This window comes from Carcharodon carcharias, chromosome 11 (genome assembly GCF_017639515.1).
Source record: "Carcharodon carcharias isolate sCarCar2 chromosome 11, sCarCar2.pri, whole genome shotgun sequence".
Taxonomy (NCBI): Eukaryota; Metazoa; Chordata; class Chondrichthyes; order Lamniformes; family Lamnidae; genus Carcharodon; species Carcharodon carcharias.
In genome coordinates this window covers 34858653-34913053 of record NC_054477.1, presented here as the reverse complement: position 1 = coordinate 34913053, position 54401 = coordinate 34858653, and the positions used below count along the sequence as shown (strand labels likewise).

General features: G+C 40.7%; 1 protein-coding gene across 1 annotated transcript; it reads right to left on the bottom strand.

Annotated features, from left to right (window-relative positions):
• Positions 1–23125: 23125 nt before the first annotated feature.
• Positions 23126–47649, bottom strand: mrps31 (mitochondrial ribosomal protein S31). The gene is made up of 7 exons (XM_041199358.1): positions 47472–47649; positions 42034–42336; positions 41105–41263; positions 28403–28549; positions 26571–26647; positions 23892–24035; positions 23126–23714 (listed from the first exon to the last, which is right to left on the bottom strand). The coding sequence occupies exons 1-7, from the start codon at positions 47561–47563 to the stop codon at positions 23482–23484; spliced, it is 1155 nt and encodes a 384-aa protein (XP_041055292.1). The 5' UTR covers positions 47564–47649; the 3' UTR covers positions 23126–23481.
• Positions 47650–54401: the final 6752 nt, after the last annotated feature.

Genomic DNA, 54401 nt, shown 5'->3' with positions numbered 1-54401 from the left:
CGGCGCATGGTACTGAGTGTGGATCTCAGAATGCGACGAGAATAGCAGTCCGAGGAGCGTTGTATGTCCCGGAGATACCTGTAATCCTGGATGGTTCGAAACATGAGGGATGGAACTTCAGTTGAAATCCATGTGGGGTAAGTCGGAGACGGAGACACTCACTGAGGAAGGAAATATGGCTGTGAAAGCGGGTTTTAGTAAACACCTTGTCAAACACCCTGGTCCACTCCTCCATCACCCCCTACACATCAACCCCCTCCCACGGCACCTTCCCATGCAACCGCAGAAGGTGCAACACCTGTCCCTTCACTTCCCCTCTCCTCACCATCCAAGGGCCCAAACACTCATTTCAAGTGAAGCAGCATTTCACTTGCACTTCTCTCAATTTAGTCTATTGCATTCATTGCTCCCAATGCGGTTTCCTCTACATTGGAGATACCGAACGCAGACTGGGTGACCACTTTGCAGAACACCTTCGGTCTGTTCGCAAGCATTACCCAGACCTCCCTGTCGCTTGCCATTTCAACACTCCACCCTGCTCTCATACCCACATGTCTGTCCTTGGCCTGCTGCATTGTTCCAATGAAGCTCAACGCAAACTGGAGGAACAGCACCTCATCTTCTGAGTAGGCACTTTACAGCCTTCCGGACTGAATATTGAGTTCAACAATTTTAGATCATGAACTCTCTCCTCCATCCCCACCCCCTTTCCGATCAGCCCCTTTTTTTCCAATAATTTATATAGATTTTTCTTTTCCCACCTATTTCCATTATTTTTAAATGTATTTCCATGTTTTATCTCTACCTTTTAGCCTTTTTCAATTCCTTCACCCCACCCCACCCCCACTAGGGTTATCTGTATCTTGCTTGTCCTGCTTTCTACCCTTAATTAGCACATTCCTTAGATAATATCACCACCTTCAACACCTCTTTGTCCTTTTATTTGTGACATCTTTTGCTTATCCCCACCTATCACTGGCCCTTTATGTAGCTCTACTTGTCGTCCCCCCCCCTCCCCCCCCCTCAAACCAGTTTATATTTCACCTCTCTTCTATTTTCACTAAGTTCTGTTGAAGGGTCATTCGGACTCGAAACGTTAACTGTGTCCCTCTCCACAGATGCTGCCACACCTGCTGAGTTATTCCATAACCAAGACTTGCTTCCAGGTTTTTCTCAATACCACTTTTGATTCAGCATTTGAGGGGCATGAAGTGATTTACCCTCCAAATTTTCTCTCCTTCCAGGGACGTGTCTATTTGCCAATTGATATTGACAAACTTGAGATTGGGAATTTACCATGAAAATAACGACAAAGGCAAATGCACTCCATGGCACATCAAATTGGGCTATTAATATACCGCACAGCTTTAGGGTACATTAAATGTTAGTCTTTGGAAATCATTCTTGATTAGAAACATAGGGCTGTATTTTCTGGTTTTCAGCAGGGTGAGGGAGGCGGAACAGAAAGCAAGTGGTCAGCCAGCACCCACCGCCTCAGCACGGCAAGTCAAGCACTGGATGGCCAATTAGTGGAAACCTAGTGGGAAGGCGGCAAATTTGCAATGTGAAGGGGTGTCTCTGCACCCAATCAGGCATCTAAGCTGGGAGGGGAGTTATGCTGTGAACAGAAAGTTGGTAGCAGCCACCAATTTAAAGGCTCATGCCCTTTCAACCTCTATTTCTTATGGAAGGTTCAAAACAGTGAATAAATGTTGTCAAAAAACATATCACTGCTGCCACCTTCATCAGTAGACTCAGTTGCAACATGCAGCCATTGGCAGACCTTTTCTTCCATCCTTGTGCCGACTCTGCCTACCTGGCACAAAGGACTCTCAAACTTATTCCTGTCGCATGCCCAAAAAATGCCCCAATTTTCTCCTTCGCAGAATGAACTGAAGCTCCAGGCATATAAACCCTTTTAAAAATGTGGATGGGCATTCAACAGTATTTGTTAAAGTCCGTTTGAAAGAACTCATTCCACTCATTTGGTTCTTAGATGATTATTTGATTTTTTTTAAAAATGTAAAAAAAAACTGGGTCTTTAATAAGCTCAATAGCTTATTAATTGGTTAAAATGGTGGGCATGCCTCTGCTGTCCTCACCTTCTGTAATACTGGGGACAACCTTGATAACATTGGATTGCCAACCTGACAACGTCATGTGGTATTTTACATGCATCATGCATGCCAGGTTGGGGGGGGGGGGGGGGGGGGGGGGGGGCGGTTGGGGGGTGGGGGGGGGGGGGTGGTGGTGTGTGTGTGTGTGTGTGTGTGTGGAGAGCAGGGAGGCCTGCCCTATTTTAGATTGTAAATTCCAACCCATAGAAACTTATAGTTCAGGAGGCCACTCAGCCTATTGTGCCCGTGCCGTCTCTTTGAAAGAGCAGTTTTGCTTAGTCCCACATTCCTTCTTTTTTGCCTGTAGCCCTGTAAGTTTCTCATCCTCAAGCGCCTGTCCAACTCCCTTTTAAAATTATGGAATCAGCTTCCACCACCTTTTCAGGCATAACATTCCAGATCCTGACAACTCTCCAAGTGATTTTTTTCCCCCTCATCTGCCCTAAAGATCTTTTTGCAATGGTTTTGAATCCATGACCTCTAGTTATTGACCCACTCACCAGAGGAAATATATTTTCCCTATTTACACTATCAAAACCTCTCATCATCTTGAAATCCTCTGTCACACCACCTCTTAACTTTCTCTGTTCTAAGGAGAACCCTTAGTTTTCCTACCTTTCCTGACAACTGAAGTCCATCATCCCTGATGACATCCTGCTAAATATTCCCTGCACTCTTTTTATTGGGTTTAGATCTTTCCTGAAGTGTGATGCCCAGAATTGTCCACAATACTCCAGCTAGGGCCTAACCAGTGGTGAATAAAGTTCTAGTATTATATATTTTCATTTATGTTCTGTCCCCCTATTTATAAGTCCAAGTACCATGCGCTTTTTAATTATTTTAACCCTCCCATCTTTAAGGATGTGCGAATATGTACACTAAAGTCTCTCTGCTCATCTATACTTTTCAAAATCGCACAACTTATAGTATCTGGTCTTCCCATGTTAGTCGTCCCCAAGTTTAACACTTCACACTTCTCCACATTCTGTTCCATTGCCTTGTTTCTGCTCATTTCATTATCCTGTCCGTCATCCTGAGGCCTATAAAAATCCATGTCACTATCTACTACTTTGCCAAGTTTCACAACATATGTAAGCTCTATAATGCCTGCTTCTTACACAAATCAGGTATTTTAAATTGAAAAAAGAGCAATAGACCCAAACTGACCTTGGGGAACACCAGTACAAACTACTTCCCAGTCTGAAAAATATTCATCCACCATCTCCTTTCTCTTCCTGTCATTGAGGCAATTTTGTATCATAACACCACTTTTCCTTTAATTCTATGGGCTTTCCTCTTCATAAAAATCCGTGTGGCACTATATCAAGTGCCTTTTGAAAGTTGATATGCACAATACTTACTGCATTACCTTGATCATACTTTTTGCTATCTTAGAAGAGTTATTATGGTTCACAGTTATTTAATAGACAAAATGCAGCATTGCCCTTGTGTAAGACATTGTAAAAATGTGACGATGTTTGTGTCATAAAGATTGGGATTATGATTAATTTTCCGAAATTGCTAATCTTTTGGCAGGTCTGGTAGTTTAGGAGATTTGTGAAGAAGAATCAGAGGCCAAGTCCAGCCACCCACATCCAAGAAATCAGTTTATAACAGCACTATTAAAGGCCTAAAAATAAGCCTGTGCTTCAGTCAGGGAACTCTGCAGACCTTGGGGAAAAATAATTTCCAAAAAAACAAGGGAAATAATAAAAGTAATCTTCTATTACTAAATGTTGTATGAATATGTTGTTGAATATTGAGAATGCTTAGGTGTGGTATACTGAGATGAAATAATACTCCTTTTATTATATGATCGCCTTGTCATATGCCAAATAAGTATCTGTCATAAATGTTTATGCTTAGGTGCAGGTCTTTGCCAAGAGATGAGAATGCTGCCATGGGTTTAGGCGTGTCACAATCTGAAGTAATTTGAACAGAATTGACGTAAAATTCTCTTGTTCATCACCACTGTTTAAAAAAGTCTGGGTTACATATTTATTTCAATCAGACATTTGTAATGAGAGTGTAACCCTACAAAATTGCACTTGATCATTTTGGTCAAGGGTGAGTCAATTAAAGTATAGTGAGGCTACTAGCAGCATAAAAATATTTTTTTTTCCATAATTGCTTTATTTTATGATGGTCAGTTTCACTTTCTACTGGTCAAAAAACAACATTATGTCATTTCAGGTTTCTTTTAACTTCAGAGATAGGCACTCCCATCTGTAGGGATAAAAATCCAACTTTACAACAAAAGCATATGAGGAAATGTACAAAGATTTAAAAATAAAACAAATGAACCTCTTACCTATAAACATTCAAATGATTTCTTCTGCCTAGTGTTATGACGTGGCAGGTGATGTGTGACAGGTGGACCAAATCTACAAGAGAAACTTGGCCATGCTTTCACAACAGTTTTGCAATTTATATTTATTACAAGAAGATTTGTGCACTGAATTCAGAAGTAATGAGTCCAATGATGCCTTCGGAGATTTTATAAACTAAGTTAAAGCATTTATTATCAAAGGAAAAGATTTCAAGCACACACATAAGATTACAGTCACTCCACACTATAACAAATCCCAAAATTCTTAATTAACCTGACTCTCAGCTACACACCCTCTTTAAGGGAACAGCCCAAAATAGATTTTAAAATAAATAATCAAGCCAGCACCACAGCACCCACTCGACAGTGGAGTTCCAAAGGCTTTCCTCCAAAGGCTTTCCTCCACCTTTGATTACTGGACACAGCAGACTTCTGCAAAAGTGGCTAGAGGCTTCCCCAGGGTGGTTTTACACACTCCTTTTAGATCTTACATGGCTTCCCTAATATAGCCTTTCATTCTTCTTTATATATGTTTCTCTCTCTTTAATCTGTAAATTCCATTGTTTTATATATTTTTGGAAATTTACTTTTCCTGTAATATAAAAATCTTTCATGTTGCCAGTATGGTCAATACCTTTGAGAAAAATAAACATACTGCTTGGCCTTGCTTATCTTGCTAGTTGCAAACATCCTATCATTCCTTTGAAACCTAACAACCCCTTCACTTATCTAAGAACGTAAATTTCCTTAATACCCTACATGCCAAGACCTCATCCATGTTTACTCATTAGCATTTCAAATGCCTTTCACTCCTAACTTCTTTTGATAATTTCAAGCTTGCAGTCTATCTGACTCTAATTCAATTAAAATCAGCTACATTGAAAACCATCCACACTCAGCCCCATAAACCTATTTTACAATGAACTACAATAACATAATGAAAAAATGTTAGTTTCATGACACTGTGAAAGAGTGAAAATGGCAGCGTAAATACTTATATGCACTGAAAACAGCATCAAATATAATTTTATCATACCAATTTCAGTATTATGTAAAAATGAACTTTCACTTATATAGTGCCTTTCATGTTCTCAATATGTTCTGAATGTTGCTGCATGGATCTGTTGTTTTGTAGGTAAATATGGTGGCCAATTTACACACAGCAAGATCCCACAATCAGCAATTGAGATAACCAGTTAGTCTGCCCAGATAAGGATAGATGTTGGCCAGGACATTAATAGATCTCCCATGTTTTTCTCTGAATAGCTGATAGGACTATTTACATCTGCCTAAACAGAGTTTAGCAACTTATCTGAAAGACAGCACTTCTGACAGGGTAGCACTCCTTTAGTACTGCACTGAAGTCTCAGCCTGGATTTATGTTCTAAAATAGAGCTTGAACTGACAAGTAAGTGTAACCACTGTGACATGCTGACGCATGTACTGTGGCATATAAGTAGGGCAAGTAGCCTGATGTAGTATTCCATAACTTTCCAGGCTTAACACACATAGTACAATTTGCTACACAAGTACCACAATTTTGCACAAGCTTGGAGATGGTGAAAACACTTTACATTTATTTAGTTCCTTTAACACAGAAAAAAAATCTCAAGGTGCTTCACAGTGCAATTAGGAAAAACAGACAAACAGGGAGATATTATGAGGGGGTCACCAAAAGCTTAAAGAGGTCAGTTTTAAGGCAATTAAGTCTTAAACTGGGAGAGGAAGGTGGAAAGGCAGAACAGTTAATGTTGGGAATTCCAAAGGGCAGATCCTAGGTCCTGGGGAAAAGGGAGGGGGAATTGAGCAAGAGGCTGGAGTCAGAGATTGCGTGGGTTGAGATGTTTGAGGAGGTTACTGAGATAGAGCGAGGTGAGGCTACAAAAAGATTTAAACTCAAGGATAACAATTTTAAGTTGAAGCTTTGGAATCAGGGAGCCTATGTGAGTCAGGGAGAATAACATTATGGGAAAGCAAGGCATGATGCAAGTGTTTTGGATGAGCTGGTGCTGATGCAAGGTGGAGAACAGTGGCAGGCCAGGATAGTATTAGAATAGTTGAGTTTTGAGGTAACAATGACATTTATGAGGAATTCAGCAGAAAATAGGTTGAGGCAGTGTTTGGGATAGAAAGGTTATGAGGTTGAATAAGACATTGAGGTTAATAGCCAGTTAGTTTTGTCTAAGACAGTGACCAGAAAGGGGAAAAAATCAGTAGTGAGGGTACAGAGCATACAACAGGGGCTGAAAACAATAGTTTTGGTCTTCTGAATATTTAAAGGGAGTTTGAACCACGTCAGCAATCTTGATTTTTTACATTTTCATGTCCTATGCCAAGTATTCAACTTACATGGCACGAACATCCTAATCCAGGACCACATGGGGGGAAAGATATTTGCCCACTGTGAGGCTGACTCCTCTGCTAGTGTTTTCAGTGGCAGATCAATGGGGACTGAAGCCCTCTACAACCTTTCCCCCCTTTGCCACAAGTTTACCTCACAGCTAATATTGGTGGTTCTCAGGTTGTTTGGAAAGCCAAGTCTTAATGAACTGACAAATGGTCATTGGCCTAAAACACTAACTCTGTTTCTCTCTCTCTCTCTAAACAGTTGCTGCCTGACCTGCTGAGCATTTAAAACTTTAGCACTGAACTGATGAAAAATGTCTAGAGGACAGTACAGACAAAATGATATCAAAATAGTCTCAGAAAGAAACGTTATTCCATACAAGTAGCTGATTAGTCATGATTCTTTATTTCATACAAAAAGACATTTTAAGCAAGGATCTACACAACATAACCGTGACCTTATTGTCATGCCATGGGCAGAACTTCCCGTCTGTAACTTCCAGCCACAATACAGCAATCTTTAAAAGTCAAATTACTTCCCAGTAGAGAATGTCAAATTTTTTTTTTAAACTATCTAAACATGAGTTACCATTTTATAGTCAATTGTAATGGGTTACATTCATCTAGATCTGCCTGACATTTTACCAGGTGACTTTCAACCACAAGTATAAAGAACATCTTACTCACTGTGGAGAGTTTTAAGCACTCTTTTACTCATGTGATAAACATATCATTCACTGAGGAAAAAAAAAACACCTTAGTGTGATGCAGATCATGAAGGCTTACAAAGCTGAGGATAGGCCACTGAAGGCACTTGAGGTTTTTAATGGTCACCTTAAGATTGAGAACCATGCAGATCAACCTGACTTACTAGAACACTTTGAGTTCGAAAAGGATGCATTATCCTGAAATATAATGCAATAAAAGTCAGCTTATTAATTACACTGTGGCACTTAGATTTTATATTGTACCACACAGTTTGGCAACTGAGGTTCAACTATAAACAGTTTTGGTAACTTATTATTTACCTGTTAAATATAACAACAAGTTGGAATGTAGTTACACTTGAAGGGAGATTTTTTTTTTAAACAAAGATAATCCTTGGACCATGCTTCTTATCTTTTCCACAAACCCCTAAAGCCAGTCTTTAGGTGGCATATGGAGATTTCATGTTGTGCTATGAACTGGTAGAATTTAGGTTCTCATCTCCAGTTCCGGACAAGGAAGAAAAAATATACAAGGAACGTTACCCAGGATGTTCTCTCAAACCTCAGTCAAGATGGAAACTTGGTCACACTGTAACTTAAACAGAGCTTACACACAAGTTAATCTTTTAGCCAGAGTGATCATAGGAGTAACATTTTAAAGGGGAAGAAGCCAACAAATAGAGTTGAACCAAACAAACATAGGCTTGATTCCTGATCTCAGCTGAGCAGCAGTGATGTACTTGGGTTGACATGTATTCCTTGGTTCTCCAGCTTCTGCTCATTATGTAATGGCATCGGTTGAAAATGTGGCTGTGCAGACATCTGACAAGCGCAGGCATGTACTTCTTTCAGCCTTGCACACAAAGGATGATAATTTGACCATCAATGACAATGATGAAATGATATTCTGCCATGAACCACTGTCTTGAAGAGATGAGGAGTAAAAATTGAAGGAAAAAACATCAGCATAAAATAAAATGGAAAACATCTAAGTGCCTGTCATGAATAATGTTTAGAGGAACATTGGCATTAAGAGAAGGTCCTTATAATTATTAGATTGCCACCCGTCTCCTTGTTTTGGAGCATGGCCAGGAGCAGTCCTTCTGAGATTTGAAATCAAGGCAAATCACAACCAATGCTGAAATAAGAAACAACTTGGCTGATGCAAAGTATTTTCTGGCCTCGTCACTTAGGTTTATGATCTCCCCTGTGCGTTATTTCTCTTTCAGATCATCCCTGAACTGCTTCTGATTTGTAAATATTAATTTGTGTACATCCCTGCAGCACCTCCTAGTGAAACTATTCATCCCCAACACCTCAGAAACCAAGATGGTAAAACTTGAATAGTTCATGAATGGTAAAAGCCTTTCATCATATAATCGAATTTTCAAACTGTTCAGTTCCGTCCCCTTTCCCTGCTTATGCACTTGCTTCAAACTATTACATCTCTAAAATCTTCCAGTTCTGATGAAAGTTCACCAACCTGAAATGTTAACTCTATTTCTCTCTCCACAGATGCTGCCTGAATTGCTAAGTTTGTCCAGCATTTTCTGTTTATATTTCAGATTTCCAGCATCCGCAATGTATTATATTTTTCCAATTCTACTCTTTTATTTCACTTTACTACACGGCGAACAATAGTATGGGGAAAGGTCTCCAGGAAATTAGTTTAACATCATTTGACATCTCATAGATATCCTTCATCATTGTTCACTTAGGTATGATTTAGCTACCACTAACAGCAGAGCCTTTGCGAAATGAAAAGAGCAAACAAATATACATTTATTGACACTTTAAAGTTCTCAGTATCATTTCTGCACTATTTTTAAAAGTAAATAAAGTACTGGGTATTGCACATAGCAAAGAACTGTGGTATACCAAGTGCCTTGAAGCTGGTTACAGATCAAGACTGATAGAAGCTTGGCATGACTCTGAAATTGGTGAAAGCAGCATATTAGAAGGAGATCTAAATAGAGGTGGTGGGTTCTTTTAGAAAATAAAGTCTGTGAATGAAAACTGTCATAGTGTCTCTACATTCAAAATGTCAATGAAATTCTATCAATTTTTAATACAATCAGAAAAGCATCTGATCAATTTTGTTCAATTTTATGTAGGAAGAATCTCCTCTTTGACTTATTAAATAAAATCTACATTTACTGTGAGTTCAATTATATGTGCAAATACCAGCTGTACTTGTTTGCAGCAAGTTATTGACCAATTTTCCTTGTGTACTTGGTACGGATACAAGGGATCAATTTGTGCGGCCTACATATTCAGTTTAGATCATTTGTAGTGGAGACAAAGGGTCACAGGTTACTTAGCTGAACAAGTAAATGTGTAAATGTTATCCATACCAAACAGCTGTTATTAACATGAATATAAAGCACACAATTAAACTTAGTTAAATATTCAAAAAGGCAAAATGTTTTCTTTATAATGGCATTTTTTAAACAGAAATGACTGCAGAACTTGCTGAAGCAAAATGGAGAGCATTTATAGTTGCTTGGCAAGATCAGTGGACTCAATGAAGACCAGAAGTTTAACCTATGTTCTTCAGAAAATCATGATTGTTTTGGATGCAGGCAGGTCATCCCCCTTTTGCTCAATTCTTCCAAGATTCCAATATTACTGTCTCCCCATTCTAGAGTTTAAGAAACAGTTGTTAACTGTATTGACATACTCAAGAGTTCTTTCCATTTGGGTATTTTCAATGTATGTTGGGATGTTCAGCACTATCTCCCTCTACTCACTCCTCCCGCTAATGATCTAATCTTATCATGTATCATTCTCCAACATTTGGCCTAATGATCTGTGACAAACACTAAATGTTGTCCTTGGCCTTTTCTCTTTACACATCTATGATCAGGGAATTTCATACTGTAGTTTACCCCATTAAATTATTTTGACATATAATCATGCAGCACAGGAGGTGGACATTTGGCCCTTAATCCCTGGACTGTTGCTAGGCAAGGGAACTATTTTGACTTCCCTTTCACTCCATGTTTTAACGCTTTTCCTCAAGCAGTCATCTAATTTCTAAATAAATATCACAATTGACTGCTTTAACTGCCCCTTGTAGCCATTTAAGTTGGTCTTTCTAGTTTTTCCAAGTTCCCTACACTCGTATAAATTATATTTATTAGCTCAATATAATGGAAATAACGTCTATCATTTCTTCATCATTATATTTACCAGTTACCACACATCAATCACTTTATTTTGACATTCATTATAAATGCATCTTGCTTTAGCATTTGCCTTGTTAATCTTGTAATTAGTGGTTTGGCTTAACAGTCCACATAGCACGTGATGCTATATCCTGGCACTGTCCTGAGATCAATTATCCGGCCTGCTCGATCTCCTTCACCCTTTCATCCTGAACTACATGGGTTGCTTATTCAGCAACATAGACATTTTTTTTCTCACAACTTTTATCACCTCCCCTCCTGAAAACATAAACTGTGCAGGGGTAGTTTCATGGGCACGGATTGCCCTGTACTACCCTGGCTAAGATCAGCTGATTCAGCATAGTTTATTTTTTGCCTAAATGGCTCATTCAGTCAAGAGACAAACTTCTTGAGACAATGGGTGAGCCATCAGTATCTACTTGTTCAGGTTGTATTTGTAGAGTTCAATTTTCCAACTTTAGTATTGCAGCAGTTCTAAGCAATGTCACATTCAGGGTAACTGGATATGTGGGGAATTTGAAGATTTTCTAAGTACTATCATGAAAGGTTGGATTGGACATTATTATTGGCACCACCGTTTTCAACACTTTTGGGACTGCCAGTCAGCCTCTCATCATTCAGGTTAGAAGTTTTCAGCACATTAACTTATCAAACACCAATATCAAACACTTGGGTAAGTGGTACCATGTATCACTTTTGTTATATCTTAAGAATATGTTCATAGCTCAAGGCCCAAGGATTTATCTCCACCTGAATTAGGACAAGGTGCAAACATAGCCTAAATTATAAGGGCAATTTCTCTCTGTTCGTTGGAGCTATTTTTCAAAATTATCAGTACAAATTGGGCATTTGGTGACTAAAGCCTGCTTATCTTGCACCAAGTCCCAGTCACCTATTACCCCTGTGCTGCTGACCTTACATTGGCTTCCGGTCAAGCAACAACTTAATTTCAAAATTCTGATCCTTATTTTCAAGTATCTGTATGCTTCTCCTCTCCTTATCTCTGTAATCTCCTCCAGTACAATGATCCACTAAGCTTCCTGTGCTCCTCCAATTCTGGCCTCTTGAGAATTCCCAATTTTAAATTGCTCCAGGATTGGGGACCATGCCTTCAGTTGCCTAGGCCTTAAGCTCTGGAATTTCCTCCCTCAACCTCTCCACTTCTCGTTCTTCCTTTAAGATGCTCCTTAAAACCTAACTTCTTCGACAAAGCTTTGGCCATCTGCCTTAATATTGCCTTATGTAGCTCAGTATCAAATACTCCTGTGAAGTGCCTTGGGTCATTTTATTATGTTAAAAGGAGTTATATAAATACAAGTTGTTGCTAATGTTGAAGGTTAGCATAGACATCTATGTTAGTAAGTTTGAAACAGATTTTTTTAAGTGAAAATAACAAACCCCCACTTGCAAAGAAAATGCATTGCTGCAGTCTTACCCCTGGCAGGTCGTGACTGGAGCCATTTCTAGAGGGAGAATGTACTTTTGAAAAAAGAAAGCAAAAAATATGAGCAGCCTTATAAAAGCCTGCTCAAATTGGCATCAATACTGTTCCAAAACTATATGCGGAAAATCAGGAGCAGGTGCGATTATAAGCAACCTCCCTTATTTACATAAAATACCCATAGGAACAAAGAGCCCTATAGTGAGAAATTGCCATGTATTATTTTTCAGAAAAAGTGGGAAGCTCACTGCCATATTGAAGTGTTGTGATACAGAAACTGGCATGGCAGCAATTTTGTGCAGTCTTCTGTAGCATTAATGAATATACTAGAGGCAGTGGTTCAACTGTGATAGTTGAACATCAATTATAACAAGCTGAATTTTATTAAACCCTTATCTTGGCTTGATCTGTGACAGAGTTAGTACAAAAAGCAAAATTTACATTTATATTAATACCTTATTACATCCACAGGGTCATCCCCAAACTCTTTACAGTTAATGAATCGCTTCTGAAGTGCAGCCACTGTTGTTTGGTAAGCAAATACAGCAGCCAATTTGTTCACAGAGAGGTATGACAAACAAATTAAATAAATGACCATATAAACTGCTTTTCTAGCGCTAGTTCAAGGAAGAACATTGACCAGGGCACTGGGAAAATTCTTGCTGTTCTTCAAATAGGGTCATGGGATGCATGTAAGGCCTTAGTTTAATGTCTAATCTGAAAGATAGCACCTCCAACAATGCAGCCTAAACTTTGCACTCAAATCTGTAATGAGGCTCAAATCCATAACCTTCTGACTCAGAGGCAAGAATGCTACTAAGTGAGCTCAACTCATAGAAATCCTGATCACGAGAGCTGGTTGTGATCTGTTATCACACATTTCTAATAAAGGTTACAATGCCTAGTCCTCAAGAATATTTTCATTAAATTTATGTAGTCTTTTCATCTCAACTTATGATCAGCATTCTAACAGCAATGGCTGAGGTCACAAGATTCAGTAAATTCCTTTAACAAAAGCGTGTAGCATATCAAACCATGACGCTAAAGACTGCTCATAGGACAGATACAGTGTATTAGTGTTTGCTTCGTTATCTCAGTACTATGGAGTTCTGTGAAAATACTAGTCAGAATTTTTCAATTATTATTGCTGTATCTGGAGTTCATAACATTCCAACTGCACAGCTGTGCATTAGTCTTGCTTTTCAGTTACAAAATGTTCTCAATGACATGCAAAATAACTGGAACAGCATACTTAAAAGTAAAACGATACCTAATAAGTGACAACAAGCATATATTGGTTGACAACCATGGTTGTGTTGGTGAAATCATGATCACACCTGCCAAATGTCCTATTAACATCCTATTACTTTTCTATTGGCATAGTTCCACTACATCTGAAGTACTAGTTTTGTTACGCTTAAAGGGGATAGAAAGTCTCCCAACTCAAAGTATTCCCCCATTATATATTGAGAAAAATATCACCACAGCAATTATACTTTTTGAAAGGACAAATTTTTACCTCATATATTTAATTTCTAGGCATTTTTTTCCTCCTCACTGTTCAGCCACATGATGTAATCAGTTTGGGGTACATTCGGGCTGCTCTGTTGAAAGCAATGGGACTATGACTTTGGACTGGCCTGGAACTACCTGATTTTGGGAAAAACATTATAGGCTGGATGTAAATACAAAGGAAGTAATTTCAACAGAAAGAATTTCTCTTGGGCTTTTAGCAAAACTAAGTACATACATTTGAAATTCATCTTACAATAAAGAGAGATCTACAGCATTTGATCAGCATGGGTCAACACATTGACTGCTGGAATAAATTTGTCCATTTGATTTGATTGTGACAGACACAAATCTTGTTAGCACAATTCCATGATAATCCCTCGTCTTGATTGGATTAGACAGAGACTGACAAGAAGTAGGCAGCAATTGACAAGCACAATGGAATGGTTACACATTATCAGAACAGGTCCATTACAGAAATGGTAGTTGTTACTATCTTGGAAACAATGCACCTTTGATTCCTATTTCAAAATGGCCAGATAGCATACTGTGAACAAGAACCTGATGGAGAAAAAAATTAACGGCTCAGACATCACAGTCGTAATGATGGTGAAGCTGTCAGCATTCACCATCATTTCCTTGTGAAACTGACAGATTCTTTTGGCTTCTGCATCTGCAGAGTTAAATGTGGAAATGCAGAAGTTTCTGTCAATGATTCCCTGCTCCTCCACAGGGTGCTTTGTTGAAGTCCCCACAATTGGAAATCTTTAGAAATCACCAAATGGACAAAAACCTCCTCTTTTACACTTTAATATCATGTTAAAAGAAAGTCTGAAAATAAAGTGTAACTGAGTTTTTACTGGCATGTTAAATCAGAACTATTGCTGAGCAACCTCTCTGACTCAGAAAACTAATTCCATATTTGCGTAATGCCAAATTTTTCCATTTATAATTAAAAGTCCATTTTTAATATAATAAAAATGCTTGTCAACCTTTTTATATTTCAGCTTCTAATGTGTATGGCCCAGTATTCATTTTTCTCCCTATAAAATTTAGAAAAAGTGAAGAATAATCAATGCATTTTACTTCCTGGGTTGCTAACTATGAGAATTCTTCAATATGATTGGCTGCTTACCGTGTTTGATGACAGAACTGTTGCTTGATGCCTGAAGATCCCCTAGACTTGGCACTACATTCAAATTAACACCAGGAAAATGAAATAAATGCCACAGATATTGTTGGAGATCTGTGTGCAGCTTTCTCTGACATCAACAGCGAGTGCTGTCACTTTGCCACTAACCACGAAATGCCAGCCATTTAAATGGTAGTTTTTACAATTGTACGTAGATGCAGTAGCAACACAATATTCAACTGACACAAATGGTAGGAATTTTCTTTAAAACATAGATTCAAATCAGATAAATATCTACTATATGAAAGAGAAGCCCCCATTCCTATTTCCAGGCAGCAGAAATGACAATGGGAAACATAAGCAATGCCAGCAAATTATATAACATTTCAGCAAGTGTCCAGTACATTCATATAAGTACAGCAATAATTTGTTCTTACTTATTCTTAAACATTCTTGTCACCAATTCTTCTTACACTTATTGGTAAAAACAATGGGCCACAAATTGTTGTAAAAGTGTATCTAACAGAGTCTGCCATTAGTTAGACTAAACATTCCTGTCACCAATTCTTCTTACACTTATTAGTAAAAACAATGGGCCACAAATTGTTGTAGAAGTGTATCAAAGGGTCTGCCATTAGACTCAGCCTTGCATGTTTCAGTTTTTATAATTTTGTGCTGCAAGTATGGGCTGGTAAGATCAGAGTGAGAGAAACTGGGCACCTGGGACCTGAGTGAACAGGTCAACCTTCAGGTTATCCCCTAACCAATCAGATTGAAGGATTTTGAAATTAACAGTGCAAGGATTGAGAAGGAACTGTCAAATCAAGTACAGAAAGAAATAAGCACAAGTAAATAAGGAATAGATTAAGAGAGAAAAGAGAGACAGAAAGATAAAGGTAAGAAAAATTCCAAGTTTTACATTTTTTGAATAACTAATAAGATGAAGGAATGAAACTCCACATTTGGAATAGTTAATTTTCAGTGCCAAAGAGGTTCATTGACAGTAATTAACACTTAGCACATTGTTCAAAAGAAACCCTGACTACTAATCCAGGCCTAACTAAACATGCACAAACCTTAAGTGGCTCCAAAGCAGGCTCCCTGTATAATTTCAGACCAGCTGTAACCTTCCACGATGGGTTGAGTTGTATCTATTGTGCAAGTGCAGCAACTCCACACAGTTCAAAGGTGAAGCAGATAGCAAGATACCATTTTTGTGAAGCTAACAGCAGAGAGCAATTTTTGGATTGCTGTGATTAAACCATACATTTATTTGCTTCATCATTACTCTGACAGCAAATTATTTGTTTGTCTAGGCTCAGTACATGTTAAAGAAGGCAAAGAAAATTCAGTCCTTGGTGGCTCAGTGTTTATCCAGTGAGCATAAAGATCTGAACTATGCCAGATTCAATCCCTGATCTGCAACAAGATAGCTGGTCTCAGCTGGGATGATGGTACAAGTACAAGAAACAACCTCAGCACCCTTAGGGAAGGGTCCCTAGTGGGAATATGCATGCAAGGACATCAGGTGAGAACAGAACAAGCTTTGGCTGTGATCTAATCTGAGGCTGAATAGCTGATACTGATCAGCATTAATGCTCAACCATGAATAATAGTCAAATAGGCATAATATCAGAGAGCAACTGTGTAACCCTAGCAATGTAAGGAATTAATACCCTCATGGAGGGGAGAGAGAAAGTGGGAAAATAATGGATTTATTTTGGAAATAGAGTTGTATAAAGGATTTACATTAGTGATGGGGTGTGAGAGGTCTTTCCTGTTTAGTTTTACTTTTAAGGAAATGTCTTACTCTTTTGATACTCCTCCATCATAACTGAAATGCCCCCTAAAACCCATTGGACAGTAAAGCACCTATTTTGTCTTGATTACATCTCCATGAAGCACCTTGGGACATTTTCTATATTAAACACATATTGGCCTTGATTTTGTGGATTTTGCAATTAGTACTCAATGTTATTAAGGAGTAAATTGGACACAACATCTGATGTCGCTATATACACAGTTACACATGGCAATCAGATAGTTACCTTGCCACTCCACATGTTTCATTATGTTGGTATTTTGTTAAGCGATTCAGCATTCAAACACATGAAGAGTGTCAAGTTGTGGTATTTACCCACTAGATACTCATTAAGAATGCCACAAAAAGAAATTATCCATTCAAGTGTGTAAAGTTTAACAGTGAAATAAGTCTTAATTATTCCCCAACAATCTCTCAAGCATTGAAAATTTACTTTTAAGTGTGGAATCTCATTCCTTCAGATTTTAATGATTGTTGGAGATTTAATAAAAATTAAAATCTTAAATTCTTTGTCTCCTTTATTTCTCACTTTTAATCCCAATTATGTTTTCCTCTTTATATCTCATTTTTTGTACATGAGTTTACTTTTAAATAAATACTGATACTGTCCAGCTTAGAGTTGGTGTGCCTCTAAGGATTATCCACTCTGACTGGTTGAAGAAACATGCTGTTGCTTGCCCTGTTCATACGGCTCCCAGGTGCCCTGTTGGTGGAATTGTGTTGTACTGGACTGCCAATTATTGTAAACTGCCAAAAGCCCTGTACCATAATGAACGTTGAGCACAACCCATTCACCGCTGACTGCAAAATACCGGCCAATTTAAATCTTAATCGTTGTTGCCTATCTCCATCAGTTAGAACAATCTCTGAAATAAAACAGCTTCTTGAGTACTGACAATTAACTTACCAGTTTAATCTACTTATGCTCCTTGTTAAGTGTCATCAGGTAGCAAGTTTTCCACATTATATTCACAAAGGTCTTTTATCTGAAAAGTCGTTCAGAATACAGCAAAAACCAAAGAATTTGTAGGCAGACACTGCTTTTATCTTAATATGAAGAATAATATTTTGTAGCTTTATAACTGTTCAAGGCCACTTTCATGCATGCCAGTTACTAAGTTTCAACATACAACCACAACTAAACCACAGGAGTCTGAATGGCTGGGTCCAAAATAGAGGTATCTTCCTATTAACACATGTAAAACATTGGAACCAACATTTACACTTAGTGTGGTCTTTGAATTGACTAAGCTATTTTTCATGAACAAAGCCAAAAGAGGTTAAATTGGATAGCTTCCCACAAAAGACGCAAGGATTGCGATGCTCAATTAACCCATGCCTGTTGATTTCAATGCAGGCACCAAGCCAACTTTGCGCTGCCTGCTCATATGAATGATTGTTGCATGCAGCCAATGTTAACCACACTATTCAGCAGGTGACCCAAAATCATAAACATGCTAGCACTAATTAAAAATCAGTCCACACTGTTAGCCGGCAGCACCTTAAGGGTTAGAGCAGGGCTGACAGTTGGACTGGAAGTGAATTTGACCTGGGAAACAGTGAAGAATGACTTCAAGGTTTTCAAATGCTGCATTGGAGACCTTGATAGAGGAGGAAAGGAGAGATGTCCTGTATCCAGAGGGGGCCAGGAGCAAGTTGAAAAAGGAGTGGGTGCCGATAGTTGTGGTGGTGTCAAGCCCCGAAAACTTGGATGCAGTAATGCAAGAAGTTCAATGGTCTCAGACGAAATGGTTTAGCTCAGCGAATGCATCTTCAAATGCCATATCCCACCAACTGCACCAATAGCCATTAGTCAAATCACCACACTCCCATCACTCACCAACATTCATACATTTCACCACACCCTCACATACTTAGCACAGATGTACACTTCACACCTACATCTCAAAGATTGCCAGACTGTCAGATATTCCACCATGACAGCCTCATCAACCATCGATATTCTAAGACACTGACTCACTTTCATCTTTCTTGCAGGTGAGGCACAGAGGCAGCAGAGACTACCCGTAGGGGCACAGACATGCCACTATTATGACACCCACTGATGAGGCTGTGGGTGTCCTTACTGAAGCGCTGACACCTCACACATTGTTCCTCACTGAGATTCAGGTTAGAGAATTTCTTCTGAACACCCTGGGCAGATATAGCCTCCTGCTGAATGCCCTGCACCACCAACACCTCCATCCACGCATCCACCCCCACTCCTCCCTATTCCAGTGGCTTGTCCTGTTCTGAGTGGCTTCTGCAAGTCATGCTGCATTCCAAGGGGAATAACTGGAAGCAGCCAGCTTGCGCATAACCTTGAAGTCAGAAACAAGTCCTTCAGCACCTGACATATCACTCCCTGTGCTCTTTTGCAACTTGAGCTCGAGTACTTGCAGAATAGAAGCAAAAGGCATAAGAAATTAGGTAGTAGGCGATAAATCTCTAACTGTTACTGGGTGGGAGTTTTTTTCTTCTTCCTTCTTTCGGCTAAACACTTGTTCAGCTGTGCGAGATTCAGAGAAGGCATCAGCTGGAGCATTCAGCTCCAACACAGCACTGCTGGCATCAAAAACAATTGTGATGCACACTGATTGGCATCACAATCCGCCTGCTCTGCATACGTGCATCAAACATTCATTGCATGCATGTTAATGCCCACACCAATATGGCATTGGGCAGGATTCACCCCAGTGTGCATACACAGCAGACACTATTTTGGAGATGTAAGAGCACGCATGGCATGGTAAATAATAGGTGCTAACAAGTCCAATTTCTCACTCAAGGAACTTCCTTTGAAATTAAAAGATTACCTACCTTCAAACTTGATCAAGATATGGTAATGAAATGGCATAGTTCACCTTTTACGAGTCAAAACATATTCCCTTCCTTTTATCTGCATCCAATTGTGTTGAGACTAAGATTCACTGCATACATTCCTATTCCAGTTCATCATTTTGCAGGTAATTGAAGCTGTGGAAACCCTTCCTTCTGAGTTTTTTTTCTCTCCTAGAGCCCTAAATGTGAAACGTCATTTGTTCTCGGGGAAATATGCATACCTCGCAAGGTCGCATAGATTACCCTTTCTAGTTGCCCGGAGAAGGCGACTGGCCTTGAACAATTGATGGTGTTTCAAATGTGGTGTAAGAAATTCCAGGATATTACACGAGATGAAGGATTTTTTAAAAATTCATTCATGGGATTTGGGCTTCGTTGGCTGGGCCAGCATTTATTGCCCGTCCCTACTTGCCCTTGAGAAAATGGTGGTGAGCTGTTTCTTGAACCACTGCAGTCCATGTGGTGCAGGTACACCCACAGTGCTGTTAGGGAGTTCCAGGATTTTGACCCAGCAACAGTGAAGGAATGGCAATATACTTCCAAGTCAGGATGGTGAGTGGCTTGGAGGGGAACTTCCAGGTGGTAGTATTCCCATCTGTTGCCCTTGTCTTTCTAGATGCTAGTGGTTGTGGGTTTGGAAGGTGCTGTTGAAGGAGCCTTGATGAATCTCTGCAGTGCATCTTGTAGATGGTACACACTGCTGCTACTGTGCATCAGTGGTGGAGAAAGTGAATGTTTGTGGATGCGGTGCCAATCAAGCAGGCTGCTTTGTCCTGGTCGGTGTCAAGCTTCTTGAGTGTTGTGGAAGCTGCACTCATCCAGGCAAGTGGGGAGTATTGCATCACACTACTCACTTGTGCTTTGTAGATGGTGGACAGGCTTTGGGGAGTCAGGCGGTGAGTTACTCGTCACACAATTCCTAGCCACAGTATTTATACGGTTAGTCCAGTTCAATCTGGTCAATGGTAACCTCCATTCTTCTTATTTCCATTTTTGATGATACCCTGGATTCTTAAATGCCTGTGGAATTTATTACTGAGAAATATCTAAATGTTTATGCTGATAGAGAAAAAAACTAGCTCAAACTAACGGGCTTGGTTTATTTTTGTCTTGCCCATGGCATGTAAAGTGTCTTATGTCTTTCTGGCAAATTATCTCATTACACATTATAGTCTTACTGTAAAATTAAACAGCATGAGTTAGAATTCCCTCCACTTAGTCTCTCAAACTGCATCTTCATTAGTCTACGATAAAATTTAAAATACAAAAACTTATTTAAGTACATAGATGATCACTAAAAGTGTATTCTCCTAAAATATTTCTTCAGACTGTAGCACCACCATGTGGTGAGTATTACTATGGGGATCATTACATTAACTTGAAAGAAGGAAACATAATTTAGGCACCTAGGTGGCATACACGTTGCAACATCAATACACAGACCCACAACGTCTTGAGACACTAGTGTCTGCTTACAGCCCATCATATTGTTAAGCATCAGGCTATTCTTCAAGAAATAATTCACAATATGAAGGTAGAGAGAGAAGAATATCAGACAAGTCTCCCTCATGGGGGAGGCAGTGGCATAGTGGTCTTGTCACTGGACTGATAATCCAGAGACCCAGGGTATTGCTCTGGGGATCCAGTTTCAAATCCCAGGGCAGATGGTGGAATTTGAATTCAATGAAAAAAAAATCTGGAATTAAAAGTCTAATGAAATCATTGTCGTAATAACCCATCTGGGTAATGCCCTTTAGGGAATGAAATCTGACATCCTTACTTGGTCTAACTCCAGACCCACAGTAATGTGATTGACACTTAAGCAAGTCACTCAGTTAACTGCTTAAAAAATTAATAACCACCCAGCATCACTATAGGTGTACCTACACCAGAGGGACTGAAGTGGTTCAAGAGGCAACTCACCACCACCTTCTCAAGGGCAACTAGGGATGGGCAGCAATGCCCACATCCCATAAATGAATAAAACAAAATCCCATGGCTGATTCAAACCAGCAAAGACGAGTAGTTCATCTGCCAATCAATCAGTGCATAATCTCAGAGAAAAAAATTATATTAACTTGGCATTTTATTTATTTACATATTATAGCTTTTTTTTTAAGGCCTGCTGAACATTTTCCATTTTTATAAATGACAGATATAGAATCATTGAACCTTATAACATTTGGCCCATCATGCCTGTGCCAGCTCTTTGAAAGAGCTGTTCAATTTGTCCCACTCCCTAGGTTTTTCCCCATAACCCTGCAAATTGTCCTTTCCAAGTACATGTCCAATTACCCTTTGAAACTTTATATGGAATTGATTCCACACATTCAGGTCATGCATTCCAGATTCCAACAACCTTCTGAGTGAAGAAAGTTTTCAATTTCCCCCTAGCTCTTTTGCCAATTATTTTAAATCTAAGAATTATGATTACAGTCCAGACCTGCTTGCCAGAGGAGATAGCTTCTCCCTACTTACTCCATCAAAATCCTCATAATTTTGAATACCTCTTTTAAGTCTGTGGGACATTTATTTCTAAAATCTACTCACATGAAATTAAAAACAATAGTGTTCACTGTGATGATACAATGCTACATTTTGAATGGCAGCATAGGAAAGCACTGGTGCAAATGCTATGTGGTGAAATCCAATCACATTCCAGTGTCAGGACATTGTAACCTGATGAAAAATTGAGAGCTGAATGTCTTCACTACAAGGCAGTATAGTGCTCAAAACTTAGCAAAAGTCTGCTTGTGAGTAAATGATCAAAAAGTGATTTTGGAAATCTGGTTGAATACCTTTGAATTATAATTCCTCAATAGTATAGAGAACACCAGGCTAACATATTACTGTTGAAATGGCACATAAAATATTGTATTATGTGCTGGTTTTTCACAAGGCAAAGGATATAACAGTATTTACTTATTTTGGAACAATATAATAGAGATAGTGAATAATTACCGTTAAGACAGTTGATCATTATAGCTTTATGCAGTAGTTCATGATAGTGATCTCTATAATGCTTAATATGATGCCAGAGTCATTTCATATGAATCTAAAATTGATGGCTAAAGCTGCTACAGTCCTCCTGTATGACACGGTGTAAATCCACATTCACTCACTGTATACCAGTTATTGCTACTGAACACAGTACTTGCTATTTGTTCTAAATAGCTCCCCCAAGAAACTGAAACAAGTATTCTCAAAAGATAGCTTAAAATCATGTTTCCTGAAGTAACAGGCTGAATGTGTTGGTTACACTCTGCTCCCCACCCAACATAAGGCTGGGAGGGGGAAGAAACAGATATGGTCAGATTACCCTATTTAAAATCAGATCTTTGGCTATTGGTCAAAGAGAAATCCATAACGCAGACTACTCTATCATCTCTAATGGAAGATTATGGTACAAAGTGCCGCAAGTGTAAAAGACAAGATTACTTTTAAGTTTAGCATTCACAGTTAAGGGTTGCAAATAAAAGTAACCTTTCTTTCCCTGTTAACTATAGAATACACTTTGCTTCAAATCTTTCAATTTTCAAAAGGGAAAGAAAACAGATCAAATTATGCTAAACTATTTAACAATTGGTTGTGGTTTTAAAAAAAGTTAGGCCCAAGTAAAAATGTGACTACAGATTTTGCAATAATACTTCACTGAAGCAATTCAGATAAATAATACATACAAAGAAAATCTTATTGTTAATTTGTATTTATTTTTCAGCATAAAACAGTGTAAACCAGTCAAAAGTACTTCACTGGCTCTGTAACACTCTAGGTTGTCTTAAGGTTGTGAAACATGCTATATAAATTCAAGTTCTTTCATTTATTTTCAACACCAGGGCTATAATGTGAACATTTTATGTCATTATTTTATATACATTTTTGGATGGAAATACTCAGCCGGAAGGAACAGAATTAAGGTAACCAACTTACAGCACATTCAGAGTTATACAAAAGTTTATACCTGTACAATGTCATAAAAAAGTAAAAGATTTCTGCTGTGCAGATTTGTTTTACACAATACCAACCTTCAATCTAAAGAAATCATTTCAGTTGATGTATACTTCACTCTCTTTCAAAATGTCTTCTTTTTCATGGAAATACTGGCGAAACCAATCAATGTGTTCGATTTTCTGTTGTACCGTTAGGTATGGATTCTTAGATAACCCATTGACGACCAGCTCCATGAAATGGCGTATTGGTCCTTGCTCAGGGAATCCATTCAAATGTTTCTCTAGAAATATGTGTTCATGGAATTCCACACCCTCCTCTGCTTCTAGTCCTGAAATACCACCATAAATTTTAAAGATGGTTAGCTATTTGACACAAGCAAAAATTATTTGCCAAATTAATTTCTAACACTGATGTGAGCACTTTGTTAACTTTGATAACTCTCACTGTAATCCTCTTAAAAAAATAAACTTTACCAGCCTCATTGTTAATAGGAAACAAAACTTACCAGCCTCATTGTCAACAGGAAACTGCCTGAGTTTTCCTTCCTTTGTCCAGCAGATCATCTCTTCAAATCCATTTCGAGGCACTTGTTCAGTAATAGCTGCTATTTGACTGGCCAGTTCGGTATCCCATAGCGACAGCAAAGGCACTGAAAAATGTAATTTCATCAAACTGTTATACAGGCGGAGGCAGGACACTCAAACATGGAGACAATTAGTAATGAATATTTACCTTTATTTTTACATTTATCATGCAGCCATTTTAAAAGTGCAATATTATTTTAACAAATAGCAAGTTATTGCATTTGACTTGTAGGGTAATCTAGGGATGGTAACGGGAGAAGAGATGAGCAGGAATTCTGTTCCTGTGCTACCAAAACAATAGCTTAACAGGCAAACTACAACATTCCTTCTGTTTGGTTTGGTCGTTTCTCCTGCTAAAATTGGTTTTATTGGCTGTTCAAAGATAAATTGGATTAACAATATTTTTCTATAACTTGGACAGCCAGAATTGCAATTAGTAAATATGGCAGCTTTAAAAATAAATTTAAAAAGTTAAATAGTAAATATCCAGAGAGAGGAACAAAGTCCTCTGATTACGAAACAATCCAAGAATAGTTTGTTCCATAATATTGCCCGTCTTCAGTCCATATGCTGCTGAAACTGTCATCTTTTCCTTTATTGTCTCTAGACTTGACTATTTCAATAAAAGCAAAATACTGTGAATGCTGGAAATCTGAAATAAAAACAAAAAATTGCTGGAAAAACTCAGCAGGTCAGGCAGCACCTGTGGAGAGAAAAACAGAGTTAAGGTTTCAAGTCTGTATAACTCTTCTTCAGAGCTGCTGCAATGCTTTCCTGATCAGCCTCTCAACGCCCACCTTCCATAAACGTAACACACTTTATCCAGCACTCTGCTGCCCATATCCTCACTCACACCAAATTCCGTTCACCCAGCAACCCTATTCTCTTTGGAATACATTAGTTCCTGATCCAATAATGTCTTAATTTTAAAAATCTCATCCTCTTGTTCATATCCATTCATGATCTCACCCTTACCCATCTTTGTAACTCCCTCTCGCCCGACAACCCTCCAACTCTGGCTGCTTCTCCATAAGAATTTTATTTGGAGGTGTTGGAAACTTGGAACCCATGTTAGTCAGCAAAGGTAAAAGTGATGGGTCAGCAGGACTTGGTGTGGGATGGTAAACAGGCAGCAGAGTTTTGGATGAGCCAGATTACAATGCAAGGAGGATGGATGGAATGCTGACCAGGATGGCTTTGGAATAGTCAAGTCTGATAGTTTCAGCAGCAAATGAGCTGAGGCTATGGCAGAGACTGGCGGTAGACAATCTATGATAGAGAAGATACGGAGTTAGAGGCACAGCCCACAGCTGAATTGGATACTAAGGCTGAAAACTGTTTGGTTCAATCTGAGACAGTGACAGGGAGGGGGCGTAAAATTGTTGTCAAGGGCACAATATTGCCTTGGGAAGGGAAAATTCCCCTATATACATTTTCTCAATAGTCAGTAGGAATGCCAATCATTTTTACCCATCAAATTTAAAAGTTGCCATATGCAGCTGGAAGAAATCGTCACTGTCTCAAATAAAGTGGCATTCAATTACCAGCAGAAACTAAAAAGAGCTTATCTACCATCTACCAGCTATCCTTTCATTCTGAGTAACCACATTATGGCATGAGGAATTGAAACAGAGATTCATGCAAACACTTCACTCATGCCCCATTTATTTTATAGACAGCAATACAGATGAAGAAGATGGAAGGCCATCTACTTTGGATGCCATGGTTGCAAATTTGGTCTAGCTACAGGTTAGCCAAGTTCTCCATTATTATATAATACAAATACAATATTCACAGTGCTACATATACAGAGCTTTCCTCCCTCCCCACACCACCACTAGAGATGCTCAGAACTTAGAAACAAAGTTGTAAACAATGAAATCTTGAGCATACGCTTCTGAGTTCTGTGCCTCACTGTCGGATGAATCTAGAACACAAGCACATTGATGTATAACTTATAACTGCGATAAGGAAGGGCAATTGAGAGATACTTTTTTGCCGATGCATAAATAATAGATAGGTTAAGCAGAAACATTTGGCTGCTAAGGCAGAACTCACAGACAAGAATACATACATAGTAAAGTTTTTCTTTATTGATTCATGGGATGTGGGCATCACTGACTAGGCCAGCATTTATTACCCTTCCCTAATTGCCCTGTTTAGGGGGCACTTTTAAGAATCCACCACATTGCTGTGGGTCTGGAGTCACATGTAGGCCAGACCAGGTAAGGACAGCAGATTTCCTTCCCTAAAGGACATTTGTGAACCAGACGAGTTTTTACGACAATCGGCAATAGTTTCATGGTCATCAGACTTTTAATTCCAGATTTTTTTTAAATTGAATTCATCTGCCATGGTGGGATTTGAACCCAGGTCCCCAGAGCACTACCCTGGGTCTCTGGATTACCAGTCCAATGACAGTACCACTACACCATCACCTCCCCAGGGAGGAGCTGCAACAGATTCAATGGTGACAACACGATGAGGCACAAAGGAACGTGAGCTGGATGGCATCTCATCAATTAAACTCAAATATTTCATTTTAAATAATAATTGAGTGTTGCTAAAATAAACACGAAAGGTAGTCCAAAAAAACTAACCGGTTTCTGGCACATCTTCTGATTCACTAGGGTGTATAGGAAAAATGTTTAACTTCTTCCCAGTATATAGTCCCTTCCTAAATAGAGAAAATAGGGAATGCTATGATGTTTATTCCTTGGTAGGCAAAAGGGATAATGTTGCTTCATGTATAACTCATTCATTGATCCAGCAATGCTTCTATAAAAACCACTACAATATAGCATTTATATGAATTTTTAAGAAAAATATAGGTAGAGTATTCGTCCAAAGTAGCTCCCAGCATATTGTCTTAAAATCATATTACATGTTGCTTCCTAAATTTGCTACCTCTGGAAATTTGCCATTTTGGGTCTCCCGCTTCTTTCAGTTGCTCAAACGACAAAAATTACAGGGAGAAAGAACTTGCATTTAGCGCCTTTCATATTCTCAACATATCCGAAAATTCTGATTCTAGGATAGCTCAGTGTTCTTCACAGCCAATCAGATAGCTTTAAGTGTAATTATGTTGCAGTGTAGGCAGATACAGCTGCTAATTTGTGGCCAGCAAAGCATGCTTTAATGGTTTTGGTTGAAGAATAAATGCTGGCCAAGGACCTGGAGAACATATCTGCTCTCCTTTGAACATTGTCATGAGGTTTTTTACATCCAACTGAGAAGGCAGGTAGGACTTTGGTTTAGCAGCTCATTTGAAATAATGCTTTCCTCTCAGTGCCGCACTCCTTCAGCACTGCAATGAAAAGCCACCTGAGATCATGTGCTCAAGTTTCTGAACTGGGACTCGAACCCCAGATTTTCTGACTCAAGAGGCAAGCTGCTACCACTCAGCCAAAGCTGCACACAGAATGACTTTGTTTGCACCCCATCTGAAGTACTGCATTCGGTTTTGGCCACTATACTTCAGGAGTGATATATTGGGGCAGATTCACTTTAATACCAGGGATTAATGGGTCAAATTATGAGGACAGATTGTATAAATCTGGCTGGCATTTCCTGGAGTTTAAGGAGTGGTATAATCAATATGTTTAAATAATAAAAGGATTCATTAGGGTAGATAAAGAGAAACTAGGCCATCCAGGAGTGAAATCAGGAAGCATTGTTTCCACACTAAAGCAAGTGAAAATATGGAGTTCTTTCCCCGAAAGGTGTTGCTGGGTCAATTAAAAATTTTCAAGACTGTGATCAACAGATTTTTATTTGGTAAGGATATCAAGGGATATGAAACAAGGGCAGGTAAATGGAGTTGAGATTACAGATTAGCCATAATTTAATTGAATGGCAGAACAGGCCTACTCCTGTTCCTATAGATTAACTTCAATACGGCAGCATTTCAAACTGATTTGGGGCACCAATGTGAAGTCACCCATCCCCAGCAGGCTTTCTCCCACTAAGTATGCAGCAGAGCTAAGTTGATGGTGTTTTTGTGTTCAGCTGTAAGAAGAACGTTACCACTATATGTTTGATAACTTAATCCAGAAATAGTATAGTACTTAATTTTCATCTCATCCCCCTCTGTGCATACCTCCCTCTGCCCCACGCCATCATCCCTACACCCTTTCCTGATCTGTTTTCTGGAGATTGGAGGGTAAATTACGATCATCACCCTGATAAAACAGCCCAAAATAGATGTTTGCAAGGTTTCTGGAAAAGCCCTATTTAGTGTTTTTTTTTAACGTAAGTCATAAAAAACTAATTTAAATAATTACATAGGAATCTGAAGGTAAGCTTGTAACTTACCATCATCTTTTAACAAAGATCTACTAGCAGCACAATACCCTTTTAAAATCAAAAACATTTTCCTCCACTATCTGCACCGCAATCAGTTATATGTCTTACAAAGCTCAAATCACATTACCTCTTCCTCATTGCATTAAATTCATTAGTGACACCTCGATCAGGAACATATCCTTGTCCATCTTCATCAAAGCAGATTTGATTAGTGGATCTCGACCCAGCCCGTGCAGCAGGACGCTTCCCAATCTTCATCTTCGCAATAATATCACTGAAATCAACATAATTCAAATAATTTTTTATGTAATGTTTCAACAAATTTGCTTAAGCTAATACTCCATTTGCTTATCTCAGTCCTACAGCCTGCAATTTAAGTATTTAGGTTTTAGAAATGTAAATTACACAATTCTTGCAAGTAATTAACAAATAGGGTCAACAGAGAGTTAAGCAGCTTTACTACTGATCCCAAGGAAATCAATTTACTATTTTTACAGAATTTACCTAATTCCAAGATTTGAACAAACAACAGAAAAACAAACAAATTGAACTGGTTGTCAGAATTCTGTGTCACTGCTAACAAAACATGCAATACCAAAGAAACCTCTGCTCTTTAGATTAGGAGAATAAACTCCCGCTTTTATATAACAGCTTAGGGGAAAATAAATATTAGGGAAAGAGACATGTCAAAAGCGTATGGTGTCTTTTTTTAAAATGGTGATGATACGTACAAGTGGCACAATGAAGTGTGCTGATTTGCAACTATATTGTGCTTCTAAACAAATGAAAAATTCTGTCAAATATTTCTAGACAAATTGAACATTTCTTTAACAATTGAGCAATAAACTGTGAATGCAACCATTACTTCTTCTGAGTTGTAGAAAACTTGCTCTGTGGCAGACTACTCCTGCAAAGTCTCACAAACAGGGTTTGCTTCACAGGAACGGATATTCAGAAGATACCAAGTATTTCCTTTGTTTTGGTTTTGCAGCTCAGTCAAAACTATGGTGCTTCTTATTTTTTTTTAAAACAATCCTTCTTTCAGATGAGATGTTAAACTAAGGCCAAGTCTACCCTCTCAGGTGGATGTATAACATCCCATGGCATTGTTTTGAAGAAGAGCGGGGAGTTATCCACAGTGTCCTGACTAATATTTATCCCTCAATCAACATTACAAAAATAGATTATCTGGTCGTTGCCGCATTGCGGTCTGTGGGGAACTTGCTGTGTGAAAACTGGCAGCCACGTTTCCTACATTTGCAACAATTGTGGGGTTTATTAAGTTATATTTTGGAGCTGTAGCTTTAAATTTAGGGAAAAAAATGAAGGGGGTCACATAACCTATTCTGAAGTCTGCCTGACAGGAAGCTTGGATGGTTTGATTGTTAGAGGTCAAAGGAGGGCTTAGATTGTTTTACAGGGAAGAAGGTGCAAAGTATTTGCTCTTGGAGAAGTTGGCATCAGTGGACCAAGTCTCCCAAAGCCCCAGAAAGGTGTTAAAGGTATCAATTGTAAATAGTTGTGCTGTAGCCTATCCATTTACTTCTAAAAAGAAAGAGAATTGGGATCAAAAGTTGCTAATTAGTATTTCTAACTGGATGTAAGGTTAATGCGTTTCACGTTGCCATGGGGAAGAGGGTAGAGGAAGCCATTTTTTAGGTCAGACTTCCCTACAAATCAATTAATATCACCAACGGACAGAAGAGATATGTGTGGTCAGCAGAGAGAAAAGGCTAATGCAAAAACAAAATAATGTAGATGCTACAAATCTGAAATAAAATCAAAAAATGCTGGGGAAAAAAGCAGCAGGCCAGGCAGCAGGTGTGGAGAGAAAGAGAGTTAATGTTTCAGGTCAATGATCTTACATCAGAGAAAAGGCTGCTTGACTCTGCGAGGAGGGAGACGGTTACTAGTCAATGAGACACATCTTGCATGCCTGGCGATTTGTTCTGGCATGACCGGGGGTAGAATAATCATTGGAACAGGTTTCACTGCTGCAGGTGGATTGAAGAAACCCACTGAAAACTGAGGAAAACCCGGAGTCATTCACACGAAGTTACTACTCGGTGAAACAGGGCTATGGAAACGTATTGGAAGCTAGGAGCAACTGTGGATTGTTTGCTAAAATGTCTTTAATTCCCTGGAGAGTGCAATGGGTGATAAGTATACAATGGGAATGTCACTTTCTGTAGTTAAAGTGTAAGATGCTTACAAAAAGAAAATAATGTTCCGTCAAGTTTTTTTTAGTCATTTGTTACAGGAAACATTTTAAAATGTGAAATCTTGTTGGTCATTCTTTCAGCTATTAAATGGAAGTTCAAACCTCTTTTCAAAAGTTATTGGGCTCTACAGAGATCATAACAATTACAACAGTGACCACATTTCCAAACCAGTGATCCCTGCCACCTGGAAGGACAAGGGCAGCAGATTCATGGGAACACCACCACCTACAAGTTCCCCTCCAAGATACATGTCATCCTGGTTTGGAACTATATCACCGTTCCTTCTCTGTCACTGTGTCTATGTCCTGGAACTCCCACCTAACAGCACTGTGTACTTACACCACATGCAATGCAGTGATTCAAGAATGTGGCTCACCACCACCTTCTCTAGGGCAATTAGGGATGGGCAATAAATGCTGATCTAGCCAGAGACATCCACACCCCATGAAAGAATTTTTAAAAAGTACTTAATTGGCTGTAAAGTGCTTTGGAACATTCTTTGGTCTTGAAAAATGCTAAATAAATGCAAGTCTTTCTGTTTTCAATCAATAAAAGCAGAACATTGGTATTAATCTGAAACTGTAAAATAGCATAGTTGGCAAAAGGTTTCCCAGTACTTTATTCTGAATGGATATTCCTTCATTCACCTGTTTCAATACTTAATGCGGCTGGATTATCATAGATTGTTAACCCAAAAGGGCGCTAATAATTCCGCCTGCGAATTAACCAGCCAGTCACAAAAATGATAATTTCCTGAAGATGCTGAAATATTTTGAACATTTGGATGTTTAACTAATCCACTAACTGCATCCTAATGGGAGCTTTTCTCCAATCGCCTTCTAGAAATAAGATTTTGAAAGTTTATATTTATCAAAGCCAACCCCAAGGTCTATTCATTAGTAAGCAGTATTGGAATGTTTTTGTAGAGGAAGAGCAGTGGAAAATTTTGATTTGTCAGCCTTGGTTCAACTGGTTCACACCCGACTCAGAAGGTTGTGGGTTCAAGCCCCAGACAAGGTCTTTATATTCTTTGTGGTTGTTACCACATTGCAGGACTGGGGGAAGTATTGCACTCTCGGAGGTGCTATCTTTTGGAGGAGATGTTAAACCGACCTTCCATTTTCCTTCTCAGATGGGGGAAAATGATCCCATGGCGCTAAACAAAGAAGGGAGGTCTCCCAGTGTCCTGGCCAACACTTAATTCCTCCGCTGACATAATTAAGACAGTTTAATTGTTATTTATCACACCGTCCGTGGAGTCTAGCTGTGGAAAAACTGGCCACTGCATTCCCTACAATAGAACAGAGTATACTTTAAAAGTAACCTATTGGCTGGGAAGCACTTTGGAATATCCTGAGGTCTTAAAAGGTGCTATATAAATGCAGGTTCCTTTTTTTCATTTTTCTTTACGATCATGAGATCAGATAGTCTGGAAGAGTACTATTTGTTCAAATACACCTGCATTTTATAGAAGAAAATATTGTCCTTCTTGGAATTTTAATTGGCTTTTTTTAAAAAGCATGGCATTTAATGAACAAGCAGCGGCCAAAGTGATTTGAGAGTTAACGGCAGGGTTGGAACTTTGAACCATCTCAAGAGCATCCAAACCCTGGGAACTATGTACATGCTGAGAAATCTGAAGCCCCAGCCACTAATGTTGCTTCCCAGGGTTCCATTGTTCTATATGGGCTCACAGGCCCAACTGAAATCCCAGCCCATCGCTGTTGCTATTTATTATAGAACCGCTCTGCTTTGCGCCTCTTCACTGATTCATTGGAATGATCCAGCAAAAAAGAGACCCTTTTGAAAATGTTAAATTCAATTAAGGACAGATTTTCTTCAACAAAAGAGTATCCTGAACAAAAACACCCACTGAACATTTCTTCTCTTCTACATAGAAATATCCAGTAGTTACAACACAGAAATAGGTGATTCAGCCCAACCAGCATGTCAATAAACTGCATCACATCGAGGACCTGACGAGCACCCATAAAGGCCAGATCACTGCTGGAAATTGCTGCTATGTGCAAGTTTGATTTATAATTTTAGAAAGTGCATGAATGTCTTAATTATTTTTCATCATAGTATAGAGTGCAAAATATTATGGCAATAAAGGAATAGCACTCTGAACATAATTTTATTTCAGAAAGCATACAAGAACTAATACATCACCAGAGGCTGCTTTTGGATGCACTGACCACCCGGGAAAGAAAACTGCTCTTTAGAGGTCTTTCAGGTCAGATGTACTAATTTACTCCGTCGCATCATTTTAAGACACTGCAATCTGGCTTGACTAGGATTAACAATCTCGTTGTTGTTTTTGAGTGTGCTATTGGTGACAGATGGTCAAATGAATCAGGTCATAGTATTACATAGTGAGGGACTCATAACTGATCTTCAACTAAACCATCAGTAACATTCTGGAGATTGAATTCAGGGTACGTCAAATTAGACTCGGCTTTAATAAGGTAACCTCAATCATTATAAATAAAGTTAAAAGCAGCTAGTTGTTTTTTGTAGCTTTGCGTTAGTTTTAACTTATCTTTAAATCATCACATCTTCTCTGGTCTTAGTGAAAATCAGCAGTGAATTTGACACCCGTTTAAACAACATTTTGGAGTTTATCACAGATCTTGACTTTTGCTAAAAATGATGAGTAACACAGTCACTACCTGCTTGCAATGTTAAAATAAAGCATATTTAGTACAATTTAGAGACAAGTAATAACTATCTAAAAATCCTATATAAAAACATATTATAATGCTGACGCCCACTTTCTCTGCAGGATACAGAATGCTTATACACAGAGTGCACCACCTTAGTTCCATATCTCTTGTAGTTATGGCAACTGAAGGTTAAATAAAATTTTAATTCAGCCTTTAGGGAAACAAACAGCAAAAAATGTCTGAAAATGTCAGCGTTGCTACAAGGTACAATTTATGCCAAAGGATATTGTTGCATTTTACTTTAGCTAAATACCTCTCATTCTCTGTAAGCAGAGACATCTACTGGCAACAGATCAGCTTCACTCAAACTTAAAAAAAAATCCTCTGGAGGTAATCACCATTCATGATGAAAAGTTGCTAAACTTCAGCAAGCCTAAATATTTTGTAAGTAGGAATAGTTTTCATTCTTTAGAAAATCATAATTTATCTCAAATTCTCAAGTCCATCTGGGAACACAGCCTGTACTATGGAGAGAAGAAGCAACTTGCTTATAGACATCAAAATGTCTCCTCTTGTCAATCAGAAAAACAAGTTGCCACACAAATAGCATGTGCCAATCTGATTTTCCATTGTATCTTCTGTTACTACCCTCTTCAACACAGCTCAGATTAGACAAAATGGAGGAATCAAATCTATGTTCCAATGTTCAGTATCATGTTACATTGTCAGACTCAAGTACTCTGGGGGCTAAATTGGAAAGCCCCTGAAAACAGGCACAGGGAATACAAGGTGCAATTAACCTATGCCTGTTGATTGAGATGCAGACAGCACAGCATATTTTTGATGCCTGCCCATTAGCATAATTTCTGCACGCAGCCTGCATTAACTGCACTGCTAATTGGCTTCAAGAAGAGGGCCAAAAATCCTAACTTACTTTGCACCGCTAAAACTTAGCCTGCACCTCTTAAAGGGGAGGTACACTGTGGCTGGAGCAGGTGGTGGGAGCCAAGCAAGAAGTGAATCTGGCGTGGGAAATAATGAGGAATGCAGTACATGGGAGGGAGCGGACTCCAAAGTTTTCAGATGCTACACTGGAGGTCTTGGTGGAAGAGATGTGAAGGAAAAGAGAAATCCTGAATCTGCAGGTGAGTGGGGAAGGAGGCCCTCCAGACACACAGCCTAAAGGCAATTGTTAATTGCAATAATCGTACGTGGAGGGAAGAATGAATGTAAAGCCAGCCTGTAACTTAAGTCAGATTTGTTGTCAGGCCTGCAGGGTAATAAACACATTTATCCAATTCCCACTCCCCACCCAACAGCCAGTGTGAACACCTTTTTATACTCTTGTAATGAAGCCCTAATACTTCCCCAATTGGGAACAGCTGCTCTTGAATACAAACTTTAAGTATGTTAATCTATTGCAGCACAATGCCAACTTTAACAGCAGTGAGCAGCCAGAATCAAGCCCTGAGGACCTGGATGCAGTGCCTCAAGAAGTTCAATGACTCACACAAGTGCTCAAGGTCAGTGAATATATTTTCAAAGCCATATCCACCAACTGTACGAGTAGCCTCAGGCACTGCTCAAATTACCACACCCCCATCACTCACCTACCAATAAACTCCATCAATCAGGACTCACACTGAAATATGTATGCTTCAGCTGACCCTTTCCTCCTCATTGTTGCAAGCTTCACGCACACCTCAAAACTTACACAAACCACCAGCTATTCAACCATGACAGCCACAGCCAAACTGATTGCACAACACTCACTGGCAGATTTCCTGCTCTTTTGCAGGACAAATTAGTGCACAACTGGAGGCCACCGGAGATGACAGTCACTGCATTGCCTGACCCTCTTGTAAGTGATGGTGCTGGTCATTATTGAACAGTCATTGCTGATGACGGAGCCAGTGACAGGGCTGAAACTATTGGAGATGATGGTATCCTCATATTAACCCTCCTTCTCGCATTCCACAATATTTTTGGATTTATAGGATGCAGATGGTCTAAGCATACACCTTTTACTTTTTCTCCTTCTCTGCACCACTATCTTATCTTTGTGCCTTTCTCCTTTCAAATGCCCAAGAGGTACAGCCTGATCTGGCAGTGGAAGACCACCAAGAAGAAAATGATGAAAGTAACATAGCACCATTACTTGATTTGACAATCAACCACCAGTTCAGATACTGCATATATCATAGAGCCTAGCTTAGAGGTGGGATCTACACATGGTGAGACACCAGGCAACCAGGGAAACTGGCAAGGATAGCACACATGCCAGCTTGCCAGGGGGCAAGGTCACATACAGGTTTTGCTGCAGAGGTCTCAGATGAGAACTTTGATGGGGCAGGCTACAGAAGAATGCTGATAGTGATGTACAAAATTCTTAGTGCGTTGGGAAGCCTAAAGAAAAGTCCATGGAGGAGTCCTCCCAACTTGCACATGGCTTTGTGCAGAGCTTGCAGCCAATTCTTTTCAGCATGCAAGTGTTAATCAAATCCATTTGCACACTTTTGGACCCAACCATTGTACAGAATCTGATCACCGATGCCCATTACCGCACAAGCATGAGCCACTCAACATCTGGGTGCTGCATAGAAGGTCAGTTTGCTGCCACCATACCTGTGGATTAGTATTAACAGGGACTTGCAGGATATCACTGTAGTCCAGCAATCTGTCCTCCAATAGATTACAAGGATTGCTGAGATGCCAACCTGGTGGAGTGGATGGCTCAAAGTAGCACAAACCTGCTAATCTGTCTCAAGAAGACAGCATTCTCCCTCCCACCCTGTCTTGCAGTAGTCTGTCAGCCAGGCAGTCCAAAGTGATGTTGCTGAAAGCGAGATGGTGCAATCCACAGTCTAGAGTTGCTGGAAGCCTTTCCCTAAGCTATCTGCAGCCTTTGCACTGAAATTCAGCTGCTTTCCACTGGCCATGTTGTAACCACTAGAAGAATGTTTCTCAGGAAGACAGGCACTAAAAGAATACATTAAGGGGAATAGTTTACATTTGTGTGCAGTGTTGTATGATTTGATCCATAAATTATAAATACATAAATTGGAATGTTTATGTTGTATGGCTTTTATTTTTATATTCTGGACAAGCCAACGCTGTGATATGTCACAGAGAAGGTTAACATGTGGGACTGTTTTTAACTGGAGAATTAGGATTGGGATTATTGGTATTACTCTTCTTCTTCTTGCTTCTCCTCCTCATGCTCCTCACCATATAGCTGGCAGCAGAGTCTGTCCCTCATGGCGGCAACATTCAGCCGATCACAACAAATCTGGCACCTGTCTGGTGACTATTGCATGGCTTCACTGGAGTAGTTCAAGCAACAGAAACATAGCTTCAGCATTCCAATGGCCTATTTTATCACATGGCAGCATAGCTTTCATTACACGTATGCAAGAGTTGTACACCAGTCACGAGCAGATAATGTTAGCACTTAAGCAGCCACATTTTGCTTTGCCGTGGTATTTCAAATGTAGTATTTTAAAATTTATCTTTTATTACTCATTGGATGTGGGCGTTGCTGACTAGGCCCACATTTATTGCCCAACCCTAATTGCCCTTGTTCAGAGGGCATTTAAGAGTCAATCACATGTAGGTCAGACAGCAGATTTCCTTCCTAAAGGACAATAGTGAACCAGATGGGTTTCTACAACAATCAACAATGGTCATCATTAGACTTTTAATTTCAGATTTTCATTGAATTCAAATTCCACCATCTGCCATGGCGGGATTTGAACCCAGGTCCCTAGAGTATTAAAAACAAAAACAGAATTACCTGGAAAAACTCAGCAGGTCTGGCAGCATCGGCGGAGAAGAAAAGAGTTGACGTTTCGAGTCCTCATGACCCTTCAGTTCTGTTTTTGTTTTGGATTTCCAGCATCCGCAGTTTTTTGTTTTTATACCTATAGTATTACCCTGGATCTCTGGATTACGAGTCCAGCGAAAGTACCTCTATGCCATCACCTCCCTTGGCGCAGCAGACTGCCACAGAATGGAGGTATCATGACTGCTTCCAGGATTAATCTGCACAATTCATTGCCTTAGGTCACAAAATTGCTAGATGTTGAGAAAATGGAATCCCATTCATTTCCGGTTTACAGAAGAGTTTCCATGCAGTGCCTGCATAGCGATGTGCATGCAGTCACTGACTGCACCATGGGGAACGCTACATCCTAGCAAAGCGACATGCTCACTCTGCCTGCTGGTTTGTGGCATGAGAGAATGAAATGTGGGCTGCTTTCTTGGAACAGAGAGCTTCAGTGACCTTTTTTATTCAACAGTAGACAGCAAACTAGAAGATGTTGCAAGTATCTCAGCTCCAGCCTAGAAGGAGCCAGATGCATTAAAATTCATCACATTTGTCACCTTCACAACCACTATCAATGTGGTCCTTTACCTACTCTGAAGTTTCAGTTGTGACTGCAACTTCAATCAGGATGTTCTTACTTAAACACAGACATCTCACACGTTGCTCCTCACTAAGATTTAGGTAGCAGAATTGCTGCCTACAGAAAGCACCAAATATTTGTAGAATCATAGCAACAGCCAGAAGAATACAACCAGCAACAAACCTGTAACTGATTGATGATCCCTTCAAATAGTGTTGGTGAGGTGGTGGTTGGGGGGGTGGTGGTGGTCCTTCCAGTTGCTGAACATGCGTAAAGCTATGCAATCTTAAGACAGTGCTTTGGCTGGTGCTGTCTGCTAGTGTCAAATCACTTTTGCCCGCTGATTAACATGATCTGCCTTCTCTGCAGATGTTAGCTGTGCATGCACTAATATCCTCATCAAGATAGGGGAGGCGGTGGCATAGTACTATTGTCACTGGACTAGTAATGCAAGGACCCAGAGTAATGCACCAGGGATTAGGGTCAAAATCCCACCATGGCAGATGGTGGAATTTGAATTCAATAAAAATCTGGAATTAAAAGTCTAATGATGACTATGAAACCATTGTCAATTGTCACTCACTAATGCTTTTTAGGGAACGAAATCTGCCATCCTTACCTGTCCTGCCGGCAGGACAGACCCTGAGATTCTTCGATATAAACTCCAGGCCACATGAAGTTGCATGGCATCAGAACAGATGTGGGCAAGGAAACCTCCAGTTGATTATCATGTATTGCTCCCATCCTCCTCCCCTGCCTACTCAGTAAATCAGTGCTCCTCCATGTTGAACACCACTTGTAGGAAGCACTGAGGGTAGCAAGGGTGCAGAATGTACCCTGGCACAGGGGCTTCAATGTAGCACAGTACAGTCATAGCTGGTGGATCCTAAAGGACATCGCTGCTAGACTGGGACTGCGGCAGGTGGCGAGGGAACCAACAAGATAGAAAAACATACTTGATCTCATCCTCACCAATCTGCCTGCCACAGATACACATGTACATGATAGTATCAGTAGGAGTGACCACCGCACAGTCTTTGTGGAGACAAAGTCCCATCTTCACATTGAGGATATCCTCAATCCTTTTGTGTGGCACTAGCACTGCATTAAATGGAATAGATTTCAGTCAGATTTAACAAATCAAGACTGGGCAACCATGAGGCGCTGTGGGTCATCAGCAGCAGCAGAATTATACTCAACCACAATCTGTAACCTCATGACCCGACATATCCCCCACTCTACCATTACCACCAAGCCAGGGGATCAACTCTAGTTCAATGAAGAGTGCAGGGGGGCATGCCAGAAGCAGCACCAGGCATACCTAAAAATGAGGTATCATTCTGGTGAAGCGACAGCACAGATATCAAACAGCACAGCAACAAGCGACAGACATAGCTAAGCAATTCCACCACCAATGGATGAGATCTAAGCTCTGCAATCCTGTCACATCCAGTAGTGAATGGAGAAGGAGGCTCCACAAATATCCCCATACTCAGTGATGGGGGAGCCCAGCCCATCAGTGCAAAAGATAAGGCTGAAGTATGTGTAACAATCTTCAGCCAGAAGTGCCGAGTGGATGATCCATCTCGGCCACCTCTGCAGGTTCCCAGCATCACGATGCCAGTCTTCAGCTAATTTGGTTCACTCCACGTGATAAAGAAACAGCTGAAGACACTTGATACCGCAAAGGTTATGGGCCCTAACAATATTCCAGCAATAGTACTAAAGACTTGTGCTCCAGAACTTGCGATGGCCCGAACCAAGCTGTTCCAGTACAGCTACAACACTGAAATCTACCCGGCCATGTAGGAGATTCCCCAGGTATGTTTTGCACACAAAAAGCAGGACAAATCCAACCCAGCCAATTACCACCCAATCAGTCTACTCTCAATCGTCAGTGAAGTGATGGAAGGAGTCATCAAGTAGCATTTGCTTAACAATAAACTGCCTACTGATGCTCAGTTTGGGTTCTGCCAGGGCTGCTCCTGGCAGACATGGACAGAAGAGCTGAACTCCAGAGGTGAGCTGAAAGTGACATCAAGGCAGCATTTGACCGAGTGTAGAATCAAGGAGCCCTCACAAAAAATGCAGTCACTGGGAATCGGGGAAAAACTCTCCATTCCAGGACATCGCTGCAGGAGTTCCTCAGGGTAGTGTCCTAGGACCAAACATCTTCAGCCTCTTCATCAATACCTTCCTTCCATCATAAGGACAGAAGTGGGGATGTTCGCTGATGATTGCACAATGTTCAGTACATTCGCGACTGCTCAGATACTGAAGTAGTCCATGTCCAAACACACAAGACCTGGACAATATCCAGGATTGGGGTGAAAAGTGGGGAGCGCAGTCAGGGGTTGGGGGGCAGGGTGGGAGTGGGCGTAAGCGCAGTCAGGAGAAGCAGGTGGAGGGGCAAAGGAGTGCAGGCGGCGGGGGGGGCCAAAGGAATGCAGGCAGCGGCGGGGGGTGGAAGGGGCGCAGGCGGCGGGGGGGGTGGAAGGGGCGCAGGCGGGGGGGTGGGGGAGGGTGGAAAGAGCACAGGTGGCGGGGGGTGAGAGGAATGCAGGCTACAGGAGGTGGGGGGGCGAAGAGAGCAGGCAGTCGGTGGGGTGGGAAGAGGAAGCAGATGATCAGGTAGGGGGGGGGGGGGGGGGGGGGGGGGGGGGGGGGGGGGGGCGCAAGGCTATGGGAGGAGCCCAGTCAGGGGAGTGCAGAAGAGCACAGGTGGTGTGGTGGGAAGTGGACGCAGTCCGTGGGTGGGGGTGGATCACAGGCCGTGTGGTGGTGGTGGTGGGGCTGGGGGGGGGGGGTGCGCTAGTGCTGGCAAAAACGTCAAAACGTCAAGTTCAGTCGGAAAAGTTATTACTGTAGCTAAATGGATATCCTGGGTTTTGTTTGACATGTTAATATGTTAATTGTTTTCAGACAGAAAGGTATATTACAAGGAAGGGGATAAACACATTAAAATTCATCCATCACAAACTTGTGACCTGAACAAATGGCTGTAAATTAAACAAAAATGGATGGCTATTTCATGGTTATCACTTCATTTTTAAACTATATTTACAAATTAAAATTGAAAAGCCAATCGGAACTCTTATTCAACACTTGATCTTTAGAAATCCAACTGTACAAATTAAACCTTTATACAAAGCAGCAAAATAAACTGTGGCTGTAACAGTTAATGCAATAGAAGGGTAGAAATCAAGCCTCCACCCACAATTTCCGAACAGTTAAAATTCTGGTCTTGGGTGTGATTGGATTTTATGTTTTCCTACACAGAAGGAAGAGTTTGTTTTCATATAAAGGGGAAGCCAGAGGCCTCACTACCTTGCAGCTAATTTAAGATTTAATCAGAGAAACCTGGAAGCAGGTCATTTGTCCAACCTCTCTGCTGGGAATACCATGAGGGGATCTGAAGGGGTGGGAGGCAAATTAATAAAACAAGGATTTAGTTCAGCAAAAACTACACAGACCATTTTCAAGTTATATAGCTAGGCACAACTGTCAAAAGCTATGCCATTGAACAACAACGTACCCAATGTTGGTGACATCTCCATTTTTCTGGGCTTCAGTTTCCGACTCATGCTTCCTGAGCTGTTTAAGCAGTTCTGACTCAATCTGTCTCTTATTGTAGGGCATGGAAGATGCAACAGCCGAAGCTGCTGCCACAAGGTCCGGATTTAATGTCTCCTTGCTAACAAAAATGAAAAAGAAACAATCCAAAGATTAGGCTTTGGGAAAGGCAAGAAAAATACAACCTTACTCCTTTAGCACAAATCTCTTTGCCCGGAAATACGGGATTCCTGATCTCATCTGGGACAGCAGCTGAAGTAATACGTTTGGCTTCAACATCCCAATATGGGCAATAAAGGAGGGGGCAACAGCCTCCTTACTGATCATTATCCAGTCACCTTCGTGGAAAAGGCGCATGCAAATGTCAAGTGGATTAAGCTTGGCTGAGATATCCGGAATTGCTAGCCTGTCAACGTTTTGTCTAGGCTTACACTCAGGTAAGGTACCATAACAATGACTGCAACTTCTATTGCAATGCAACACCAGTATGGCATTTTTCCCAAAATATAAATCTGGGAGCTGAAGCAAGTGAACAGGTTCTATTTTGCTGCATCACTCTCCTCCTAATTTTAATCAATGAAACTGCAAATTATAATCATTCCAATTATAAGTTATCTATAGTTATTCTAATTATAGTTATACATACTGAAATGTTTAAGATTAAAACTATTGCTTCAGAAATCTCCATGCCTATTAGCACCCTATTCACCTCAATTACAGTTCTCCTTCTCCAGGCAAACACAAATATATTCACTTTGAACAAGATTTTTCAAGTTTCAGCTGTGAAAACATTTGTTAGTCATTGTGTCAGTAAGACACAGGCAGCAACTGTTATACAACACTAGTAAATTCATTGTCTTTTGAGAGTTTCTAACATCAATCATCCTTTACCATTGACTCTTGATGTCTTCAGTGGCTTTCTGAAACATGCTGGTTGCACTCGCCATGCTTTCTGGTTGAACCTTTGCTTGATCCTTTAGTCGCTGGGTTCTCAAGGCCTGGAACTTTCTCTTTGTGCTGACTTCTACTTTCATACTACCAATTATGTTCAACAAGTCATTCTTCCCTGATGCAGCAGCCTTCTTTTCTTCTGAATCTTTCTGCTGTGCAGGGATGGAAAAATGCTTTGATTCATCATCTTTACTGAGCACAGCAGAACGAGCAAAGATATGCCTTTGGCCAGTTCCAGTCAGCCTGCAGAAATTAAAGGACACAGTATAATCGTAACCATTATTATTAATGCAGAGGAGATTCCTTTCCTTTTTTTTTAATCCCAGCTTACAATTCTTCCTCCCTCCTGCCACTCCACCCATCACAATTTTTATTTTAAATGTATTGTGTTACTTTCAAAACACAGTTCTATTAATTGCAAAAAAAAATGAATGTTAAAAGAAATTATGGAAGTGCAATAAATCTGTCCAATAGAAAAAACATGAAACCTCATCTACTTGCGGAATGAGGTTTCATGTAGGGTTTCAAAAATTTTAAGAAAGTTATTATGTAAATTAAGAACATGTCCCATCTCATGTGACATTGTCACATAAGGGGGACATGTTAGGGACTTTTTTTCCATTTTTAATATTTTTCAACGGAAAAGCGATCTCCCTGAGGCAGCACATAGCCTCAGGGAGATGTGTGCACTCTCGCTTTTGGGGAATCCCCGCCACCGCACAGGGAGCGCACAGTGCTTCCCATCGGACGTCATGCTGGGCAGGCCTTAATTGGCCCACCCACGTAAAATGGCGGCGCAGCCTACTTCTCCGGCAGGAATCGGCTCCCCACCCACCAGAGATTGGGTCAGGCCCACCTGCCTGACAGGCAGAAAATTCTGCCCATGGAGTGATTTAAACATAAAAATTAGAATTTTAAATTTGAGGTGCTATTGGACCGAGAGCCAACGTAGGTCCGTGAGCACAGGGGCAATGGGTGAATGTGATGTGAGTTAGGATAAGAGCAGCAGAGTTTTGGAACAAGCTGAAGTTTTCAGAGTGGAAGAAGGGAGGCCCACCAGGAGACCATTACAATAGTTGAGTCTGGAGGTAGCAAAGCATGGCTGAAGGTTTCAGCAACAGATTTTTTACTACACATTTGTTCATAGGATGTGAGTGTCGCTGACAAGGCCAATATTTGTTACTCAGTCCTAATTGCCCTTAAAAAGATGGTGGTGTCACCTTCTTGAACCGCTGCAGTCCATATGGTGTTGGTACATCCAAGTGCTGTTAGTGTGTTCCAGGATTTTCACCAGTTGGGCTGAGATGGGGCAGATGTGGGAGACATTACAGAAAAGAGGTAGGTAGTCTTGGTAATGGAGAGGATACAGGATAGAAAGCTTGGCTCAGGGTCAAACCGCACACCAAGGTTGTGGTTCAATCTCAGACAGTGGCCAGGGTGTAGAGTGAATCAATGGCTAGGTAAGCAGTGACAATGAAGAAACGGCAATATATGCCCAATGGTGTGCAACTAGAAGGGAACCTTGTAAGTAGTGTCCCTAACATTGCTGCTCTTATTCTTCACCGTGATAATGCTCAGATAAAGGAACGGATTTTCTGCAGTATATCTTGTAGGTCATAAATAATACAGCCAGAGTGAAGGGTTGATGAAGGGGTGATGAGCTTCCAGCAGGAAACAAACTGCTCTGTTTAGGATTTGAATTGCCAGGCAAATTGCGCATCTTTGATCAGACTTTTGATTCTAGCTTTGTAGATGGTGGACAAACTTTGAAGAGTCAGAAGGTAAAGTACTTCTTTCAGAATTTTTTTTTACTATTCATCAAGGGATTTGGGCATCACTGGCTAGGCGAGCATTTGTTGCCCATCCCTAATTGACCTTGAGAAGGTGGTGGTGAGTTGCCTTCTTGAACTGCTGCAGTCCACATGGTGTAGGTACACCCACAGTGCTGTTAGGGAGGGAGATCCAGGATTTTGACCCAGTGACAATGAAGGAACAGCGATATATTTCCAAGTCAGTATGGTGAGTGACTTGGAGGGGAACTTCCAGGCAGTGTTGTTGCCATACATCTGTTGCCTTCTAGGACGTAGTGGTCATGGGTTTGGAAGGTGCTGTCGTCCTTCTAGGACGTAGTGGTCATGGGTTTGGAAGGTGCTGTCTAAGAAGCCTTGGTGAGTTCTTGCAGTGCATCTTATAGATGGTACACACTGCTGCCACCGTGATGGGGGGAAGTGAATGTTTGTGGATGGGGTGCCGATCAAGCAGGCTGCTTTGTCCTGGATGGTGTCAAGCTTCTCGAGCATTGTTGGAGCTGCACTCATCCAGGCAACAGGACAGGATTCCATCACACTCCTGACTTGTGCCTTGGAGATGGTGGATTGGCTTTGGGGAGTCAGGTGGTGAGTTACTTGCTCCAGGATTCCTAGCTTCTGATCTGCTCTTGTAGCCACAGTATTTATATTGCTAGTCCAGATTAGTTTCTGGTCAATGGTAACCCTCATGATGTTGATAGTGGGAGAATCAGTGATGGTAATGCCATTGAATGTCAATGACCAATGGTTACACTCTCTCTTGTTGGATGTGGTCATTGCCTGGCACTTGTGTGGCACGAATGTTATTTGCCACTTGTCAGCCCAAGCCTGGATATTGTCCAGGTCTTGCTGCATTTGAACATAGACTGCTTCAGTATCTGAGGAGTCACAAATGGTGCTGAACATTTTGCAAAGATCAGTGAACATCCCCACTTCTGACTTGATGATGGAAGGAAGGTCATTGATGAAGCAGCTGAAGATGGTTGGACCTAGGACACTACCTGAGGAGCTCCTGCAGTGATATCCTGGAACTGAGATGATTGACCTCCAACAATTACAGCATATTCCTTTGTGACTCCAACCAGCTAAGTTTTCCTCCTGATTCCCATTAACTCCAGATTTGCTAGGGCTCCTTGACTCCACACTTGGTCAAACACTGCCTTGATGTCAAGTGCAGTCACTCTCATCTCACCTCTGGAGTTCAGCTCTTTTGTCCATGTTTGAAGCAAGACTGTAATGAGGTCAGGAGCTGAGTGAACCTGGCGGAACCCAAGCTGAGCAGGTTATTGATAAGCAAGTGCTGCTATCAAGCAGCACTTCTCATTCTCAGTCTCTATCTTGTTGTAGCCACAGCATTGATATGGCTGGTCCAATTCATGTTCTATTCAATAATGTTGATAATGAAGGGACAATGGCTGAACTTTCTCTTGTTTGGATTGGTTATTATCTGGCTCTTGGATGTTAACCATGTCTTGCTGCAGGCTAGAATAAGCTGCTTCATAGTTGAGTGGAGTTAAACACTGTGGACTTTTAAGAGAAGAGCTCCAATCCTGACCTTATGATAAAGGGTCACCCATGAAATAGCTGAAGGAGGTAGGCCCAAGGATATTTCTCTAAGGAACTCCTGCAGTGAAAGTTCCGGAACTAGGATTCTTAGCTTGACATCAGAACCTTCTGTTGACTGCAGCCGCTGAAAGATTTTCCCTCATTGACCTCAGTTTTGCTGGAACTTCCTACTGCTATACTTGGTCAAAGGGTATCCCAATGCTGATGGCATCTGCTCTCACCCAAATTAACTTAAGTTGCTCTTGGGGCTTTGTTCCACAAGTGCCTCAAAGTTCTTCTACTGTCTTGGCTAACAATTCTTCCTCAATCAGTACCACCAAAAAAACACATTAACTGGTCTTTTATCTCACTTATTTATTTATGCAATCCTGCATGTGGAAAATTATCACCATTTAACATAGCCCATTTTTTAAAATATATATGACTAGATATTTTCATGTGATATAGAACCAATCCATCAGAACAAGTCTCCTCTGAAATTCTCTCCATTGGTAATATTATAAACAATTTAAACTGATCATAATTAAGTATTTCATGAAGAAGCTCTGAAGCTTGACCAATGTTTATTAATTTGGAGCAAGTGAAACCAGGGTATGGTGCTTTACTTTTTTACCCTGCCCTTATTCTTTGATTAAACTATAAAACATTTCTAAACCCATCACACCATTTTGTTACAATAAACCAACCCATACACCCTAGATTTATATATTCCTACTATTTTAACACGAGTTTGTAGCAATGCTCCAAAAACTATAATTTCATTCAGCACGCTCTACCTTAGCTGGCAAATCGATGTGCTGTCAATACTACATTTTCCCAGAAATTAAAAGAAAAAGACTTGGATTTATATAGCACCTTTCATGACCTCAGGACATTCCAAAGTGCTTTACTGCCAATTAAGTACTCTTAAAGTGTAGTCACTATTTTAGGAAAAGCACGTAATTTTGTGCAGATAATTTGCAGATGGCAGGCCCTCACAAACATCCATGCAATAATGACCAGATAACCTGTTTTAGTGAAAGTGAATTAAGAGTTAAATATTGGCCAGCACACCAAGTTCACTGTTATGGGATCTTAATATCCATCTGTGAGAATAAACAGGGCCTCAGTTTAATGTCTCTTCAGGAAGACAGCACCACCGACAGTGCAATGCCACATCAGTCTAAATATGAACATATAAATTAGGAGGAGGAGCTGTCCACTCAGCCCCTTGGGCCTGTTTTGCCATTCAATATCATGGCTGATCTTACTGTAACCTCAATTCCACTCCTACCTACCACCAATAACCCTTCACCCCTTTGTTCATCAAGAATCTAGCTAACTCTGCCTTAAAAATATTCCACCTCCTTTTGAGGAAGAGAATTTCAAAGACTCACGACCCTCAGAGAAAAAAATTCTCCTCGTCTCATCTTAAACGGACAACCCCTTATTTTGAAACAGTGACCCCCCTAGTTCAAATTTCTCCAGCATGCTTTCCACATCCAACCTGTCAAGGCCCCTCAGGATCTGACATGTTTCAATCAAGTCACCTCTTCCTCTTCTAAACTCCAGTGAATACAAGCCTGGCTTGTCTGTCCAACCTTTCCTCATAAGACAACCGGCCCATTCCTGGTGTTCGTCTAGTAAAGCTTCTCTGAACTGTTTCCAACACGTTTATTTACATCCTTCCTTGTCTCGACCTTTGTGCAGAAGTCGTGGATTAGGACCTGTAACCCCCACCTTCTGGCTCAGGTGATAATGCCCCACCACTGAGCAATGGTTAACAATTAGGTTAGGAATTTCAAAATCCTCTCCATCCAATAGCTGATCCGTGTTACAAAGAGTGTAAAGGTGGCTATTCAAATCCTTATTCCTGAAAGTCCTGGTCTGGTTGGTTAAGGGGGCCATTCGCACATGAGTAAACGTTCAAGGTACAACAACAAACCTTCCGATATCAGATAACCGCTGAACAGGTATCATCCCCCCCGCCCCCGCCACGCCGCGCCGCCGCCGCCTTCTCCTCACCCGCATCCCTGTCCCCGCACAGCCGCCGCCGACTTCCCGGGGCCGCCGAGCCCGGTTACCCCGCGTTTCAGCACCGCCGCCGCCCGCTGCATCCCGAAGCAAGGAGCTGGAAGCCCGGAGGGACACGCACCCGGACGGTAGCTGGTTGCACCGCCAACCCCGCGTCGTGCCGGACCCGCAATCTCTTCCCTCCAGACAACAACTCTCCCTCCGCCTGCAGTTCCGGCTCTACGTTCTCGCCGTGCAGGTTCAGCTGGGTTTCAAGGCAACTAAATACAGCCCTCTAGACAATAAATGAGGAGTTGCAATTAGTATTTCTCCTTGATATGATATTTGGGAAACGTTTTCTATACTTAGGCCATGTTTTTGAACTTTCCAACGAACTGTCATGACGTAAAGTTTGAATTAAAATGCAGATTAGCAAGGACGTGTTCAAATGTAAATGTTCTGGCTACAAGAGCAGGTCAGAGGCTAGGAATCCTGCGACCAGTAACTCACCTCCTGGCTCCCCGAAGCCTGTCCGCCATCTACAAGGCACAAGTCAGGAGTGTGATGGAACACTGTCCGCTTTTTTGGATGACTGCAGCTCCAACTACACTCAAGAAGCTTGACAACATCCAGGACAAAGCAGCCCACTTAACTGGCACTCCCTCCAACACCCATGCACAGTAGCAGCAGTGTGCACTGCAGGAATTCACGAAGGCTCCTTAGACAGCACATTCAAAACTCAACCACTACCACCTAGAAGGACAAAGGCAGCAGGTATATGGGAACACCACCACCTGAAAGTTCCCCTCCAAGTCACTCACTATCCTGACTTGGAAATATATCACTGTTTCTTCACTGTCGCTGGGTCAAAATCCTGGAACTCCCTTCCTTACAACACTGTGGGTGCACCTACACCACATGGACTGCAGCAGTTCAAAAGTACAGCTCATCACTGTCAGGCAGATATAATAATTGTCATAGTGTTATTGGAATTTATTATTAAGTAGAGTAATAGTGGGGTCTGTGTCTATGTGTGTGTGATTAATTGGATTAAAGGCAGCTGGTCTGAAGGCTTTGATGTATTAGAAGATAAACTAAATTTGAAATGTTATGTAGGTGGACATAGGTGTAAAAGCAATATTTGCATTTTTTAAATAAACCAGACTAGATTGATTTTCAAAGGACGGGTAAAATGTGTCACTTAGCCAGGTGAAGTTCAGAAACAGTGTGTTTATTTTTCCCAAAGGTAAAATTGGTACTATGAGAGATTTTTATTATCAGAGGTAAAGTCCAAATTGATACTATGAGAGATTTTTTATTATCAGAAGTAAAGTCCAAAGAAATTTGTGTACAAAATTATGAGGGGAATAGATAGAGTGGACAGGATAAAATTGTTTCCCTTGGTGGAGAATTCTAGAACCAGGGGACACAGATTCAAGATAATTGGCAGAAGGTGTAGGGGGAACATGAGGAAGAACTTTTTTATGCAGAGGGTAGTGGGTGTCTGGAATTCACTGCCCAAGTTGGTGGTAGAGGCAGAAACTCTAAACTCTTTTAAAAAGTACCTGGATCTGCACCTTAAGTGCTGTAAGCTGCAGGGCTATGGGCCGGGTGCAGGAAGGTGGGATTAGAAAGGGCACCAGGTGCTGTAACTTTTCTATGGTTCTAAATAGTGAAACAATGGGAATTTGCATTCAAAGGGGAAAATATGTATATAGGAACGAAGGTTATGTATTAAGGCAGGCATTCTAACATCTAAACAAGTGTGAAAAGCCTTCAGCATCTAGGTCTCAAGCTGCTGTCTACAAAGAACTTAAACATAAGAGGGTTGCTAACTCTGGTTTGCTGTATTGCTGGAGATTTGATAGAACACAGAGCATTCAATCAAATGGCACTGCTCAGGGTGGAGCTTAAGAAAGCAATTAGGAGAGCAAAGAGGGGATACGAGAAAGCTCTGGCTGGTAAAAGTAGGGAAATCCTAAGATATTCTATGAGTATATCAAAGGGAAGAGGATAACCAGGGAAAGAGTAGGGCCCATAAGGGACCAAGGGGGCAATCTATGGGTGAAGCTAAAGTGTTGAATGAATACTTCACATTCACCTTCGCCCAAGAGAATGAGGATGAAGGTATCGAAGAAGGGTTGTAGAGATAAGCCAGGGAACTACAGGCCAGTGAGTCTCACATCAGCGGTAGGGAAACTATTGGAGAAATTTCTGAAGGAGAGAATCTATCTCCACTTGGAGAGGCAAGGTTTGATCAGGGATGGTCAGCATGGCTTTGTCAGAGGGAGGTCATGCCTAACAAATTTGACTGAATTTTTTGAGGAGGTGACCAGGTGTGTAGATGAGGGTAGTGCAGTTGATGTAGTTTATATGGATTTCAGCAAAGCCTTTGACAAGGTCCCACATGGGAGACTTGTAAAGAAGACAAATGCACATGGAATACAGGGTAACTTGATAAGGTGGATTCAAAATTGGCTTAGTTGTAGGAGACAGAGGGTGATGACAGAAGGATGCTTTAGTGTCTGGAAGCCAGTGTCTAGTGGCGTACCACAGGGATCTGTGCTGAGTCCCCTATTATTTGACATTTATATAAACAACATAGATGACTATGTGGGGGGTAGGATTAGTATGTTTGCGGAAGACACAAAGATTGGCTGGGTGGTTAACCTTGAGGTTGAGTGTCTTGGGCTACAGGAAAATATAGACGGGATGGTCAAATGGGAAGATAAGTGGCAGATGGAATTTAACCCTGAAAAGTGTGAGGTGATACACATTGGAAGGAGTAATTTGACAAGGAAGTATTCAATGAATGGCATGGTACTAGGAAGTTCTGAGAAACAAAGGGACCTTGGCATGTGTGTCCATAGATCTCTGAAGGCGGAGGGGCATGTTTGTGGGGTGGTGAAAAAGGCATCTGGGATACTTGCCTTTATCAATCGAGGCATAGATTACAAAAGTAGGGAGGTCATTTTGGAGTTGTATAGAACCTTAGTGAGGCCACAGCTGGAGTATCTTGTGCAGTTCTGGTCGCCACATTATAGGAAGGCTTTTCTTTCTGGGTTTGGAGGGGTCTGTGCCATCCAACATGGACTCTCTGCTGCTGTCCCTGCTCTGCACTTGTGAAGTGTCAGATCCAACTGAAAAGCCAATTAGCTTTCTTACTGGTCCCAAGTTTCTAAACCTCTGCTGGGTTCATACAATAAAGGAAAGTTTTCATAGAATGCTAGAAACTACAGCAGAGGAGGAGGCCATTTGAATCCCCACCTCCACTCCCACCCTGATTCCAGTGCCAGTGCTTGTTTTATATCTCTCTCCTATCACTCCATTGTCTCATATCATTTTATATTCCCTCTTTTCAAATATTTATTCCATTCCCTTTTGAATGCTTTTTGAGGTCTGTACCGCTATAGCCACTTGTGGTAAGGTGGCCCAGCAAAATGAAGATGCAGCAATTGAGTGATCCATGCACCACCATTCTGGAAGATTCCCTGGAAATCTGGGAGGATAATTGTACCCTCCTCCCTTTCCCATCCAGCTCCCTTTTCTTTCAACTGTCCCTCTCCCTGTCCCTTTCTTGTTCCCCATCCTTACCATTACAATCGCTCACCGCCCCCACCCAAGCCCATTGAAGACAATGAAAAATAAAATGGGGTAATGTAAAACCAACTGCTTACCCCCTGTTTGCACTGCTGTCAGGATGAACTTAGCCCTCAATGTATGCAGTGACACGGGAGATTGACTTATCAAACTCATAAAAAGCACCATTGTGGAAAGGTGCAGCTTGATCATGTTTTAGTGATTTGAGAAGGGAGAAAACACTTGTAATAAAACAGCTGAACTGCTAGTCACCCCCCCATCCATCCAAATGATAGTGACAGACACAGAGCCAGGAGACATGAAAATTCACATGGCGATTTGTGAATCACCAGCTCACTTACAACCCTGGCCATTTTCCTGGAGGCAGGATGGGGGAGGTGGCAGGTATACATGCGTATAGGTGCTGTGTAGGCAATTAAAAGTATTTAAGGCCTAATTTCAAAAGCTAAAGGGAATTTTCCAGTCAGCCTCAGGGTTCCTGAGTTGTCGGGAATATGCCAGCTACCTCGAGGAAGATTTCCAGCTGCATACTGGTGGGGATTGGGGTGATGGCAGCACTCCAGGCAGGCTTTGAGGCCCTCCCTGCCTGCCTGGGTGCTGAAGAGGCTTTTATTTAACATTTTAAAAAGATTGAGAGAGGGTGCTTCCATCTTGAGGTGCCCTCTCTCTTTTCCCTACCTACGACGGCAGCCTACTGCTTCTTCCATGCTGAAGGGCCTCCTATTGGCTCTCCAGATTTGTAGGCCTGCCCACTGTCCTCAACTGGACAGTGAGCCCACCTGTAGGCCACTAAGAGACGAATTTGGGGAAAATCATTACCAGGTGACTGTTTTCTCCACAGTGCGAGCTTCTGAACTCCATTTGACCCTAATCTCAGGGTTCTGAAGCCTGTGGGGAAAATCTTGCTCAAAAACTGGACAAGAAAACAGGAAATAAGCAATAGCAAATCTGCAAGGCCGAGGCTGGGTTGTACTCAAACTATCATGTTCCCATTCAGAAGAAAGATCGGACATCCAAACCAAAAGCTCCATGGATAACAAAAAAAATATAGATTAAAATTAAACAGATAGAGGTTTATGACTTATCTCAGGTATCAAAATAAAGTAGAAAAACAGGCACAATGCAGAGAATTTAGGAGGAAATTGAAAAAAATATATATAAGAAGGTCAAACAGAGACAAGGTGAAAATATAAAAGGGAACTTAAAAATTTGGTATAAAAGTAAAAAGAGAGTTATAGAAATGGTGGCCAGATTATGGACAGAGGGAACTTTTCTCCTGGAGGCAGAAGACATGATTGATATACTGAAGGAGTACTTTGCATCGGCAGTGAAGAGTATAAATTTAATCTCACAGTAGTAGGCACTTTACAGCCTTCCGGACTTAATATTGAGTTCAACAATTTCAGACCATGAACTCTCTCCTCCATCCTCACCCCCTTTTTTATTCCCTTTTTTCAATATTCATTTTCATTTTTATTTTTTATCCACTTATTTTTATTTTCATTTATTTTCATTTTTATTCATTGTTTTATCCCCACCTTGTATCTTATTTTCAATCTTTTTTCCCACCACCATCCCCTCCCCCCACCCCAACCCCACAAGGGCCATCTGTCACTTGTTCATGTTGTTCTTTCCAGAGTGCTTACCCTTGTCCTGCTATTATCACATTCTGCTTCCTGACCTTAATGCCACCATCAGCACCTCCTCTAGCTAGTACCACTATCATTAATAAAAACAAAAAACTGCAGATGCTGGAAATCCAAAACAAAAACAGAATTACCTGGAAAAGCTCAGCAGGTCTGGCAGCATCGGCGGGGAAGAAAAGAGTTGACGTTTCGAGTATCATTAATACTCCTTTGTGCTTTTGTCCATGACATCACTAGCAATCTCTCCTTTACCTCCACCTATACTGGCCTTCTATCCAGCTTCACCTGCTCCACCCCCCTTAAACAGTATAAATTTCATCACATCTTTACTTCTCTTTAGCTCTGAAGAAGAGTCATATGGACTCAAAATGTTAACTGTTTTTTCTCTCCACAGATGCTGTTAGACCTGCTGAGTTTTTCCAGCATTTTCTGTTTTTGAAAAGTAAAATAAACTTGGTAACTACAGGTCAGACAGTCTAACATCTGTGTTGGGAAAACAACTGAAGACTATTGTCAAGGACAAATTTAATTCTCAGTTGGAGAAGCATGGACTAATAAGGGACATCCAGCTTGGATTCCTTTCTTTCCTGTCAAGTCCCCTTAGGATCTCATATGCTTCAACAAGATCACCTCTCATTTTCCTAAACTCCACTTGCATATAGGCCCAACCTGTCCAAGCACTCCTCAAAAGATAACACCCCTCATCCCAGTAATCAGTCGAGTAAGCTTCTCTGAACTGCTTCTCACATAATTATGTCCTTTCTTAAATAAGGATACCAAAACTGTACACAGTACTCTGGGTGTTGTCTCACCAATGCCCAGAATAACTGTAGCAAAACATCCCTACTTCTATATTTCATTCCCATTGTAATAAACAACATTCCATTTGCTTTCCTAATCACTTGCTGTACCTGCATACTAACTTTTTGTGATTCATGTATTAGGACACCCAGATCCCTCTGTACCTCAGATTTCTGCAATCTCTCCCCATTTAAATAGTATTCTGCTTTTCTATTCTTCCTGCCAAAGTGGACAACCTCACACTTTCCCACATTATATGTCATCTGCCAAATTTTTGCTCACTCACTTAACCAATCCATATCCCTTTGCTGCCCCTTATATCCTCTTTCCAACTTACTTTCCTACCTATCTTTGTGTCAGCAGCAAATTTAGCAACTATACATTCAGTCCCTTCATCTAAGTCATTGATATAGATTGTAAATAGTTGAGGCCAGCACTGATCCCTGTGCATCTTGCCAGTACAGGGGTGAGGTCATACAATGTTACGGAGGTGGAAATGGGGTCTCTTAGATATGGCATAAATTAGATAAACACAATTTCCCTTTCACAAAGTCATGTTGACTCTGTCCAATTACATTGAAGTTTTCTAAATGCCCAGCTATAACATTCTTAATAATAGATTCCAGCATTTTCCCTATGACAGATGTTAACCTAACTGGCTTTCTGTCTCCTTCCTTTCTTGAATGGAGGGGCTTATACTCAGAGGGATGAAGTTACAGGTAGTGCTGAGGTGGAAATAGGCTGTCTTAGAGATGGCATAAATATGAGGTCCAATGGTCAACACAGGATCAAATGTGAAAGCAATGTTGTGAACACACTGGCTTAATCTCAGACTGGAGACGGATGGAGTTGGTAGTTTGTGAACAGAGTTTGGAGCAAGGACTAAAAACAATAG

Coding starts and splice junctions, on each gene's coding strand:
- mrps31 (XM_041199358.1), bottom strand. CDS start 47,563: ATGCAGCGGGCGGCGGCGGTGCTGAAACGCGGGGTAACCGGGCTCGGC. Junction 41,264..42,033: donor GAAGACATCAAGAGTCAATG/GTAAAGGATGAT, acceptor CATTTTTGTTAG/CAAGGAGACATTAAATCCGG. Junction 28,550..41,104: donor GGAGATGTCACCAACATTGG/GTACGTTGTTGT, acceptor TGTTGATTTCAG/TGATATTATTGCGAAGATGA.